The sequence below is a fragment of the Elephas maximus genome, chromosome 10 (assembly GCF_024166365.1).
Source record: "Elephas maximus indicus isolate mEleMax1 chromosome 10, mEleMax1 primary haplotype, whole genome shotgun sequence".
Lineage (NCBI taxonomy): Eukaryota > Metazoa > Chordata > Mammalia > Proboscidea > Elephantidae > Elephas > Elephas maximus.
Genome location: NC_064828.1, coordinates 1,120,947 through 1,193,035, shown reverse-complemented (window position 1 = coordinate 1,193,035; position 72,089 = coordinate 1,120,947).

The following is a 72,089-nucleotide window of genomic DNA, read 5'->3' as shown; positions in this document are numbered from 1 at the left end:
ATCGAGCAGAATCGAGCCAAATTGACCCGATTCAAGCCAAAGAGAGCTAAATCAAGCCAAATTCAAGCCTAATCCCATGGAATCGCCTTGAAAGGCATTGAATCGAATGGAATAGATTAGAGTAGAGGAGGGTAGAGTAGGAGGGGTTAAACTAGAACAGAACAGAACACAAGAGAAAGAATCGAATCGAATGAAGTAGAGACGAGTACAGTAGAATAGAGTCCAATAGAGTTGAATAGAGCCAAAGAGAGCTGAATGCAGCCGAATCCACCAAATTCGAGGTGAATCGAGAAGAATCATGTCGAATCGCGTTGAAAAGTGTCGAATCCAATCAACTAGTTTAGTGTAGGGCAGGTAAGATGAGGGGAGGGGAGGGTAGAAAAGAATAGGTTAGAATAGACCAGAAAGAATAGAGAAGAGTAGACTAGAGTCAAATCGAGTCAAATCCTGCCGAAAAGAGCCGAATAGAGAGGAAAAGGGCCAAGTCCAACCGAATCGAGTTGAATTCGCACAAAAAGGAGCTGATTCGAGCCGATATGACCTGAATCAGGTCGAATCCCGTTCAAGTCTGTTGAATAGAATAGAAGAGATTACAGTAGGCTAAGTTAGAGTAGGGTAGGATAGACCAAAATGCAGTAGAACAGAACAGGATAGAAGAGAACTGAAAGAATAGAATAGGGTCGAGTAGTGCAGTCTAGAAGAATAGAGTTGAATATTGCCGACTAGAGCAAAATAGAGCCCAAAAGACCCAACGTGATAGAAATCAAGATGAATGGCGCCGAATCCCGCGGAATCATGCTGGATCTCGTCGAATCCCGTTGAATTGCATTGAATCCCATCCATTCAAGTCCAATCCAATCGAATCGATTAGAATAGACTAGAGAAGGGTAGAGTACAAGACAATAGACTAGAGAAGAATACAGTCGGATGGAGTAGAATGGTGTAGAATGGAGTTGAAAAGAGATAATAGAGTTGAGTAGACTCATAGAGCCATATAGAGTTGAATAGAGCCTATTCAAGCTGAATAGAGCTGACCAGGGCGAAATGGAGCCGATTAGAACTGAATCGAACCGATTGGAGCCCAAGAGGGATGAATGGAGTACAACGGAGCCGACTGGAGCCGAATCGCATCGAAATGCGTGGAATCGAATCCAGTGGAATAGATTAGAGTAGGGTTGGTTAAAATAGAGTAGAAGAGAATTGAACACAGTAAAAGAGAATAAAAAGAATACAAGAGAATCGAGTCCAAAAGGTTAGAGCAGAGCAGAATAGTGTAGAGTAGAACAGAGTCGAATAGAGTCGAATCGAGCCAAATGGAGAAGAAACAAGGCAAATCGCGTTGAATCCCCTCGAACCAATTCCAGTCAATTAGGGTAGGGTAGAGTAAAACAGTGTTGAGTGGAGTAGAATGCTGTGCAACACAATCGAATGGAGTCGAAAAGGGGAGAAAAGAGCCGAATAGAGCCGAATAGTGCTGAAGAGGGCCGAAGAGGGCCGAGTCGAGCCGAATTGAGCCTAATCCAGCTGAATCGACACTCTTCGAGCCAAGTGGAGCCGAATGGACATGAATCGAACCAATTCGACCTGAATCGTGTCCAAATTCATGGAATCGAATTGAACAGATTAGAGTAGGGGAGGTTCGGGTATGGCAGGGTGGAATAGAGTAGAGTAGCATAGAATAAAACAGAAGAGAATAGAAGAGAACAGAACAATACAGAACGAATACAGAAAACAGTAGGCTAGGGTAGCGTAGAGGGAAACAGAGTAGAGTAGAATAGATTCGAACAGAGCTAAATAGAGCCAAACTGAGCCGAATCGTGTCCAAATGGGTTGAATCCAATCCAATCAAATGGATTAGAATAGATTAGAGTTGGGTAGCATAGGGTAGGGTAGCATAGAGTAGAATGGAGTAGAATAGAACAGAACAGAATAGGAAGAATAAAGAAAATAGAGAAGAGTAGACTAGAGGACGATAGAGTAGGCTAGTGTAGAATAGGGTAGACGCGAATACAGCTGAATAGAGCCGAATGGAGTCGAAATGAGAGGAATCACGTCTAATCGATTCGAGTAAATTAGAGTGGTGTAGGATAGAGTAGAGCAGAATAGTGTAGAATGGTGTGGAATAAATAGAATGGAGTAGAATGGAGTCAAATAGAGACAAAAAGAGTAGAGAAGAGTCGAATAGAGCAGAATAGGGCCGAAAGAGGCGGAATTGAGCAGAATCGAAGCAATTCAAGCCAAACGAACCGAATAGAGCCAAATGGAATCGAATCGAGCTGATTCAAGCTTAATCACGTCGAGTCCCGTTCAATGCATCCAATCCAATCCAAACGTATAGATTAGAGAAGCGGAGAGGAGGGTGGAATAGAATAGAGTAGACTAGAATAGAAGAGATTAGAACAGAATAGAAGGAATAGAATAGAGTAGAAAAGAGTAGGGTCGAATAGACTCGAATAGAGTCGATTAGAGACGAAGAGGCCCAATAGAGACGAATAGAGAAAACAGAGCTGAATGGAGCCGAATAGAGACGTAAAGGAGCCATATAGAGCCGATTCGCACCTAATCGAGCTGAATCAAGCAGAATCACGCCGACTGTCACTGAATAGCGTCGAATCACATCGAATCACGTCGAATCGCATCAAATCACATCGTTTTGTGTCGGACCGGGTCGAATCGCTTCGGATCGCATCGGATTGCATCGAATGTCGTCGAATCACGACGAATCACGTCCCATCACGTCAAATAACTTCGAATTGCGTCCAATCTCCCAGAATTCTGCTGAATCACGTCGAATCGTATGGAATCTCGTCTAATCTCTTTGAATCCCGTCAAATGCCTTCGGACCTTGTCGAATCCCGTCGAATCCTGTCCAATGGCGTCGAAGTGAATCGAATTGAATCAAATCGATTCAAGTAGGGTGGGTTTGGGTGGGGTGCAGTAGGCTTGGGTAGGGTAGGATAGAACAGAGTCCAACAGAATAGGAGAGAACAGAACAGAAGAGAAAGAATCCAGCAGAATAGAATAGAGTAGAAAAGAGTCAGATAGTGCAGAACATAGCCGAATTGAGGCGAATGGAGACAAAACAAGATGAATCGCGTTGAATCGCTTCGAATCGGGTCCAATCGAATCCATTGGAATAGATTAGGGTAGGGAAGGGTAGACGAGAATAGAGGAGAATAGTCAGAATGGTGTGGAATGGATTAGAACGGAGCCGACTAGAGACGAATAGAGTAGAAAAGAGTCGAATAGAGCATAGTTGGGCCGAATAGGGCCAAAGAAGGCCTAATCGAGCAGAATCCAGCAGAATCGATGCCATTGGAGCTGAATGGAGCGAAATGGAGCCCAATCGGACCGACTCGAAGCGAATTGATCTGATTCAAGCCTAATCGGGTCGAATGGCGTGAAAATGCGATGACTCGAACAGAATCAAAGATTAGAGAAGGGGAGGGGAGCGGCTGGGAGGGTAGAACAGAATAGAATAGAACAGTACATAATAGAAGGAACAGAAGATAGCACAGTACGGTAGAGCAGAGTAAAGTAGAGAAGAGTAGAGTCGAATAGAGTGGAATAGTGCAGAATAGAGCTGAATAGAGCCAATTCTAGCCGAATCGAGCCCAATGGAAACAAAACGTGGTGAATCGCGTCGAATAGCGTCCAATCGAATCCATTAGAATAGATTAGAGTAGGGTAGGGTAGAACAGAATAGAGTAGAATCGAGTCGAATGGAGTTGCATAGAGAAAACTAGAGTAGAAAAGAGTCGAATCGAGCCGAATAAGGCTGAAGCAAGTCGAATTGAGTTGAAACAAGCTGAATCGAAGCGATTCAAGCCAAATCGAGCTGAATCGAGCTGATGGTGCCGAATGAGCCGATTCAAGCATCATCGCGTCCAATCCCATTGAAATGCTTTGAATCGAATCCAACTGAATAGATTCGAAAAGGTTAGGGTAGGATGGTTTTGGATAGGGTAGACTAGGGTAGACGAAAGCAGACTAGAGTAGAGTAGACCAGAGAAGTCTAGAGTAGTAGCCTAGACAAGACAGCTGGACTAGCCAGACTAGTGGTATAGATCAGTAGGCTAGACAACTAGCCTTGAAGAGTACCCTTGCCCTGACAAGTCCCCTAAATTCTGAATCTGAACTACTCCCCTTGCCTTAACTAGTATCCTGAACTAGGAGCCTTGTCTGAACTACTCCCCTTAACTAGTAGCCTTGCCTTAAGTAATAGTCTTAATGTCTACCCTTGCCTTACTAGTACCCTGAACTAGTAGCCCAGCCTTAACTAGGACCCTGGCCTTCACCAGTAGCCTTAACTAGTACCCTGGCCTTCACTCGTAGCCTTGCCTCAACTAGTACCCTTCACTAGTACCCTCGCATTAACTAGTAGTCTTAACTAGTACCTGGCCTTCTCAGTCCCCATAAGTCCTACCCTGGCCTTAACCAGCTGCCTTAACTGGTACCCTGGTCTGAACTAGTAGTATTCACTTGTACCCTTGAATCCACTGGTAGCCTAAACTAGTCGCCTTGCCTTCAGTAGTAGCCTTCACTTGTACCTTGCCTTAACTAGTATCCTTAACTAGTACCTATGCCTTAACTAGTACTCTTAACTAGTACAGCGGCCAGAACGAGCAGCCTGAACTAGTAGCCTTGTCTGAATTAGTACCCTGAACTAGTAGCCTTGCTTTAAGTAATCGTCTTAACGTCTGCCCTTGCCTTCCTAGTACGCTTAACTAGTAGCCAAGCCTTAACTACTACCCCTAACTAGTAGCCTTGCCGTAACTAGTACCCTTGCCTTAACCAGTTGCCTTAAGTAATACCCCGGCCTTAACTAGAAGTATCAACTTGTAAACTTGCATCCAATAGTAGCCTTAACTAGTACTCTTGCCTTAAGTAGTGGCCTGAACTAGTACTCGTGCCTTAGCTAGTACTCTTAACTAGTACAGTGCCTCTAACTAGTATCCTGAACTAGTAGCCTTCTCTAAACTAGCACCCTTAACTAGTAGCCTTGCCTTCACTAGTACCCTGGCCTTCGCCAGTAGCCTTTACTAAGACCCTGGCCTTCACTGGTAGCCTTAAATAGTACCCTTAACTAGTACCCTCGCATTCACTAGTAGTCTGAACTAGTACCCTGGCCGTATCAGTACCCAGAACTACTACCCTTGCCGTAACCAGTTTCCTTAAGTAGTACCCTGGCCTTAACTAGTAGTATTCACTTGTATTTTTGCATCAACTAGTAGCCTTAACTAGTACTCTTGCCTTAAGTAGTGGCCTGAACTAGTACTCGTGCCTTAGCTAGTACTCTTAACTAGTACAGTGCCCCTAACTAGTATCCTGAACTAGTAGCCTTCTCTAAACTAGTACCCTCAACTAGTTGCCTTACCTTCACTAGTACCCTGGCCTTCTCCAGTAGCCTTAACTAAGACCCTGGCCTTCACTAGTAGCCTTGCCTCAACTAGTACCCTTAACTAGTACCCTCGCATTTAGTCTGAACTAGTACCCTGGCCGTATCAGTACCCAGAACTACTACCCTTGCCGTAACCAGTTGCCTTAACTAGTACCCTGGCCCTAACTAGTAGTATTCACTTGTAATCTTGCATCAACTAGTAGCCTTAACTAGTACTCCTGCCTTAAGCAGTGGCCTTTATTTCTACCTTGCCTTAACTAGCAGCCTTAACTAGCACACGTGCCTTTACTAGTACTCTTAACTAGTACAGTGCCCCTAACTAGTCTCCTGAACTGGTAGCCTTGTCCTAACTAGTACCCTTAACTAGGAGCCTTGCCTTAAGGAATAGTCTTAATGGCTACCCTTGCCTCAACAAGTACCCTTAACTAGTACCCTTGCATTAACTAGTAGTCTTAACTAGTACCCTGGCCTTATCAGTACCCATAACTACTACCCTTGCCTTAACCAGTTGCCTTACCTAGCAAGCTGGACTTAGCCAGTGGTATTAACATGTACCCTTGCATCGACTAGTAGACTTAACTAGGACTCTTGCCTGAAGTAGTGGCCTTAACACGTTCCTTGCCTTCCTAGTAGCCTTAACTAGTACTCTGAACTAGTACAGTGGCCCTAACTAGTATTCTGAACTAGAAGCCTTGTGGTAACTAGTACCCTTAACTAGTCGCCTTGCCTTAAGGAACAGTCTTAACGTCTACCCTTGCCTTACTAGTCCTCTTAACTAGTAGCAAAACCTTAACTAGTACACTGAAGGAGTAGCCTTGCATGGACTAGTAGCCCAGCCTTAACTAGTACCCTGGCCGTCACTCGTACCCTTGCCTCAACTAGTACCCTGGCATTAACTAGTAGTCTTAACTAGTACCCTGGCCTTATCGCTACCCATAACTACTACCCTTGCCTTGACCAGTTGCCTTAACTAGTACCCTGGCCTTAATTAGTAGTATGAACTTGTACCCTTGCATCAACTAGTAGCCTAAACTAACACACTTGCCTGAAGTCGTAGCCTTCACTTGTACCTTGCTTTCCTAGTAGCCTTAACTAGTACCCGTCCATGAACTAGTACTCTTAACTATACAGTGGCCCTAACTAGTAGCCTGAACTAGTCCCCTTGCCTGAGGTAGTCCCTTTTCCAAACTAGTACCCTTCTTGAGTACCCCCATGGAGTAGGGTATGGTACAGTAGGGTGTCATAAGGTAGGGTAGCAGACGGTAGAACAGAGAAAACAGAATCCAATAGAATAGAAGAGGATAAGTCAGGATAGCTTAGTTTCGTGTAGGGTATGGTAGAGTAGCATCGCATGGGATAGAGAAAAGAGAAAACGAGAATCCAATACAACAGAATCGAAAAGAAGAGACTAGATGAGGAAAGACTCGGGCGGGATAGGGTTCTGTAGAATAGAAGAGCGTAGAATGGTGTGGAATGGAGTCAAATGCAGTCAAACCGAGATGAATAGACTAGAAAAGAGTTGAATAGAGCGGAATAGCACCGAATAGGGACATATAGGGCAGAGTCGAGCCCAATCGAGCCCAATCGAGCCCAATCAAGTCCAATCGACCAGATTCGAGCTGAATGGAGCCGAATGGAGCTGGAATGAGCCAAATAGAGACCAAGCTAGATCGAGCCAAATCGCACCTAATCGCATCCTATTGCATCGAATCTCGTCGAAGTCCATCCAATCCCACCAAAACCCATCGGATCTCATGAAATCTCACCGAATCCCGTCCAATTGTGTCCAATCGGGTCGAATCGAATGCAATCGAATTCAATAGAACAGCTTAGAGTAGTGTAGGTTAGGCTGGGATTCAATAGGGTAGGGCACAGAGGAATAGACTAGAGAAGCGTAGAGTAGAAGAGAATACAAAGAGTAGAATGGAGTAGAGTGGAGTAGAGTAGACTAGTCAGAGTCGAGTAGTGCAGAATAGAGATGAATAGATCCCATTCGAGCTGAATCGAGTCGAATGGAGAGGAAATGAGACAAATCTCAATGAATCGAATAGATTAGAGTAGGGTGGGGGAGAAGAGAATAGAATAGTGTAGAATGGAGTCGAACAGAGTGGAATGGTGTGGAATGGAGTCGAATGGAGCCAAATAGAGACGAATAAAGTAGAAAAGAGTTGGATAGCGCTGAACAGGGCCGGATAAGTTTGGATCGAGCCTAATGATGCTGAATCGAGCAGAATCGAGCCAAATTGACCCGATTCAAGCCAAAGAGAGCTAAATCAAGCCAAATTCAAGCCTAATCCCATGGAATCGCCTTGAAAGGCATTGAATCGAATGGAATAGATTAGAGTAGAGGAGGGTAGAGTAGGAGGGGTTAAACTAGAACAGAACAGAACACAAGAGAAAGAATCGAATCGAATGAAGTAGAGACGAGTACAGTAGAATAGAGTCCAATAGAGTTGAATAGAGCCAAAGAGAGCTGAATGCAGCCGAATCCACCAAATTCGAGGTGAATCGAGAAGAATCATGTCGAATCGCGTTGAAAAGTGTCGAATCCAATCAACTAGTTTAGTGTAGGGCAGGTAAGATGAGGGGAGGGGAGGGTAGAAAAGAATAGGTTAGAATAGACCAGAAAGAATAGAGAAGAGTAGACTAGAGTCAAATCGAGTCAAATCCTGCCGAAAAGAGCCGAATAGAGAGGAAAAGGGCCAAGTCCAACCGAATCGAGTTGAATTCGCACAAAAAGGAGCTGATTCGAGCCGATATGACCTGAATCAGGTCGAATCCCGTTCAAGTCTGTTGAATAGAATAGAAGAGATTACAGTAGGCTAAGTTAGAGTAGGGTAGGATAGACCAAAATGCAGTAGAACAGAACAGGATAGAAGAGAACTGAAAGAATAGAATAGGGTCGAGTAGTGCAGTCTAGAAGAATAGAGTTGAATATTGCCGACTAGAGCAAAATAGAGCCCAAAAGACCCAACGTGATAGAAATCAAGATGAATGGCGCCGAATCCCGCGGAATCATGCTGGATCTCGTCGAATCCCGTTGAATTGCATTGAATCCCATCCATTCAAGTCCAATCCAATCGAATCGATTAGAATAGACTAGAGAAGGGTAGAGTACAAGACAATAGACTAGAGAAGAATACAGTCGGATGGAGTAGAATGGTGTAGAATGGAGTTGAAAAGAGATAATAGAGTTGAGTAGACTCATAGAGCCATATAGAGTTGAATAGAGCCTATTCAAGCTGAATAGAGCTGACCAGGGCGAAATGGAGCCGATTAGAACTGAATCGAACCGATTGGAGCCCAAGAGGGATGAATGGAGTACAACGGAGCCGACTGGAGCCGAATCGCATCGCAATGCGTGGAATCGAATCCAGTGGAATAGATTAGAGTAGGGTTGGTTAAAATAGAGTAGAAGAGAATTGAACACAGTAAAAGAGAATAAAAAGAATACAAGAGAATCGAGTCCAAAAGGTTAGAGCAGAGCAGAATAGTGTAGAGTAGAACAGAGTCGAATAGAGTCGAATCGAGCCAAATGGAGAAGAAACAAGGCAAATCGCGTTGAATCCCCTCGAACCAATTCCAGTCAATTAGGGTAGGGTAGAGTAAAACAGTGTTGAGTGGAGTAGAATGCTGTGCAACACAATCGAATGGAGTCGAAAAGGGGAGAAAAGAGCCGAATAGAGCCGAATAGTGCTGAAGAGGGCCGAAGAGGGCCGAGTCGAGCCGAATTGAGCCTAATCCAGCTGAATCGACACTCTTCGAGCCAAGTGGAGCCGAATGGACATGAATCGAACCAATTCGACCTGAATCGTGTCCAAATTCATGGAATCGAATTGAACAGATTAGAGTAGGGGAGGTTCGGGTATGGCAGGGTGGAATAGAGTAGAGTAGCATAGAATAAAACAGAAGAGAATAGAAGAGAACAGAACAATACAGAACGAATACAGAAAACAGTAGGCTAGGGTAGCGTAGAGGGAAACAGAGTAGAGTAGAATAGATTCGAACAGAGCTAAATAGAGCCAAACTGAGCCGAATCGTGTCCAAATGGGTTGAATCCAATCCAATCAAATGGATTAGAATAGATTAGAGTTGGGTAGCATAGGGTAGGGTAGCATAGAGTAGAATGGAGTAGAATAGAACAGAACAGAATAGGAAGAATAAAGAAAATAGAGAAGAGTAGACTAGAGGACGATAGAGTAGGCTAGTGTAGAATAGGGTAGACGCGAATACAGCTGAATAGAGCCGAATGGAGTCGAAATGAGAGGAATCACGTCTAATCGATTCGAGTAAATTAGAGTGGTGTAGGATAGAGTAGAGCAGAATAGTGTAGAATGGTGTGGAATAAATAGAATGGAGTAGAATGGAGTCAAATAGAGACAAAAAGAGTAGAGAAGAGTCGAATAGAGCAGAATAGGGCCGAAAGAGGCGGAATTGAGCAGAATCGAAGCAATTCAAGCCAAACGAACCGAATAGAGCCAAATGGAATCGAATCGAGCTGATTCAAGCTTAATCACGTCGAGTCCCGTTCAATGCATCCAATCCAATCCAAACGTATAGATTAGAGAAGCGGAGAGGAGGGTGGAATAGAATAGAGTAGACTAGAATAGAAGAGATTAGAACAGAATAGAAGGAATAGAATAGAGTAGAAAAGAGTAGGGTCGAATAGACTCGAATAGAGTCGATTAGAGACGAAGAGGCCCAATAGAGACGAATAGAGAAAACAGAGCTGAATGGAGCCGAATAGAGACGTAAAGGAGCCATATAGAGCCGATTCGCACCTAATCGAGCTGAATCAAGCAGAATCACGCCGACTGTCACTGAATAGCGTCGAATCACATCGAATCACGTCGAATCGCATCAAATCACATCGTTTTGTGTCGGACCGGGTCGAATCGCTTCGGATCGCATCGGATTGCATCGAATGTCGTCGAATCACGACGAATCACGTCCCATCACGTCAAATAACTTCGAATTGCGTCCAATCTCCCAGAATTCTGCTGAATCACGTCGAATCGTATGGAATCTCGTCTAATCTCTTTGAATCCCGTCAAATGCCTTCGGACCTTGTCGAATCCCGTCGAATCCTGTCCAATGGCGTCGAAGTGAATCGAATTGAATCAAATCGATTCAAGTAGGGTGGGTTTGGGTGGGGTGCAGTAGGCTTGGGTAGGGTAGGATAGAACAGAGTCCAACAGAATAGGAGAGAACAGAACAGAAGAGAAAGAATCCAGCAGAATAGAATAGAGTAGAAAAGAGTCAGATAGTGCAGAACATAGCCGAATTGAGGCGAATGGAGACAAAACAAGATGAATCGCGTTGAATCGCTTCGAATCGGGTCCAATCGAATCCATTGGAATAGATTAGGGTAGGGAAGGGTAGACGAGAATAGAGGAGAATAGTCAGAATGGTGTGGAATGGATTAGAACGGAGCCGACTAGAGACGAATAGAGTAGAAAAGAGTCGAATAGAGCATAGTTGGGCCGAATAGGGCCAAAGAAGGCCTAATCGAGCAGAATCCAGCAGAATCGATGCCATTGGAGCTGAATGGAGCGAAATGGAGCCCAATCGGACCGACTCGAAGCGAATTGATCTGATTCAAGCCTAATCGGGTCGAATGGCGTGAAAATGCGATGACTCGAACAGAATCAAAGATTAGAGAAGGGGAGGGGAGCGGCTGGGAGGGTAGAACAGAATAGAATAGAACAGTACATAATAGAAGGAACAGAAGATAGCACAGTACGGTAGAGCAGAGTAAAGTAGAGAAGAGTAGAGTCGAATAGAGTGGAATAGTGCAGAATAGAGCTGAATAGAGCCAATTCTAGCCGAATCGAGCCCAATGGAAACAAAACGTGGTGAATCGCGTCGAATAGCGTCCAATCGAATCCATTAGAATAGATTAGAGTAGGGTAGGGTAGAACAGAATAGAGTAGAATCGAGTCGAATGGAGTTGCATAGAGAAAACTAGAGTAGAAAAGAGTCGAATCGAGCCGAATAAGGCTGAAGCAAGTCGAATTGAGTTGAAACAAGCTGAATCGAAGCGATTCAAGCCAAATCGAGCTGAATCGAGCTGATGGTGCCGAATGAGCCGATTCAAGCATCATCGCGTCCAATCCCATTGAAATGCTTTGAATCGAATCCAACTGAATAGATTCGAAAAGGTTAGGGTAGGGTGGTTTTGGATAGGGTAGACTAGGGTAGACGAAAGCAGACTAGAGTAGAGTAGACCAGAGAAGTCTAGAGTAGTAGCCTAGACAAGACAGCTGGACTAGCCAGACTAGTGGTATAGATCAGTAGGCTAGACAACTAGCCTTGAAGAGTACCCTTGCCCTGACAAGTCCCCTAAATTCTGAATCTGAACTACTCCCCTTGCCTTAACTAGTATCCTGAACTAGGAGCCTTGTCTGAACTACTCCCCTTAACTAGTAGCCTTGCCTTAAGTAATAGTCTTAATGTCTACCCTTGCCTTACTAGTACCCTGAACTAGTAGCCCAGCCTTAACTAGGACCCTGGCCTTCACCAGTAGCCTTAACTAGTACCCTGGCCTTCACTCGTAGCCTTGCCTCAACTAGTACCCTTCACTAGTACCCTCGCATTAACTAGTAGTCTTAACTAGTACCTGGCCTTCTCAGTCCCCATAAGTCCTACCCTGGCCTTAACCAGCTGCCTTAACTGGTACCCTGGTCTGAACTAGTAGTATTCACTTGTACCCTTGAATCCACTGGTAGCCTAAACTAGTCGCCTTGCCTTCAGTAGTAGCCTTCACTTGTACCTTGCCTTAACTAGTATCCTTAACTAGTACCTATGCCTTAACTAGTACTCTTAACTAGTACAGCGGCCAGAACGAGCAGCCTGAACTAGTAGCCTTGTCTGAATTAGTACCCTGAACTAGTAGCCTTGCTTTAAGTAATCGTCTTAACGTCTGCCCTTGCCTTCCTAGTACGCTTAACTAGTAGCCAAGCCTTAACTACTACCCCTAACTAGTAGCCTTGCCGTAACTAGTACCCTTGCCTTAACCAGTTGCCTTAAGTAATACCCCGGCCTTAACTAGAAGTATCAACTTGTAAACTTGCATCCAATAGTAGCCTTAACTAGTACTCTTGCCTTAAGTAGTGGCCTGAACTAGTACTCGTGCCTTAGCTAGTACTCTTAACTAGTACAGTGCCTCTAACTAGTATCCTGAACTAGTAGCCTTCTCTAAACTAGCACCCTTAACTAGTAGCCTTGCCTTCACTAGTACCCTGGCCTTCGCCAGTAGCCTTTACTAAGACCCTGGCCTTCACTGGTAGCCTTAAATAGTACCCTTAACTAGTACCCTCGCATTCACTAGTAGTCTGAACTAGTACCCTGGCCGTATCAGTACCCAGAACTACTACCCTTGCCGTAACCAGTTTCCTTAAGTAGTACCCTGGCCTTAACTAGTAGTATTCACTTGTATTTTTGCATCAACTAGTAGCCTTAACTAGTACTCTTGCCTTAAGTAGTGGCCTGAACTAGTACTCGTGCCTTAGCTAGTACTCTTAACTAGTACAGTGCCCCTAACTAGTATCCTGAACTAGTAGCCTTCTCTAAACTAGTACCCTCAACTAGTTGCCTTACCTTCACTACTACCCTGGCCTTCTCCAGTAGCCTTAACTAAGACCCTGGCCTTCACTAGTAGCCTTGCCTCAACTAGTACCCTTAACTAGTACCCTCGCATTTAGTCTGAACTAGTACCCTGGCCGTATCAGTACCCAGAACTACTACCCTTGCCGTAACCAGTTGCCTTAACTAGTACCCTGGCCCTAACTAGTAGTATTCACTTGTAATCTTGCATCAACTAGTAGCCTTAACTAGTACTCCTGCCTTAAGCAGTGGCCTTTATTTCTACCTTGCCTTAACTAGCAGCCTTAACTAGCACACGTGCCTTTACTAGTACTCTTAACTAGTACAGTGCCCCTAACTAGTCTCCTGAACTGGTAGCCTTGTCCTAACTAGTACCCTTAACTAGGAGCCTTGCCTTAAGGAATAGTCTTAATGGCTACCCTTGCCTCAACAAGTACCCTTAACTAGTACCCTTGCATTAACTAGTAGTCTTAACTAGTACCCTGGCCTTATCAGTACCCATAACTACTACCCTTGCCTTAACCAGTTGCCTTACCTAGCAAGCTGGACTTAGCCAGTGGTATTAACATGTACCCTTGCATCGACTAGTAGACTTAACTAGGACTCTTGCCTGAAGTAGTGGCCTTAACACGTTCCTTGCCTTCCTAGTAGCCTTAACTAGTACTCTGAACTAGTACAGTGGCCCTAACTAGTATTCTGAACTAGAAGCCTTGTGGTAACTAGTACCCTTAACTAGTCGCCTTGCCTTAAGGAACAGTCTTAACGTCTACCCTTGCCTTACTAGTCCTCTTAACTAGTAGCAAAACCTTAACTAGTACACTGAAGGAGTAGCCTTGCATGGACTAGTAGCCCAGCCTTAACTAGTACCCTGGCCGTCACTCGTACCCTTGCCTCAACTAGTACCCTGGCATTAACTAGTAGTCTTAACTAGTACCCTGGCCTTATCGCTACCCATAACTACTACCCTTGCCTTGACCAGTTGCCTTAACTAGTACCCTGGCCTTAATTAGTAGTATGAACTTGTACCCTTGCATCAACTAGTAGCCTAAACTAACACACTTGCCTGAAGTCGTAGCCTTCACTTGTACCTTGCTTTCCTAGTAGCCTTAACTAGTACCCGTCCATGAACTAGTACTCTTAACTAGTACAGTGGCCCTAACTAGTAGCCTGAACTAGTCCCCTTGCCTGAGGTAGTCCCTTTTCCAAACTAGTACCCTTCTTGAGTACCCCCATGGAGTAGGGTATGGTACAGTAGGGTGTCATAAGGTAGGGTAGCAGACGGTAGAACAGAGAAAACAGAATCCAATAGAATAGAAGAGGATAAGTCAGGATAGCTTAGTTTCGTGTAGGGTATGGTAGAGTAGCATCGCATGGGATAGAGAAAAGAGAAAACGAGAATCCAATACAACAGAATCGAAAAGAAGAGACTAGATGAGGAAAGACTCGGGCGGGATAGGGTTCTGTAGAATAGAAGAGCGTAGAATGGTGTGGAATGGAGTCAAATGCAGTCAAACCGAGATGAATAGACTAGAAAAGAGTTGAATAGAGCGGAATAGCACCGAATAGGGACATATAGGGCAGAGTCGAGCCCAATCGAGCCCAATCGAGCCCAATCAAGTCCAATCGACCAGATTCGAGCTGAATGGAGCCGAATGGAGCTGGAATGAGCCAAATAGAGACCAAGCTAGATCGAGCCAAATCGCACCTAATCGCATCCTATTGCATCGAATCTCGTCGAAGTCCATCCAATCCCACCAAAACCCATCGGATCTCATGAAATCTCACCGAATCCCGTCCAATTGTGTCCAATCGGGTCGAATCGAATGCAATCGAATTCAATAGAACAGCTTAGAGTAGTGTAGGTTAGGCTGGGATTCAATAGGGTAGGGCACAGAGGAATAGACTAGAGAAGCGTAGAGTAGAAGAGAATACAAAGAGTAGAATGGAGTAGAGTGGAGTAGAGTAGACTAGTCAGAGTCGAGTAGTGCAGAATAGAGATGAATAGATCCCATTCGAGCTGAATCGAGTCGAATGGAGAGGAAATGAGACAAATCTCAATGAATCGAATAGATTAGAGTAGGGTGGGGGAGAAGAGAATAGAATAGTGTAGAATGGAGTCGAACAGAGTGGAATGGTGTGGAATGGAGTCGAATGGAGCCAAATAGAGACGAATAAAGTAGAAAAGAGTTGAATAGCGCTGAACAGGGCCGGATAAGTTTGGATCGAGCCTAATGATGCTGAATCGAGCAGAATCGAGCCAAATTGACCCGATTCAAGCCAAAGAGAGCTAAATCAAGCCAAATTCAAGCCTAATCCCATGGAATCGCCTTGAAAGGCATTGAATCGAATGGAATAGATTAGAGTAGAGGAGGGTAGAGTAGGAGGGGTTAAACTAGAACAGAACAGAACACAAGAGAAAGAATCGAATCGAATGAAGTAGAGACGAGTACAGTAGAATAGAGTCCAATAGAGTTGAATAGAGCCAAAGAGAGCTGAATGCAGCCGAATCCACCAAATTCGAGGTGAATCGAGAAGAATCATGTCGAATCGCGTTGAAAAGTGTCGAATCCAATCAACTAGTTTAGTGTAGGGCAGGTAAGATGAGGGGAGGGGAGGGTAGAAAAGAATAGGTTAGAATAGACCAGAAAGAATAGAGAAGAGTAGACTAGAGTCAAATCGAGTCAAATCCTGCCGAAAAGAGCCGAATAGAGAGGAAAAGGGCCAAGTCCAACCGAATCGAGTTGAATTCGCACAAAAAGGAGCTGATTCGAGCCGATATGACCTGAATCAGGTCGAATCCCGTTCAAGTCTGTTGAATAGAATAGAAGAGATTACAGTAGGCTAAGTTAGAGTAGGGTAGGATAGACCAAAATGCAGTAGAACAGAACAGGATAGAAGAGAACTGAAAGAATAGAATAGGGTCGAGTAGTGCAGTCTAGAAGAATAGAGTTGAATATTGCCGACTAGAGCAAAATAGAGCCCAAAAGACCCAACGTGATAGAAATCAAGATGAATGGCGCCGAATCCCGCGGAATCATGCTGGATCTCGTCGAATCCCGTTGAATTGCATTGAATCCCATCCATTCAAGTCCAATCCAATCGAATCGATTAGAATAGACTAGAGAAGGGTAGAGTACAAGACAATAGACTAGAGAAGAATACAGTCGGATGGAGTAGAATGGTGTAGAATGGAGTTGAAAAGAGATAATAGAGTTGAGTAGACTCATAGAGCCATATAGAGTTGAATAGAGCCTATTCAAGCTGAATAGAGCTGACCAGGGCGAAATGGAGCCGATTAGAACTGAATCGAACCGATTGGAGCCCAAGAGGGATGAATGGAGTACAACGGAGCCGACTGGGGCCGAATCGCATCGAAATGCGTGGAATCGAATCCAGTGGAATAGATTAGAGTAGGGTTGGTTAAAATAGAGTAGAAGAGAATTGAACACAGTAAAAGAGAATAAAAAGAATACAAGAGAATCGAGTCCAAAAGGTTAGAGCAGAGCAGAATAGTGTAGAGTAGAACAGAGTCGAATAGAGTCGAATCGAGCCAAATGGAGAAGAAACAAGGCAAATCGCGTTGAATCCCCTCGAACCAATTCCAGTCAATTAGGGTAGGGTAGAGTAAAACAGTGTTGAGTGGAGTAGAATGCTGTGCAACACAATCGAATGGAGTCGAAAAGGGGAGAAAAGAGCCGAATAGAGCCAAATAGTGCTGAAGAGGGCCGAAGAGGGCCGAGTCGAGCCGAATTGAGCCTAATCCAGCTGAATCGACACTCTTCGAGCCAAGTGGAGCCGAATGGACATGAATCGAACCAATTCGACCTGAATCGTGTCCAAATTCATGGAATCGAATTGAACAGATTAGAGTAGGGGAGGTTCGGGTATGGCAGGGTGGAATAGAGTAGAGTAGCATAGAATAAAACAGAAGAGAATAGAAGAGAACAGAACAATACAGAACGAATACAGAAAACAGTAGGCTAGGGTAGCGTAGAGGGAAACAGAGTAGAGTAGAATAGATTCGAACAGAGCTAAATAGAGCCAAACTGAGCCGAATCGTGTCCAAATGGGTTGAATCCAATCCAATCAAATGGATTAGAATAGATTAGAGTTGGGTAGCATAGGGTAGGGTAGCATAGAGTAGAATGGAGTAGAATAGAACAGAACAGAATAGGAAGAATAAAGAAAATAGAGAAGAGTAGACTAGAGGACGATAGAGTAGGCTAGTGTAGAATAGGGTAGACGCGAATACAGCTGAATAGAGCCGAATGGAGTCGAAATGAGAGGAATCACGTCTAATCGATTCGAGTAAATTAGAGTGGTGTAGGATAGAGTAGAGCAGAATAGTGTAGAATGGTGTGGAATAAATAGAATGGAGTAGAATGGAGTCAAATAGAGACAAAAAGAGTAGAGAAGAGTCGAATAGAGCAGAATAGGGCCGAAAGAGGCGGAATTGAGCAGAATCGAAGCAATTCAAGCCAAACGAACCGAATAGAGCCAAATGGAATCGAATCGAGCTGATTCAAGCTTAATCACGTCGAGTCCCGTTCAATGCATCCAATCCAATCCAAACGTATAGATTAGAGAAGCGGAGAGGAGGGTGGAATAGAATAGAGTAGACTAGAATAGAAGAGATTAGAACAGAATAGAAGGAATAGAATAGAGTAGAAAAGAGTAGGGTCGAATAGACTCGAATAGAGTCGATTAGAGACGAAGAGGCCCAATAGAGACGAATAGAGAAAACAGAGCTGAATGGAGCCGAATAGAGACGTAAAGGAGCCATATAGAGCCGATTCGCACCTAATCGAGCTGAATCAAGCAGAATCACGCCGACTGTCACTGAATAGCGTCGAATCACATCGAATCACGTCGAATCGCATCAAATCACATCGTTTTGTGTCGGACCGGGTCGAATCGCTTCGGATCGCATCGGATTGCATCGAATGTCGTCGAATCACGACGAATCACGTCCCATCACGTCAAATAACTTCGAATTGCGTCCAATCTCCCAGAATTCTGCTGAATCACGTCGAATCGTATGGAATCTCGTCTAATCTCTTTGAATCCCGTCAAATGCCTTCGGACCTTGTCGAATCCCGTCGAATCCTGTCCAATGGCGTCGAAGTGAATCGAATTGAATCAAATCGATTCAAGTAGGGTGGGTTTGGGTGGGGTGCAGTAGGCTTGGGTAGGGTAGGATAGAACAGAGTCCAACAGAATAGGAGAGAACAGAACAGAAGAGAAAGAATCCAGCAGAATAGAATAGAGTAGAAAAGAGTCAGATAGTGCAGAACATAGCCGAATTGAGGCGAATGGAGACAAAACAAGATGAATCGCGTTGAATCGCTTCGAATCGGGTCCAATCGAATCCATTGGAATAGATTAGGGTAGGGAAGGGTAGACGAGAATAGAGGAGAATAGTCAGAATGGTGTGGAATGGATTAGAACGGAGCCGACTAGAGACGAATAGAGTAGAAAAGAGTCGAATAGAGCATAGTTGGGCCGAATAGGGCCAAAGAAGGCCTAATCGAGCAGAATCCAGCAGAATCGATGCCATTGGAGCTGAATGGAGCGAAATGGAGCCCAATCGGACCGACTCGAAGCGAATTGATCTGATTCAAGCCTAATCGGGTCGAATGGCGTGAAAATGCGATGACTCGAACAGAATCAAAGATTAGAGAAGGGGAGGGGAGCGGCTGGGAGGGTAGAACAGAATAGAATAGAACAGTACATAATAGAAGGAACAGAAGATAGCACAGTACGGTAGAGCAGAGTAAAGTAGAGAAGAGTAGAGTCGAATAGAGTGGAATAGTGCAGAATAGAGCTGAATAGAGCCAATTCTAGCCGAATCGAGCCCAATGGAAACAAAACGTGGTGAATCGCGTCGAATAGCGTCCAATCGAATCCATTAGAATAGATTAGAGTAGGGTAGGGTAGAACAGAATAGAGTAGAATCGAGTCGAATGGAGTTGCATAGAGAAAACTAGAGTAGAAAAGAGTCGAATCGAGCCGAATAAGGCTGAAGCAAGTCGAATTGAGTTGAAACAAGCTGAATCGAAGCGATTCAAGCCAAATCGAGCTGAATCGAGCTGATGGTGCCGAATGAGCCGATTCAAGCATCATCGCGTCCAATCCCATTGAAATGCTTTGAATCGAATCCAACTGAATAGATTCGAAAAGGTTAGGGTAGGGTGGTTTTGGATAGGGTAGACTAGGGTAGACGAAAGCAGACTAGAGTAGAGTAGACCAGAGAAGTCTAGAGTAGTAGCCTAGACAAGACAGCTGGACTAGCCAGACTAGTGGTATAGATCAGTAGGCTAGACAACTAGCCTTGAAGAGTACCCTTGCCCTGACAAGTCCCCTAAATTCTGAATCTGAACTACTCCCCTTGCCTTAACTAGTATCCTGAACTAGGAGCCTTGTCTGAACTACTCCCCTTAACTAGTAGCCTTGCCTTAAGTAATAGTCTTAATGTCTACCCTTGCCTTACTAGTACCCTGAACTAGTAGCCCAGCCTTAACTAGGACCCTGGCCTTCACCAGTAGCCTTAACTAGTACCCTGGCCTTCACTCGTAGCCTTGCCTCAACTAGTACCCTTCACTAGTACCCTCGCATTAACTAGTAGTCTTAACTAGTACCTGGCCTTCTCAGTCCCCATAAGTCCTACCCTGGCCTTAACCAGCTGCCTTAACTGGTACCCTGGTCTGAACTAGTAGTATTCACTTGTACCCTTGAATCCACTGGTAGCCTAAACTAGTCGCCTTGCCTTCAGTAGTAGCCTTCACTTGTACCTTGCCTTAACTAGTATCCTTAACTAGTACCTATGCCTTAACTAGTACTCTTAACTAGCACAGCGGCCAGAACGAGCAGCCTGAACTAGTAGCCTTGTCTGAATTAGTACCCTGAACTAGTAGCCTTGCTTTAAGTAATCGTCTTAACGTCTGCCCTTGCCTTCCTAGTACGCTTAACTAGTAGCCAAGCCTTAACTACTACCCCTAACTAGTAGCCTTGCCGTAACTAGTACCCTTGCCTTAACCAGTTGCCTTAAGTAATACCCCGGCCTTAACTAGAAGTATCAACTTGTAAACTTGCATCCAATAGTAGCCTTAACTAGTACTCTTGCCTTAAGTAGTGGCCTGAACTAGTACTCGTGCCTTAGCTAGTACTCTTAACTAGTACAGTGCCTCTAACTAGTATCCTGAACTAGTAGCCTTCTCTAAACTAGCACCCTTAACTAGTAGCCTTGCCTTCACTAGTACCCTGGCCTTCGCCAGTAGCCTTTACTAAGACCCTGGCCTTCACTGGTAGCCTTAAATAGTACCCTTAACTAGTACCCTCGCATTCACTAGTAGTCTGAACTAGTACCCTGGCCGTATCAGTACCCAGAACTACTACCCTTGCCGTAACCAGTTTCCTTAAGTAGTACCCTGGCCTTAACTAGTAGTATTCACTTGTATTTTTGCATCAACTAGTAGCCTTAACTAGTACTCTTGCCTTAAGTAGTGGCCTGAACTAGTACTCGTGCCTTAGCTAGTACTCTTAACTAGTACAGTGCCCCTAACTAGTATCCTGAACTAGTAGCCTTCTCTAAACTAGTACCCTCAACTAGTTGCCTTACCTTCACTACTACCCTGGCCTTCTCCAGTAGCCTTAACTAAGACCCTGGCCTTCACTAGTAGCCTTGCCTCAACTAGTACCCTTAACTAGTACCCTCGCATTTAGTCTGAACTAGTACCCTGGCCGTATCAGTACCCAGAACTACTACCCTTGCCGTAACCAGTTGCCTTAACTAGTACCCTGGCCCTAACTAGTAGTATTCACTTGTAATCTTGCATCAACTAGTAGCCTTAACTAGTACTCCTGCCTTAAGCAGTGGCCTTTATTTCTACCTTGCCTTAACTAGCAGCCTTAACTAGCACACGTGCCTTTACTAGTACTCTTAACTAGTGCAGTGCCCCTAACTAGTCTCCTGAACTGGTAGCCTTGTCCTAACTAGTACCCTTAACTAGGAGCCTTGCCTTAAGGAATAGTCTTAATGGCTACCCTTGCCTCAACAAGTACCCTTAACTAGTACCCTTGCATTAACTAGTAGTCTTAACTAGTACCCTGGCCTTATCAGTACCCATAACTACTACCCTTGCCTTAACCAGTTGCCTTACCTAGCAAGCTGGACTTAGCCAGTGGTATTAACATGTACCCTTGCATCGACTAGTAGACTTAACTAGGACTCTTGCCTGAAGTAGTGGCCTTAACACGTTCCTTGCCTTCCTAGTAGCCTTAACTAGTACTCTGAACTAGTACAGTGGCCCTAACTAGTATTCTGAACTAGAAGCCTTGTGGTAACTAGTACCCTTAACTAGTCGCCTTGCCTTAAGGAACAGTCTTAACGTCTACCCTTGCCTTACTAGTCCTCTTAACTAGTAGCAAAACCTTAACTAGTACACTGAAGGAGTAGCCTTGCATGGACTAGTAGCCCAGCCTTAACTAGTACCCTGGCCGTCACTCGTACCCTTGCCTCAACTAGTACCCTGGCATTAACTAGTAGTCTTAACTAGTACCCTGGCCTTATCGCTACCCATAACTACTACCCTTGCCTTGACCAGTTGCCTTAACTAGTACCCTGGCCTTAATTAGTAGTATGAACTTGTACCCTTGCATCAACTAGTAGCCTAAACTAACACACTTGCCTGAAGTCGTAGCCTTCACTTGTACCTTGCTTTCCTAGTAGCCTTAACTAGTACCCGTCCATGAACTAGTACTCTTAACTAGTACAGTGGCCCTAACTAGTAGCCTGAACTAGTCCCCTTGCCTGAGGTAGTCCCTTTTCCAAACTAGTACCCTTCTTGAGTACCCCCATGGAGTAGGGTATGGTACAGTAGGGTGTCATAAGGTAGGGTAGCAGACGGTAGAACAGAGAAAACAGAATCCAATAGAATAGAAGAGGATAAGTCAGGATAGCTTAGTTTCGTGTAGGGTATGGTAGAGTAGCATCGCATGGGATAGAGAAAAGAGAAAACGAGAATCCAATACAACAGAATCGAAAAGAAGAGACTAGATGAGGAAAGACTCGGGCGGGATAGGGTTCTGTAGAATAGAAGAGCGTAGAATGGTGTGGAATGGAGTCAAATGCAGTCAAACCGAGATGAATAGACTAGAAAAGAGTTGAATAGAGCGGAATAGCACCGAATAGGGACATATAGGGCAGAGTCGAGCCCAATCGAGCCCAATCGAGCCCAATCAAGTCCAATCGACCAGATTCGAGCTGAATGGAGCCGAATGGAGCTGGAATGAGCCAAATAGAGACCAAGCTAGATCGAGCCAAATCGCACCTAATCGCATCCTATTGCATCGAATCTCGTCGAAGTCCATCCAATCCCACCAAAACCCATCGGATCTCATGAAATCTCACCGAATCCCGTCCAATTGTGTCCAATCGGGTCGAATCGAATGCAATCGAATTCAATAGAACAGCTTAGAGTAGTGTAGGTTAGGCTGGGATTCAATAGGGTAGGGCACAGAGGAATAGACTAGAGAAGCGTAGAGTAGAAGAGAATACAAAGAGTAGAATGGAGTAGAGTGGAGTAGAGTAGACTAGTCAGAGTCGAGTAGTGCAGAATAGAGATGAATAGATCCCATTCGAGCTGAATCGAGTCGAATGGAGAGGAAATGAGACAAATCTCAATGAATCGAATAGATTAGAGTAGGGTGGGGGAGAAGAGAATAGAATAGTGTAGAATGGAGTCGAACAGAGTGGAATGGTGTGGAATGGAGTCGAATGGAGCCAAATAGAGACGAATAAAGTAGAAAAGAGTTGAATAGCGCTGAACAGGGCCGGATAAGTTTGGATCGAGCCTAATGATGCTGAATCGAGCAGAATCGAGCCAAATTGACCCGATTCAAGCCAAAGAGAGCTAAATCAAGCCAAATTCAAGCCTAATCCCATGGAATCGCCTTGAAAGGCATTGAATCGAATGGAATAGATTAGAGTAGAGGAGGGTAGAGTAGGAGGGGTTAAACTAGAACAGAACAGAACACAAGAGAAAGAATCGAATCGAATGAAGTAGAGACGAGTACAGTAGAATAGAGTCCAATAGAGTTGAATAGAGCCAAAGAGAGCTGAATGCAGCCGAATCCACCAAATTCGAGGTGAATCGAGAAGAATCATGTCGAATCGCGTTGAAAAGTGTCGAATCCAATCAACTAGTTTAGTGTAGGGCAGGTAAGATGAGGGGAGGGGAGGGTAGAAAAGAATAGGTTAGAATAGACCAGAAAGAATAGAGAAGAGTAGACTAGAGTCAAATCGAGTCAAATCCTGCCGAAAAGAGCCGAATAGAGAGGAAAAGGGCCAAGTCCAACCGAATCGAGTTGAATTCGCACAAAAAGGAGCTGATTCGAGCCGATATGACCTGAATCAGGTCGAATCCCGTTCAAGTCTGTTGAATAGAATAGAAGAGATTACAGTAGGCTAAGTTAGAGTAGGGTAGGATAGACCAAAATGCAGTAGAACAGAACAGGATAGAAGAGAACTGAAAGAATAGAATAGGGTCGAGTAGTGCAGTCTAGAAGAATAGAGTTGAATATTGCCGACTAGAGCAAAATAGAGCCCAAAAGACCCAACGTGATAGAAATCAAGATGAATGGCGCCGAATCCCGCGGAATCATGCTGGATCTCGTCGAATCCCGTTGAATTGCATTGAATCCCATCCATTCAAGTCCAATCCAATCGAATCGATTAGAATAGACTAGAGAAGGGTAGAGTACAAGACAATAGACTAGAGAAGAATACAGTCGGATGGAGTAGAATGGTGTAGAATGGAGTTGAAAAGAGATAATAGAGTTGAGTAGACTCATAGAGCCATATAGAGTTGAATAGAGCCTATTCAAGCTGAATAGAGCTGACCAGGGCGAAATGGAGCCGATTAGAACTGAATCGAACCGATTGGAGCCCAAGAGGGATGAATGGAGTACAACGGAGCCGACTGGAGCCGAATCGCATCGAAATGCGTGGAATCGAATCCAGTGGAATAGATTAGAGTAGGGTTGGTTAAAATAGAGTAGAAGAGAATTGAACACAGTAAAAGAGAATAAAAAGAATACAAGAGAATCGAGTCCAAAAGGTTAGAGCAGAGCAGAATAGTGTAGAGTAGAACAGAGTCGAATAGAGTCGAATCGAGCCAAATGGAGAAGAAACAAGGCAAATCGCGTTGAATCCCCTCGAACCAATTCCAGTCAATTAGGGTAGGGTAGAGTAAAACAGTGTTGAGTGGAGTAGAATGCTGTGCAACACAATCGAATGGAGTCGAAAAGGGGAGAAAAGAGCCGAATAGAGCCGAATAGTGCTGAAGAGGGCCGAAGAGGGCCGAGTCGAGCCGAATTGAGCCTAATCCAGCTGAATCGACACTCTTCGAGCCAAGTGGAGCCGAATGGACATGAATCGAACCAATTCGACCTGAATCGTGTCCAAATTCATGGAATCGAATTGAACAGATTAGAGTAGGGGAGGTTCGGGTATGGCAGGGTGGAATAGAGTAGAGTAGCATAGAATAAAACAGAAGAGAATAGAAGAGAACAGAACAATACAGAACGAATACAGAAAACAGTAGGCTAGGGTAGCGTAGAGGGAAACAGAGTAGAGTAGAATAGATTCGAACAGAGCTAAATAGAGCCAAACTGAGCCGAATCGTGTCCAAATGGGTTGAATCCAATCCAATCAAATGGATTAGAATAGATTAGAGTTGGGTAGCATAGGGTAGGGTAGCATAGAGTAGAATGGAGTAGAATAGAACAGAACAGAATAGGAAGAATAAAGAAAATAGAGAAGAGTAGACTAGAGGACGATAGAGTAGGCTAGTGTAGAATAGGGTAGACGCGAATACAGCTGAATAGAGCCGAATGGAGTCGAAATGAGAGGAATCACGTCTAATCGATTCGAGTAAATTAGAGTGGTGTAGGATAGAGTAGAGCAGAATAGTGTAGAATGGTGTGGAATAAATAGAATGGAGTAGAATGGAGTCAAATAGAGACAAAAAGAGTAGAGAAGAGTCGAATAGAGCAGAATAGGGCCGAAAGAGGCGGAATTGAGCAGAATCGAAGCAATTCAAGCCAAACGAACCGAATAGAGCCAAATGGAATCGAATCGAGCTGATTCAAGCTTAATCACGTCGAGTCCCGTTCAATGCATCCAATCCAATCCAAACGTATAGATTAGAGAAGCGGAGAGGAGGGTGGAATAGAATAGAGTAGACTAGAATAGAAGAGATTAGAACAGAATAGAAGGAATAGAATAGAGTAGAAAAGAGTAGGGTCGAATAGACTCGAATAGAGTCGATTAGAGACGAAGAGGCCCAATAGAGACGAATAGAGAAAACAGAGCTGAATGGAGCCGAATAGAGACGTAAAGGAGCCATATAGAGCCGATTCGCACCTAATCGAGCTGAATCAAGCAGAATCACGCCGACTGTCACTGAATAGCGTCGAATCACATCGAATCACGTCGAATCGCATCAAATCACATCGTTTTGTGTCGGACCGGGTCGAATCGCTTCGGATCGCATCGGATTGCATCGAATGTCGTCGAATCACGACGAATCACGTCCCATCACGTCAAATAACTTCGAATTGCGTCCAATCTCCCAGAATTCTGCTGAATCACGTCGAATCGTATGGAATCTCGTCTAATCTCTTTGAATCCCGTCAAATGCCTTCGGACCTTGTCGAATCCCGTCGAATCCTGTCCAATGGCGTCGAAGTGAATCGAATTGAATCAAATCGATTCAAGTAGGGTGGGTTTGGGTGGGGTGCAGTAGGCTTGGGTAGGGTAGGATAGAACAGAGTCCAACAGAATAGGAGAGAACAGAACAGAAGAGAAAGAATCCAGCAGAATAGAATAGAGTAGAAAAGAGTCAGATAGTGCAGAACATAGCCGAATTGAGGCGAATGGAGACAAAACAAGATGAATCGCGTTGAATCGCTTCGAATCGGGTCCAATCGAATCCATTGGAATAGATTAGGGTAGGGAAGGGTAGACGAGAATAGAGGAGAATAGTCAGAATGGTGTGGAATGGATTAGAACGGAGCCGACTAGAGACGAATCGAGTAGAAAAGAGTCGAATAGAGCATAGTTGGGCCGAATAGGGCCAAAGAAGGCCTAATCGAGCAGAATCCAGCAGAATCGATGCCATTGGAGCTGAATGGAGCGAAATGGAGCCCAATCGGACCGACTCGAAGCGAATTGATCTGATTCAAGCCTAATCGGGTCGAATGGCGTGAAAATGCGATGACTCGAACAGAATCAAAGATTAGAGAAGGGGAGGGGAGCGGCTGGGAGGGTAGAACAGAATAGAATAGAACAGTACATAATAGAAGGAACAGAAGATAGCACAGTACGGTAGAGCAGAGTAAAGTAGAGAAGAGTAGAGTCGAATAGAGTGGAATAGTGCAGAATAGAGCTGAATAGAGCCAATTCTAGCCGAATCGAGCCCAATGGAAACAAAACGTGGTGAATCGCGTCGAATAGCGTCCAATCGAATCCATTAGAATAGATTAGAGTAGGGTAGGGTAGAACAGAATAGAGTAGAATCGAGTCGAATGGAGTTGCATAGAGAAAACTAGAGTAGAAAAGAGTCGAATCGAGCCGAATAAGGCTGAAGCAAGTCGAATTGAGTTGAAACAAGCTGAATCGAAGCGATTCAAGCCAAATCGAGCTGAATCGAGCTGATGGTGCCGAATGAGCCGATTCAAGCATCATCGCGTCCAATCCCATTGAAATGCTTTGAATCGAATCCAACTGAATAGATTCGAAAAGGTTAGGGTAGGGTGGTTTTGGATAGGGTAGACTAGGGTAGACGAAAGCAGACTAGAGTAGAGTAGACCAGAGAAGTCTAGAGTAGTAGCCTAGACAAGACAGCTGGACTAGCCAGACTAGTGGTATAGATCAGTAGGCTAGACAACTAGCCTTGAAGAGTACCCTTGCCCTGACAAGTCCCCTAAATTCTGAATCTGAACTACTCCCCTTGCCTTAACTAGTATCCTGAACTAGGAGCCTTGTCTGAACTACTCCCCTTAACTAGTAGCCTTGCCTTAAGTAATAGTCTTAATGTCTACCCTTGCCTTACTAGTACCCTGAACTAGTAGCCCAGCCTTAACTAGGACCCTGGCCTTCACCAGTAGCCTTAACTAGTACCCTGGCCTTCACTCGTAGCCTTGCCTCAACTAGTACCCTTCACTAGTACCCTCGCATTAACTAGTAGTCTTAACTAGTACCTGGCCTTCTCAGTCCCCATAAGTCCTACCCTGGCCTTAACCAGCTGCCTTAACTGGTACCCTGGTCTGAACTAGTAGTATTCACTTGTACCCTTGAATCCACTGGTAGCCTAAACTAGTCGCCTTGCCTTCAGTAGTAGCCTTCACTTGTACCTTGCCTTAACTAGTATCCTTAACTAGTACCTATGCCTTAACTAGTACTCTTAACTAGCACAGCGGCCAGAACGAGCAGCCTGAACTAGTAGCCTTGTCTGAATTAGTACCCTGAACTAGTAGCCTTGCTTTAAGTAATCGTCTTAACGTCTGCCCTTGCCTTCCTAGTACGCTTAACTAGTAGCCAAGCCTTAACTACTACCCCTAACTAGTAGCCTTGCCGTAACTAGTACCCTTGCCTTAACCAGTTGCCTTAAGTAATACCCCGGCCTTAACTAGAAGTATCAACTTGTAAACTTGCATCCAATAGTAGCCTTAACTAGTACTCTTGCCTTAAGTAGTGGCCTGAACTAGTACTCGTGCCTTAGCTAGTACTCTTAACTAGTACAGTGCCTCTAACTAGTATCCTGAACTAGTAGCCTTCTCTAAACTAGCACCCTTAACTAGTAGCCTTGCCTTCACTAGTACCCTGGCCTTCGCCAGTAGCCTTTACTAAGACCCTGGCCTTCACTGGTAGCCTTAAATAGTACCCTTAACTAGTACCCTCGCATTCACTAGTAGTCTGAACTAGTACCCTGGCCGTATCAGTACCCAGAACTACTACCCTTGCCGTAACCAGTTTCCTTAAGTAGTACCCTGGCCTTAACTAGTAGTATTCACTTGTATTTTTGCATCAACTAGTAGCCTTAACTAGTACTCTTGCCTTAAGTAGTGGCCTGAACTAGTACTCGTGCCTTAGCTAGTACTCTTAACTAGTACAGTGCCCCTAACTAGTATCCTGAACTAGTAGCCTTCTCTAAACTAGTACCCTCAACTAGTTGCCTTACCTTCACTACTACCCTGGCCTTCTCCAGTAGCCTTAACTAAGACCCTGGCCTTCACTAGTAGCCTTGCCTCAACTAGTACCCTTAACTAGTACCCTCGCATTTAGTCTGAACTAGTACCCTGGCCGTATCAGTACCCAGAACTACTACCCTTGCCGTAACCAGTTGCCTTAACTAGTACCCTGGCCCTAACTAGTAGTATTCACTTGTAATCTTGCATCAACTAGTAGCCTTAACTAGTACTCCTGCCTTAAGCAGTGGCCTTTATTTCTACCTTGCCTTAACTAGCAGCCTTAACTAGCACACGTGCCTTTACTAGTACTCTTAACTAGTACAGTGCCCCTAACTAGTCTCCTGAACTGGTAGCCTTGTCCTAACTAGTACCCTTAACTAGGAGCCTTGCCTTAAGGAATAGTCTTAATGGCTACCCTTGCCTCAACAAGTACCCTTAACTAGTACCCTTGCATTAACTAGTAGTCTTAACTAGTACCCTGGCCTTATCAGTACCCATAACTACTACCCTTGCCTTAACCAGTTGCCTTACCTAGCAAGCTGGACTTAGCCAGTGGTATTAACATGTACCCTTGCATCGACTAGTAGACTTAACTAGGACTCTTGCCTGAAGTAGTGGCCTTAACACGTTCCTTGCCTTCCTAGTAGCCTTAACTAGTACTCTGAACTAGTACAGTGGCCCTAACTAGTATTCTGAACTAGAAGCCTTGTGGTAACTAGTACCCTTAACTAGTCGCCTTGCCTTAAGGAACAGTCTTAACGTCTACCCTTGCCTTACTAGTCCTCTTAACTAGTAGCAAAACCTTAACTAGTACACTGAAGGAGTAGCCTTGCATGGACTAGTAGCCCAGCCTTAACTAGTACCCTGGCCGTCACTCGTACCCTTGCCTCAACTAGTACCCTGGCATTAACTAGTAGTCTTAACTAGTACCCTGGCCTTATCGCTACCCATAACTACTACCCTTGCCTTGACCAGTTGCCTTAACTAGTACCCTGGCCTTAATTAGTAGTATGAACTTGTACCCTTGCATCAACTAGTAGCCTAAACTAACACACTTGCCTGAAGTCGTAGCCTTCACTTGTACCTTGCTTTCCTAGTAGCCTTAACTAGTACCCGTCCATGAACTAGTACTCTTAACTAGTACAGTGGCCCTAACTAGTAGCCTGAACTAGTCCCCTTGCCTGAGGTAGTCCCTTTTCCAAACTAGTACCCTTCTTGAGTACCCCCATGGAGTAGGGTATGGTACAGTAGGGTGTCATAAGGTAGGGTAGCAGACGGTAGAACAGAGAAAACAGAATCCAATAGAATAGAAGAGGATAAGTCAGGATAGCTTAGTTTCGTGTAGGGTATGGTAGAGTAGCATCGCATGGGATAGAGAAAAGAGAAAACGAGAATCCAATACAACAGAATCGAAAAGAAGAGACTAGATGAGGAAAGACTCGGGCGGGATAGGGTTCTGTAGAATAGAAGAGCGTAGAATGGTGTGGAATGGAGTCAAATGCAGTCAAACCGAGATGAATAGACTAGAAAAGAGTTGAATAGAGCGGAATAGCACCGAATAGGGACATATAGGGCAGAGTCGAGCCCAATCGAGCCCAATCGAGCCCAATCAAGTCCAATCGACCAGATTCGAGCTGAATGGAGCCGAATGGAGCTGGAATGAGCCAAATAGAGACCAAGCTAGATCGAGCCAAATCGCACCTAATCGCATCCTATTGCATCGAATCTCGTCGAAGTCCATCCAATCCCACCAAAACCCATCGGATCTCATGAAATCTCACCGAATCCCGTCCAATTGTGTCCAATCGGGTCGAATCGAATGCAATCGAATTCAATAGAACAGCTTAGAGTAGTGTAGGTTAGGCTGGGATTCAATAGGGTAGGGCACAGAGGAATAGACTAGAGAAGCGTAGAGTAGAAGAGAATACAAAGAGTAGAATGGAGTAGAGTGGAGTAGAGTAGACTAGTCAGAGTCGAGTAGTGCAGAATAGAGATGAATAGATCCCATTCGAGCTGAATCGAGTCGAATGGAGAGGAAATGAGACAAATCTCAATGAATCAAATAGATTAGAGTAGGGTGGGGGAGAAGAGAATAGAATAGTGTAGAATGGAGTCGAACAGAGTGGAATGGTGTGGAATGGAGTCGAATGGAGCCAAATAGAGACGAATAAAGTAGAAAAGAGTTGAATAGCGCTGAACAGGGCCGGATAAGTTTGGATCGAGCCTAATGATGCTGAATCGAGCAGAATCGAGCCAAATTGACCCGATTCAAGCCAAAGAGAGCTAAATCAAGCCAAATTCAAGCCTAATCCCATGGAATCGCCTTGAAAGGCATTGAATCGAATGGAATAGATTAGAGTAGAGGAGGGTAGAGTAGGAGGGGTTAAACTAGAACAGAACAGAACACAAGAGAAAGAATCGAATCGAATGAAGTAGAGACGAGTACAGTAGAATAGAGTCCAATAGAGTTGAATAGAGCCAAAGAGAGCTGAATGCAGCCGAATCCACCAAATTCGAGGTGAATCGAGAAGAATCATGTCGAATCGCGTTGAAAAGTGTCGAATCCAATCAACTAGTTTAGTGTAGGGCAGGTAAGATGAGGGGAGGGGAGGGTAGAAAAGAATAGGTTAGAATAGACCAGAAAGAATAGAGAAGAGTAGACTAGAGTCAAATCGAGTCAAATCCTGCCGAAAAGAGCCGAATAGAGAGGAAAAGGGCCAAGTCCAACCGAATCGAGTTGAATTCGCACAAAAAGGAGCTGATTCGAGCCGATATGACCTGAATCAGGTCGAATCCCGTTCAAGTCTGTTGAATAGAATAGAAGAGATTACAGTAGGCTAAGTTAGAGTAGGGTAGGATAGACCAAAATGCAGTAGAACAGAACAGGATAGAAGAGAACTGAAAGAATAGAATAGGGTCGAGTAGTGCAGTCTAGAAGAATAGAGTTGAATATTGCCGACTAGAGCAAAATAGAGCCCAAAAGACCCAACGTGATAGAAATCAAGATGAATGGCGCCGAATCCCGCGGAATCATGCTGGATCTCGTCGAATCCCGTTGAATTGCATTGAATCCCATCCATTCAAGTCCAATCCAATCGAATCGATTAGAATAGACTAGAGAAGGGTAGAGTACAAGACAATAGACTAGAGAAGAATACAGTCGGATGGAGTAGAATGGTGTAGAATGGAGTTGAAAAGAGATAATAGAGTTGAGTAGACTCATAGAGCCATATAGAGTTGAATAGAGCCTATTCAAGCTGAATAGAGCTGACCAGGGCGAAATGGAGCCGATTAGAACTGAATCGAACCGATTGGAGCCCAAGAGGGATGAATGGAGTACAACGGAGCCGACTGGAGCCGAATCGCATCGAAATGCGTGGAATCGAATCCAGTGGAATAGATTAGAGTAGGGTTGGTTAAAATAGAGTAGAAGAGAATTGAACACAGTAAAAGAGAATAAAAAGAATACAAGAGAATCGAGTCCAAAAGGTTAGAGCAGAGCAGAATAGTGTAGAGTAGAACAGAGTCGAATAGAGTCGAATCGAGCCAAATGGAGAAGAAACAAGGCAAATCGCGTTGAATCCCCTCGAACCAATTCCAGTCAATTAGGGTAGGGTAGAGTAAAACAGTGTTGAGTGGAGTAGAATGCTGTGCAACACAATCGAATGGAGTCGAAAAGGGGAGAAAAGAGCCGAATAGAGCCGAATAGTGCTGAAGAGGGCCGAAGAGGGCCGAGTCGAGCCGAATTGAGCCTAATCCAGCTGAATCGACACTCTTCGAGCCAAGTGGAGCCGAATGGACATGAATCGAACCAATTCGACCTGAATCGTGTCCAAATTCATGGAATCGAATTGAACAGATTAGAGTAGGGGAGGTTCGGGTATGGCAGGGTGGAATAGAGTAGAGTAGCATAGAATAAAACAGAAGAGAATAGAAGAGAACAGAACAATACAGAACGAATACAGAAAACAGTAGGCTAGGGTAGCGTAGAGGGAAACAGAGTAGAGTAGAATAGATTCGAACAGAGCTAAATAGAGCCAAACTGAGCCGAATCGTGTCCAAATGGGTTGAATCCAATCCAATCAAATGGATTAGAATAGATTAGAGTTGGGTAGCATAGGGTAGGGTAGCATAGAGTAGAATGGAGTAGAATAGAACAGAACAGAATAGGAAGAATAAAGAAAATAGAGAAGAGTAGACTAGAGGACGATAGAGTAGGCTAGTGTAGAATAGGGTAGACGCGAATACAGCTGAATAGAGCCGAATGGAGTCGAAATGAGAGGAATCACGTCTAATCGATTCGAGTAAATTAGAGTGGTGTAGGATAGAGTAGAGCAGAATAGTGTAGAATGGTGTGGAATAAATAGAATGGAGTAGAATGGAGTCAAATAGAGACAAAAAGAGTAGAGAAGAGTCGAATAGAGCAGAATAGGGCCGAAAGAGGCGGAATTGAGCAGAATCGAAGCAATTCAAGCCAAACGAACCGAATAGAGCCAAATGGAATCGAATCGAGCTGATTCAAGCTTAATCACGTCGAGTCCCGTTCAATGCATCCAATCCAATCCAAACGTATAGATTAGAGAAGCGGAGAGGAGGGTGGAATAGAATAGAGTAGACTAGAATAGAAGAGATTAGAACAGAATAGAAGGAATAGAATAGAGTAGAAAAGAGTAGGGTCGAATAGACTCGAATAGAGTCGATTAGAGACGAAGAGGCCCAATAGAGACGAATAGAGAAAACAGAGCTGAATGGAGCCGAATAGAGACGTAAAGGAGCCATATAGAGCCGATTCGCACCTAATCGAGCTGAATCAAGCAGAATCACGCCGACTGTCACTGAATAGCGTCGAATCACATCGAATCACGTCGAATCGCATCAAATCACATCGTTTTGTGTCGGACCGGGTCGAATCGCTTCGGATCGCATCGGATTGCATCGAATGTCGTCGAATCACGACGAATCACGTCCCATCACGTCAAATAACTTCGAATTGCGTCCAATCTCCCAGAATTCTGCTGAATCACGTCGAATCGTATGGAATCTCGTCTAATCTCTTTGAATCCCGTCAAATGCCTTCGGACCTTGTCGAATCCCGTCGAATCCTGTCCAATGGCGTCGAAGTGAATCGAATTGAATCAAATCGATTCAAGTAGGGTGGGTTTGGGTGGGGTGCAGTAGGCTTGGGTAGGGTAGGATAGAACAGAGTCCAACAGAATAGGAGAGAACAGAACAGAAGAGAAAGAATCCAGCAGAATAGAATAGAGTAGAAAAGAGTCAGATAGTGCAGAACATAGCCGAATTGAGGCGAATGGAGACAAAACAAGATGAATCGCGTTGAATCGCTTCGAATCGGGTCCAATCGAATCCATTGGAATAGATTAGGGTAGGGAAGGGTAGACGAGAATAGAGGAGAATAGTCAGAATGGTGTGGAATGGATTAGAACGGAGCCGACTAGAGACGAATCGAGTAGAAAAGAGTCGAATAGAGCATAGTTGGGCCGAATAGGGCCAAAGAAGGCCTAATCGAGCAGAATCCAGCAGAATCGATGCCATTGGAGCTGAATGGAGCGAAATGGAGCCCAATCGGACCGACTCGAAGCGAATTGATCTGATTCAAGCCTAATCGGGTCGAATGGCGTGAAAATGCGATGACTCGAACAGAATCAAAGATTAGAGAAGGGGAGGGGAGCGGCTGGGAGGGTAGAACAGAATAGAATAGAACAGTACATAATAGAAGGAACAGAAGATAGCACAGTACGGTAGAGCAGAGTAAAGTAGAGAAGAGTAGAGTCGAATAGAGTGGAATAGTGCAGAATAGAGCTGAATAGAGCCAATTCTAGCCGAATCGAGCCCAATGGAAACAAAACGTGGTGAATCGCGTCGAATAGCGTCCAATCGAATCCATTAGAATAGATTAGAGTAGGGTAGGGTAGAACAGAATAGAGTAGAATCGAGTCGAATGGAGTTGCATAGAGAAAACTAGAGTAGAAAAGAGTCGAATCGAGCCGAATAAGGCTGAAGCAAGTCGAATTGAGTTGAAACAAGCTGAATCGAAGCGATTCAAGCCAAATCGAGCTGAATCGAGCTGATGGTGCCGAATGAGCCGATTCAAGCATCATCGCGTCCAATCCCATTGAAATGCTTTGAATCGAATCCAACTGAATAGATTCGAAAAGGTTAGGGTAGGGTGGTTTTGGATAGGGTAGACTAGGGTAGACGAAAGCAGACTAGAGTAGAGTAGACCAGAGAAGTCTAGAGTAGTAGCCTAGACAAGACAGCTGGACTAGCCAGACTAGTGGTATAGATCAGTAGGCTAGACAACTAGCCTTGAAGAGTACCCTTGCCCTGACAAGTCCCCTAAATTCTGAATCTGAACTACTCCCCTTGCCTTAACTAGTATCCTGAACTAGGAGCCTTGTCTGAACTACTCCCCTTAACTAGTAGCCTTGCCTTAAGTAATAGTCTTAATGTCTACCCTTGCCTTACTAGTACCCTGAACTAGTAGCCCAGCCTTAACTAGGACCCTGGCCTTCACCAGTAGCCTTAACTAGTACCCTGGCCTTCACTCGTAGCCTTGCCTCAACTAGTACCCTTCACTAGTACCCTCGCATTAACTAGTAGTCTTAACTAGTACCTGGCCTTCTCAGTCCCCATAAGTCCTACCCTGGCCTTAACCAGCTGCCTTAACTGGTACCCTGGTCTGAACTAGTAGTATTCACTTGTACCCTTGAATCCACTGGTAGCCTAAACTAGTCGCCTTGCCTTCAGTAGTAGCCTTCACTTGTACCTTGCCTTAACTAGTATCCTTAACTAGTACCTATGCCTTAACTAGTACTCTTAACTAGTACAGCGGCCAGAACGAGCAGCCTGAACTAGTAGCCTTGTCTGAATTAGTACCCTGAACTAGTAGCCTTGCTTTAAGTAATCGTCTTAACGTCTGCCCTTGCCTTCCTAGTACGCTTAACTAGTAGCCAAGCCTTAACTACTACCCCTAACTAGTAGCCTTGCCGTAACTAGTACCCTTGCCTTAACCAGTTGCCTTAAGTAATACCCCGGCCTTAACTAGAAGTATCAACTTGTAAACTTGCATCCAATAGTAGCCTTAACTAGTACTCTTGCCTTAAGTAGTGGCCTGAACTAGTACTCGTGCCTTAGCTAGTACTCTTAACTAGTACAGTGCCTCTAACTAGTATCCTGAACTAGTAGCCTTCTCTAAACTAGCACCCTTAACTAGTAGCCTTGCCTTCACTAGTACCCTGGCCTTCGCCAGTAGCCTTTACTAAGACCCTGGCCTTCACTGGTAGCCTTAAATAGTACCCTTAACTAGTACCCTCGCATTCACTAGTAGTCTGAACTAGTACCCTGGCCGTATCAGTACCCAGAACTACTACCCTTGCCGTAACCAGTTTCCTTAAGTAGTACCCTGGCCTTAACTAGTAGTATTCACTTGTATTTTTGCATCAACTAGTAGCCTTAACTAGTACTCTTGCCTTAAGTAGTGGCCTGAACTAGTACTCGTGCCTTAGCTAGTACTCTTAACTAGTACAGTGCCCCTAACTAGTATCCTGAACTAGTAGCCTTCTCTAAACTAGTACCCTCAACTAGTTGCCTTACCTTCACTAGTACCCTGGCCTTCTCCAGTAGCCTTAACTAAGACCCTGGCCTTCACTAGTAGCCTTGCCTCAACTAGTACCCTTAACTAGTACCCTCGCATTTAGTCTGAACTAGTACCCTGGCCGTATCAGTACCCAGAACTACTACCCTTGCCGTAACCAGTTGCCTTAACTAGTACCCTGGCCCTAACTAGTAGTATTCACTTGTAATCTTGCATCAACTAGTAGCCTTAACTAGTACTCCTGCCTTAAGCAGTGGCCTTTATTTCTACCTTGCCTTAACTAGCAGCCTTAACTAGCACACGTGCCTTTACTAGTACTCTTAACTAGTGCAGTGCCCCTAACTAGTCTCCTGAACTGGTAGCCTTGTCCTAACTAGTACCCTTAACTAGGAACCTTGCCTTAAGGAATAGTCTTAATGGCTACCCTTGCCTCAACAAGTACCCTTAACTAGTACCCTTGCATTAACTAGTAGTCTTAACTAGTACCCTGGCCTTATCAGTACCCATAACTACTACCCTTGCCTTAACCAGTTGCCTTACCTAGCAAGCTGGACTTAGCCAGTGGTATTAACATGTACCCTTGCATCGACTAGTAGACTTAACTAGGACTCTTGCCTGAAGTAGTGGCCTTAACACGTTCCTTGCCTTCCTAGTAGCCTTAACTAGTACTCTGAACTAGTACAGTGGCCCTAACTAGTATTCTGAACTAGAAGCCTTGTGGTAACTAGTACCCTTAACTAGTCGCCTTGCCTTAAGGAACAGTCTTAACGTCTACCCTTGCCTTACTAGTCCTCTTAACTAGTAGCAAAACCTTAACTAGTACACTGAAGGAGTAGCCTTGCATGGACTAGTAGCCCAGCCTTAACTAGTACCCTGGCCGTCACTCGTACCCTTGCCTCAACTAGTACCCTGGCATTAACTAGTAGTCTTAACTAGTACCCTGGCCTTATCGCTACCCATAACTACTACCCTTGCCTTGACCAGTTGCCTTAACTAGTACCCTGGCCTTAATTAGTAGTATGAACTTGTACCCTTGCATCAACTAGTAGCCTAAACTAACACACTTGCCTGAAGTCGTAGCCTTCACTTGTACCTTGCTTTCCTAGTAGCCTTAACTAGTACCCGTCCATGAACTAGTACTCTTAACTAGTACAGTGGCCCTAACTAGTAGCCTGAACTAGTCCCCTTGCCTGAGGTAGTCCCTTTTCCAAACTAGTACCCTTCTTGAGTACCCCCATGGAGTAGGGTATGGTACAGTAGGGTGTCATAAGGTAGGGTAGCAGACGGTAGAACAGAGAAAACAGAATCCAATAGAATAGAAGAGGATAAGTCAGGATAGCTTAGTTTCGTGTAGGGTATGGTAGAGTAGCATCGCATGGGATAGAGAAAAGAGAAAACGAGAATCCAATACAACAGAATCGAAAAGAAGAGACTAGATGAGGAAAGACTCGGGCGGGATAGGGTTCTGTAGAATAGAAGAGCGTAGAATGGTGTGGAATGGAGTCAAATGCAGTCAAACCGAGATGAATAGACTAGAAAAGAGTTGAATAGAGCGGAATAGCACCGAATAGGGACATATAGGGCAGAGTCGAGCCCAATCGAGCCCAATCGAGCCCAATCAAGTCCAATCGACCAGATTCGAGCTGAATGGAGCCGAATGGAGCTGGAATGAGCCAAATAGAGACCAAGAAAATGAGCCAAGCTAGATCGAGCCAAATCGCACCTAATCGCATCCTATTGCATCGAATCTCGTCGAAGTCCATCCAATCCCACCAAAACCCATCGGATCTCATGAAATCTCACCGAATCCCGTCCAATTGTGTCCAATCGGGTCGAATCGAATGCAATCGAATTCAATAGAACAGCTTAGAGTAGTGTAGGTTAGGCTGGGATTCAATAGGGTAGGGCACAGAGGAATAGACTAGAGAAGCGTAGAGTAGAAGAGAATACAAAGAGTAGAATGGAGTAGAGTGGAGTAGAGTAGACTAGTCAGAGTCGAGTAGTGCAGAATAGAGATGAATAGATCCCATTCGAGCTGAATCGAGTCGAATGGAGAGGAAATGAGACAAATCTCAATGAATCGAATAGATTAGAGTAGGGTGGGGGAGAAGAGAATAGAATAGTGTAGAATGGAGTCGAACAGAGTGGAATGGTGTGGAATGGAGTCGAATGGAGCCAAATAGAGACGAATAAAGTAGAAAAGAGTTGAATAGCGCTGAACAGGGCCGGATAAGTTTGGATCGAGCCTAATGATGCTGAATCGAGCAGAATCGAGCCAAATTGACCCGATTCAAGCCAAAGAGAGCTAAATCAAGCCAAATTCAAGCCTAATCCCATGGAATCGCCTTGAAAGGCATTGAATCGAATGGAATAGATTAGAGTAGAGGAGGGTAGAGTAGGAGGGGTTAAACTAGAACAGAACAGAACACAAGAGAAAGAATCGAATCGAATGAAGTAGAGACGAGTACAGTAGAATAGAGTCCAATAGAGTTGAATAGAGCCAAAGAGAGCTGAATGCAGCCGAATCCACCAAATTCGAGGTGAATCGAGAAGAATCATGTCGAATCGCGTTGAAAAGTGTCGAATCCAATCAACTAGTTTAGTGTAGGGCAGGTAAGATGAGGGGAGGGGAGGGTAGAAAAGAATAGATTAGAATAGACCAGAAAGAATAGAGAAGAGTAGACTAGAGTCAAATCGAGTCAAATCCTGCCGAAAAGAGCCGAATAGAGAGGAAAAGGGCCAAGTCCAACCGAATCGAGTTGAATTCGCACAAAAAGGAGCTGATTCGAGCCGATATGACCTGAATCAGGTCGAATCCCGTTCAAGTCTGTTGAATAGAATAGAAGAGATTACAGTAGGCTAAGTTAGAGTAGGGTAGGATAGACCAAAATGCAGTAGAACAGAACAGGATAGAAGAGAACTGAAAGAATAGAATAGGGTCGAGTAGTGCAGTCTAGAAGAATAGAGTTGAATATTGCCGACTAGAGCAAAATAGAGCCCAAAAGACCCAACGTGATAGAAATCAAGATGAATGGCGCCGAATCCCGCGGAATCATGCTGGATCTCGTCGAATCCCGTTGAATTGCATTGAATCCCATCCATTCAAGTCCAATCCAATCGAATCGATTAGAATAGACTAGAGAAGGGTAGAGTACAAGACAATAGACTAGAGAAGAATACAGTCGGATGGAGTAGAATGGTGTAGAATGGAGTTGAAAAGAGATAATAGAGTTGAGTAGACTCATAGAGCCATATAGAGTTGAATAGAGCCTATTCAAGCTGAATAGAGCTGACCAGGGCGAAATGGAGCCGATTAGAACTGAATCGAACCGATTGGAGCCCAAGAGGGATGAATGGAGTACAACGGAGCCGACTGGAGCCGAATCGCATCGAAATGCGTGGAATCGAATCCAGTGGAATAGATTAGAGTAGGGTTGGTTAAAATAGAGTAGAAGAGAATTGAACACAGTAAAAGAGAATAAAAAGAATACAAGAGAATCGAGTCCAAAAGGTTAGAGCAGAGCAGAATAGTGTAGAGTAGAACAGAGTCGAATAGAGTCGAATCGAGCCAAATGGAGAAGAAACAAGGCAAATCGCGTTGAATCCCCTCGAACCAATTCCAGTCAATTAGGGTAGGGTAGAGTAAAACAGTGTTGAGTGGAGTAGAATGCTGTGCAACACAATCGAATGGAGTCGAAAAGGGGAGAAAAGAGCCGAATAGAGCCGAATAGTGCTGAAGAGGGCCGAAGAGGGCCGAGTCGAGCCGAATTGAGCCTAATCCAGCTGAATCGACACTCTTCGAGCCAAGTGGAGCCGAATGGACATGAATCGAACCAATTCGACCTGAATCGTGTCCAAATTCATGGAATCGAATTGAACAGATTAGAGTAGGGGAGGTTCGGGTATGGCAGGGTGGAATAGAGTAGAGTAGCATAGAATAAAACAGAAGAGAATAGAAGAGAACAGAACAATACAGAACGAATACAGAAAACAGTAGGCTAGGGTAGCGTAGAGGGAAACAGAGTAGAGTAGAATAGATTCGAACAGAGCTAAATAGAGCCAAACTGAGCCGAATCGTGTCCAAATGGGTTGAATCCAATCCAATCAAATGGATTAGAATAGATTAGAGTTGGGTAGCATAGGGTAGGGTAGCATAGAGTAGAATGGAGTAGAATAGAACAGAACAGAATAGGAAGAATAAAGAAAATAGAGAAGAGTAGACTAGAGGACGATAGAGTAGGCTAGTGTAGAATAGGGTAGACGCGAATACAGCTGAATAGAGCCGAATGGAGTCGAAATGAGAGGAATCACGTCTAATCGATTCGAGTAAATTAGAGTGGTGTAGGATAGAGTAGAGCAGAATAGTGTAGAATGGTGTGGAATAAATAGAATGGAGTAGAATGGAGTCAAATAGAGACAAAAAGAGTAGAGAAGAGTCGAATAGAGCAGAATAGGGCCGAAAGAGGCGGAATTGAGCAGAATCGAAGCAATTCAAGCCAAACGAACCGAATAGAGCCAAATGGAATCGAATCGAGCTGATTCAAGCTTAATCACGTCGAGTCCCGTTCAATGCATCCAATCCAATCCAAACGTATAGATTAGAGAAGCGGAGAGGAGGGTGGAATAGAATAGAGTAGACTAGAATAGAAGAGATTAGAACAGAATAGAAGGAATAGAATAGAGTAGAAAAGAGTAGGGTCGAATAGACTCGAATAGAGTCGATTAGAGACGAAGAGGCCCAATAGAGACGAATAGAGAAAACAGAGCTGAATGGAGCCGAATAGAGACGTAAAGGAGCCATATAGAGCCGATTCGCACCTAATCGAGCTGAATCAAGCAGAATCACGCCGACTGTCACTGAATAGCGTCGAATCACATCGAATCACGTCGAATCGCATCAAATCACATCGTTTTGTGTCGGACCGGGTCGAATCGCTTCGGATCGCATCGGATTGCATCGAATGTCGTCGAATCACGACGAATCACGTCCCATCACGTCAAATAACTTCGAATTGCGTCCAATCTCCCAGAATTCTGCTGAATCACGTCGAATCGTATGGAATCTCGTCTAATCTCTTTGAATCCCGTCAAATGCCTTCGGACCTTGTCGAATCCCGTCGAATCCTGTCCAATGGCGTCGAAGTGAATCGAATTGAATCAAATCGATTCAAGTAGGGTGGGTTTGGGTGGGGTGCAGTAGGCTTGGGTAGGGTAGGATAGAACAGAGTCCAACAGAATAGGAGAGAACAGAACAGAAGAGAAAGAATCCAGCAGAATAGAATAGAGTAGAAAAGAGTCAGATAGTGCAGAACATAGCCGAATTGAGGCGAATGGAGACAAAACAAGATGAATCGCGTTGAATCGCTTCGAATCGGGTCCAATCGAATCCATTGGAATAGATTAGGGTAGGGAAGGGTAGACGAGAATAGAGGAGAATAGTCAGAATGGTGTGGAATGGATTAGAACGGAGCCGACTAGAGACGAATCGAGTAGAAAAGAGTCGAATAGAGCATAGTTGGGCCGAATAGGGCCAAAGAAGGCCTAATCGAGCAGAATCCAGCAGAATCGATGCCATTGGAGCTGAATGGAGCGAAATGGAGCCCAATCGGACCGACTCGAAGCGAATTGATCTGATTCAAGCCTAATCGGGTCGAATGGCGTGAAAATGCGATGACTCGAACAGAATCAAAGATTAGAGAAGGGGAGGGGAGCGGCTGGGAGGGTAGAACAGAATAGAATAGAACAGTACATAATAGAAGGAACAGAAGATAGCACAGTACGGTAGAGCAGAGTAAAGTAGAGAAGAGTAGAGTCGAATAGAGTGGAATAGTGCAGAATAGAGCTGAATAGAGCCAATTCTAGCCGAATCGAGCCCAATGGAAACAAAACGTGGTGAATCGCGTCGAATAGCGTCCAATCGAATCCATTAGAATAGATTAGAGTAGGGTAGGGTAGAACAGAATAGAGTAGAATCGAGTCGAATGGAGTTGCATAGAGAAAACTAGAGTAGAAAAGAGTCGAATCGAGCCGAATAAGGCTGAAGCAAGTCGAATTGAGTTGAAACAAGCTGAATCGAAGCGATTCAAGCCAAATCGAGCTGAATCGAGCTGATGGTGCCGAATGAGCCGATTCAAGCATCATCGCGTCCAATCCCATTGAAATGCTTTGAATCGAATCCAACTGAATAGATTCGAAAAGGTTAGGGTAGGGTGGTTTTGGATAGGGTAGACTAGGGTAGACGAAAGCAGACTAGAGTAGAGTAGACCAGAGAAGTCTAGAGTAGTAGCCTAGACAAGACAGCTGGACTAGCCAGACTAGTGGTATAGATCAGTAGGCTAGACAACTAGCCTTGAAGAGTACCCTTGCCCTGACAAGTCCCCTAAATTCTGAATCTGAACTACTCCCCTTGCCTTAACTAGTATCCTGAACTAGGAGCCTTGTCTGAACTACTCCCCTTAACTAGTAGCCTTGCCTTAAGTAATAGTCTTAATGTCTACCCTTGCCTTACTAGTACCCTGAACTAGTAGCCCAGCCTTAACTAGGACCCTGGCCTTCACCAGTAGCCTTAACTAGTACCCTGGCCTTCACTCGTAGCCTTGCCTCAACTAGTACCCTTCACTAGTACCCTCGCATTAACTAGTAGTCTTAACTAGTACCTGGCCTTCTCAGTCCCCATAAGTCCTACCCTGGCCTTAACCAGCTGCCTTAACTGGTACCCTGGTCTGAACTAGTAGTATTCACTTGTACCCTTGAATCCACTGGTAGCCTAAACTAGTCGCCTTGCCTTCAGTAGTAGCCTTCACTTGTACCTTGCCTTAACTAGTATCCTTAACTAGTACCTATGCCTTAACTAGTACTCTTAACTAGTACAGCGGCCAGAACGAGCAGCCTGAACTAGTAGCCTTGTCTGAATTAGTACCCTGAACTAGTAGCCTTGCTTTAAGTAATCGTCTTAACGTCTGCCCTTGCCTTCCTAGTACGCTTAACTAGTAGCCAAGCCTTAACTACTACCCCTAACTAGTAGCCTTGCCGTAACTAGTACCCTTGCCTTAACCAGTTGCCTTAAGTAATACCCCGGCCTTAACTAGAAGTATCAACTTGTAAACTTGCATCCAATAGTAGCCTTAACTAGTACTCTTGCCTTAAGTAGTGGCCTGAACTAGTACTCGTGCCTTAGCTAGTACTCTTAACTAGTACAGTGCCTCTAACTAGTATCCTGAACTAGTAGCCTTCTCTAAACTAGCACCCTTAACTAGTAGCCTTGCCTTCACTAGTACCCTGGCCTTCGCCAGTAGCCTTTACTAAGACCCTGGCCTTCACTGGTAGCCTTAAATAGTACCCTTAACTAGTACCCTCGCATTCACTAGTAGTCTGAACTAGTACCCTGGCCGTATCAGTACCCAGAACTACTACCCTTGCCGTAACCAGTTTCCTTAAGTAGTACCCTGGCCTTAACTAGTAGTATTCACTTGTATTTTTGCATCAACTAGTAGCCTTAACTAGTACTCTTGCCTTAAGTAGTGGCCTGAACTAGTACTCGTGCCTTAGCTAGTACTCTTAACTAGTACAGTGCCCCTAACTAGTATCCTGAACTAGTAGCCTTCTCTAAACTAGTACCCTCAACTAGTTGCCTTACCTTCACTACTACCCTGGCCTTCTCCAGTAGCCTTAACTAAGACCCTGGCCTTCACTAGTAGCCTTGCCTCAACTAGTACCCTTAACTAGTACCCTCGCATTTAGTCTGAACTAGTACCCTGGCCGTATCAGTACCCAGAACTACTACCCTTGCCGTAACCAGTTGCCTTAACTAGTACCCTGGCCCTAACTAGTAGTATTCACTTGTAATCTTGCATCAACTAGTAGCCTTAACTAGTACTCCTGCCTTAAGCAGTGGCCTTTATTTCTACCTTGCCTTAACTAGCAGCCTTAACTAGCACACGTGCCTTTACTAGTACTCTTAACTAGTGCAGTGCCCCTAACTAGTCTCCTGAACTGGTAGCCTTGTCCTAACTAGTACCCTTAACTAGGAACCTTGCCTTAAGGAATAGTCTTAATGGCTACCCTTGCCTCAACAAGTACCCTTAACTAGTACCCTTGCATTAACTAGTAGTCTTAACTAGTACCCTGGCCTTATCAGTACCCATAACTACTACCCTTGCCTTAACCAGTTGCCTTACCTAGCAAGCTGGACTTAGCCAGTGGTATTAACATGTACCCTTGCATCGACTAGTAGACTTAACTAGGACTCTTGCCTGAAGTAGTGGCCTTAACACGTTCCTTGCCTTCCTAGTAGCCTTAACTAGTACTCTGAACTAGTACAGTGGCCCTAACTAGTATTCTGAACTAGAAGCCTTGTGGTAACTAGTACCCTTAACTAGTCGCCTTGCCTTAAGGAACAGTCTTAACGTCTACCCTTGCCTTACTAGTCCTCTTAACTAGTAGCAAAACCTTAACTAGTACACTGAAGGAGTAGCCTTGCATGGACTAGTAGCCCAGCCTTAACTAGTACCCTGGCCGTCACTCGTACCCTTGCCTCAACTAGTACCCTGGCATTAACTAGTAGTCTTAACTAGTACCCTGGCCTTATCGCTACCCATAACTACTACCCTTGCCTTGACCAGTTGCCTTAACTAGTACCCTGGCCTTAATTAGTAGTATGAACTTGTACCCTTGCATCAACTAGTAGCCTAAACTAACACACTTGCCTGAAGTCGTAGCCTTCACTTGTACCTTGCTTTCCTAGTAGCCTTAACTAGTACCCGTCCATGAACTAGTACTCTTAACTAGTACAGTGGCCCTAACTAGTAGCCTGAACTAGTCCCCTTGCCTGAGGTAGTCCCTTTTCCAAACTAGTACCCTTCTTGAGTACCCCCATGGAGTAGGGTATGGTACAGTAGGGTGTCATAAGGTAGGGTAGCAGACGGTAGAACAGAGAAAACAGAATCCAATAGAATAGAAGAGGATAAGTCAGGATAGCTTAGTTTCGTGTAGGGTATGGTAGAGTAGCATCGCATGGGATAGAGAAAAGAGAAAACGAGAATCCAATACAACAGAATCGAAAAGAAGAGACTAGATGAGGAAAGACTCGGGCGGGATAGGGTTCTGTAGAATAGAAGAGCGTAGAATGGTGTGGAATGGAGTCAAATGCAGTCAAACCGAGATGAATAGACTAGAAAAGAGTTGAATAGAGCGGAATAGCACCGAATAGGGACATATAGGGCAGAGTCGAGCCCAATCGAGCCCAATCGAGCCCAATCAAGTCCAATCGACCAGATTCGAGCTGAATGGAGCCGAATGGAGCTGGAATGAGCCAAATAGAGACCAAGCTAGATCGAGCCAAATCGCACCTAATCGCATCCTATTGCATCGAATCTCGTCGAAGTCCATCCAATCCCACCAAAACCCATCGGATCTCATGAAATCTCACCGAATCCCGTCCAATTGTGTCCAATCGGGTCGAATCGAATGCAATCGAATTCAATAGAACAGCTTAGAGTAGTGTAGGTTAGGCTGGGATTCAATAGGGTAGGGCACAGAGGAATAGACTAGAGAAGCGTAGAGTAGAAGAGAATACAAAGAGTAGAATGGAGTAGAGTGGAGTAGAGTAGACTAGTCAGAGTCGAGTAGTGCAGAATAGAGATGAATAGATCCCATTCGAGCTGAATCGAGTCGAATGGAGAGGAAATGAGACAAATCTCAATGAATCGAATAGATTAGAGTAGGGTGGGGGAGAAGAGAATAGAATAGTGTAGAATGGAGTCGAACAGAGTGGAATGGTGTGGAATGGAGTCGAATGGAGCCAAATAGAGACGAATAAAGTAGAAAAGAGTTGGATAGCGCTGAACAGGGCCGGATAAGTTTGGATCGAGCCTAATGATGCTGAATCGAGCAGAATCGAGCCAAATTGACCCGATTCAAGCCAAAGAGAGCTAAATCAAGCCAAATTCAAGCCTAATCCCATGGAATCGCCTTGAAAGGCATTGAATCGAATGGAATAGATTAGAGTAGAGGAGGGTAGAGTAGGAGGGGTTAAACTAGAACAGAACAGAACACAAGAGAAAGAATCGAATCGAATGAAGTAGAGACGAGTACAGTAGAATAGAGTCCAATAGAGTTGAATAGAGCCAAAGAGAGCTGAATGCAGCCGAATCCACCAAATTCGAGGTGAATCGAGAAGAATCATGTCGAATCGCGTTGAAAAGTGTCGAATCCAATCAACTAGTTTAGTGTAGGGCAGGTAAGATGAGGGGAGGGGAGGGTAGAAAAGAATAGATTAGAATAGACCAGAAAGAATAGAGAAGAGTAGACTAGAGTCAAATCGAGTCAAATCCTGCCGAAAAGAGCCGAATAGAGAGGAAAAGGGCCAAGTCCAACCGAATCGAGTTGAATTCGCACAAAAAGGAGCTGATTCGAGCCGATATGACCTGAATCAGGTCGAATCCCGTTCAAGTCTGTTGAATAGAATAGAAGAGATTACAGTAGGCTAAGTTAGAGTAGGGTAGGATAGACCAAAATGCAGTAGAACAGAACAGGATAGAAGAGAACTGAAAGAATAGAATAGGGTCGAGTAGTGCAGTCTAGAAGAATAGAGTTGAATATTGCCGACTAGAGCAAAATAGAGCCCAAAAGACCCAACGTGATAGAAATCAAGATGAATGGCGCCGAATCCCGCGGAATCATGCTGGATCTCGTCGAATCCCGTTGAATTGCATTGAATCCCATCCATTCAAGTCCAATCCAATCGAATCGATTAGAATAGACTAGAGAAGGGTAGAGTACAAGACAATAGACTAGAGAAGAATACAGTCGGATGGAGTAGAATGGTGTAGAATGGAGTTGAAAAGAGATAATAGAGTTGAGTAGACTCATAGAGCCATATAGAGTTGAATAGAGCCTATTCAAGCTGAATAGAGCTGACCAGGGCGAAATGGAGCCGATTAGAACTGAATCGAACCGATTGGAGCCCAAGAGGGATGAATGGAGTACAACGGAGCCGACTGGAGCCGAATCGCATCGAAATGCGTGGAATCGAATCCAGTGGAATAGATTAGAGTAGGGTTGGTTAAAATAGAGTAGAAGAGAATTGAACACAGTAAAAGAGAATAAAAAGAATACAAGAGAATCGAGTCCAAAAGGTTAGAGCAGAGCAGAATAGTGTAGAGTAGAACAGAGTCGAATAGAGTCGAATCGAGCCAAATGGAGAAGAAACAAGGCAAATCGCGTTGAATCCCCTCGAACCAATTCCAGTCAATTAGGGTAGGGTAGAGTAAAACAGTGTTGAGTGGAGTAGAATGCTGTGCAACACAATCGAATGGAGTCGAAAAGGGGAGAAAAGAGCCGAATAGAGCCGAATAGTGCTGAAGAGGGCCGAAGAGGGCCGAGTCGAGCCGAATTGAGCCTAATCCAGCTGAATCGACACTCTTCGAGCCAAGTGGAGCCGAATGGACATGAATCGAACCAATTCGACCTGAATCGTGTCCAAATTCATGGAATCGAATTGAACAGATTAGAGTAGGGGAGGTTCGGGTATGGCAGGGTGGAATAGAGTAGAGTAGCATAGAATAAAACAGAAGAGAATAGAAGAGAACAGAACAATACAGAACGAATACAGAAAACAGTAGGCTAGGGTAGCGTAGAGGGAAACAGAGTAGAGTAGAATAGATTCGAACAGAGCTAAATAGAGCCAAACTGAGCCGAATCGTGTCCAAATGGGTTGAATCCAATCCAATCAAATGGATTAGAATAGATTAGAGTTGGGTAGCATAGGGTAGGGTAGCATAGAGTAGAATGGAGTAGAATAGAACAGAACAGAATAGGAAGAATAAAGAAAATAGAGAAGAGTAGACTAGAGGACGATAGAGTAGGCTAGTGTAGAATAGGGTAGACGCGAATACAGCTGAATAGAGCCGAATGGAGTCGAAATGAGAGGAATCACGTCTAATCGATTCGAGTAAATTAGAGTGGTGTAGGATAGAGTAGAGCAGAATAGTGTAGAATGGTGTGGAATAAATAGAATGGAGTAGAATGGAGTCAAATAGAGACAAAAAGAGTAGAGAAGAGTCGAATAGAGCAGAATAGGGCCGAAAGAGGCGGAATTGAGCAGAATCGAAGCAATTCAAGCCAAACGAACCGAATAGAGCCAAATGGAATCGAATCGAGCTGATTCAAGCTTAATCACGTCGAGTCCCGTTCAATGCATCCAATCCAATCCAAACGTATAGATTAGAGAAGCGGAGAGGAGGGTGGAATAGAATAGAGTAGACTAGAATAGAAGAGATTAGAACAGAATAGAAGGAATAGAATAGAGTAGAAAAGAGTAGGGTCGAATAGACTCGAATAGAGTCGATTAGAGACGAAGAGGCCCAATAGAGACGAATAGAGAAAACAGAGCTGAATGGAGCCGAATAGAGACGTAAAGGAGCCATATAGAGCCGATTCGCACCTAATCGAGCTGAATCAAGCAGAATCACGCCGACTGTCACTGAATAGCGTCGAATCACATCGAATCACGTCGAATCGCATCAAATCACATCGTTTTGTGTCGGACCGGGTCGAATCGCTTCGGATCGCATCGGATTGCATCGAATGTCGTCGAATCACGACGAATCACGTCCCATCACGTCAAATAACTTCGAATTGCGTCCAATCTCCCAGAATTCTGCTGAATCACGTCGAATCGTATGGAATCTCGTCTAATCTCTTTGAATCCCGTCAAATGCCTTCGGACCTTGTCGAATCCCGTCGAATCCTGTCCAATGGCGTCGAAGTGAATCGAATTGAATCAAATCGATTCAAGTAGGGTGGGTTTGGGTGGGGTGCAGTAGGCTTGGGTAGGGTAGGATAGAACAGAGTCCAACAGAATAGGAGAGAACAGAACAGAAGAGAAAGAATCCAGCAGAATAGAATAGAGTAGAAAAGAGTCAGATAGTGCAGAACATAGCCGAATTGAGGCGAATGGAGACAAAACAAGATGAATCGCGTTGAATCGCTTCGAATCGGGTCCAATCGAATCCATTGGAATAGATTAGGGTAGGGAAGGGTAGACGAGAATAGAGGAGAATAGTCAGAATGGTGTGGAATGGATTAGAACGGAGCCGACTAGAGACGAATCGAGTAGAAAAGAGTCGAATAGAGCATAGTTGGGCCGAATAGGGCCAAAGAAGGCCTAATCGAGCAGAATCCAGCAGAATCGATGCCATTGGAGCTGAATGGAGCGAAATGGAGCCCAATCGGACCGACTCGAAGCGAATTGATCTGATTCAAGCCTAATCGGGTCGAATGGCGTGAAAATGCGATGACTCGAACAGAATCAAAGATTAGAGAAGGGGAGGGGAGCGGCTGGGAGGGTAGAACAGAATAGAATAGAACAGTACATAATAGAAGGAACAGAAGATAGCACAGTACGGTAGAGCAGAGTAAAGTAGAGAAGAGTAGAGTCGAATAGAGTGGAATAGTGCAGAATAGAGCTGAATAGAGCCAATTCTAGCCGAATCGAGCCCAATGGAAACAAAACGTGGTGAATCGCGTCGAATAGCGTCCAATCGAATCCATTAGAATAGATTAGAGTAGGGTAGGGTAGAACAGAATAGAGTAGAATCGAGTCGAATGGAGTTGCATAGAGAAAACTAGAGTAGAAAAGAGTCGAATCGAGCCGAATAAGGCTGAAGCAAGTCGAATTGAGTTGAAACAAGCTGAATCGAAGCGATTCAAGCCAAATCGAGCTGAATCGAGCTGATGGTGCCGAATGAGCCGATTCAAGCATCATCGCGTCCAATCCCATTGAAATGCTTTGAATCGAATCCAACTGAATAGATTCGAAAAGGTTAGGGTAGGGTGGTTTTGGATAGGGTAGACTAGGGTAGACGAAAGCAGACTAGAGTAGAGTAGACCAGAGAAGTCTAGAGTAGTAGCCTAGACAAGACAGCTGGACTAGCCAGACTAGTGGTATAGATCAGTAGGCTAGACAACTAGCCTTGAAGAGTACCCTTGCCCTGACAAGTCCCCTAAATTCTGAATCTGAACTACTCCCCTTGCCTTAACTAGTATCCTGAACTAGGAGCCTTGTCTGAACTACTCCCCTTAACTAGTAGCCTTGCCTTAAGTAATAGTCTTAATGTCTACCCTTGCCTTACTAGTACCCTGAACTAGTAGCCCAGCCTTAACTAGGACCCTGGCCTTCACCAGTAGCCTTAACTAGTACCCTGGCCTTCACTCGTAGCCTTGCCTCAACTAGTACCCTTCACTAGTACCCTCGCATTAACTAGTAGTCTTAACTAGTACCTGGCCTTCTCAGTCCCCATAAGTCCTACCCTGGCCTTAACCAGCTGCCTTAACTGGTACCCTGGTCTGAACTAGTAGTATTCACTTGTACCCTTGAATCCACTGGTAGCCTAAACTAGTCGCCTTGCCTTCAGTAGTAGCCTTCACTTGTACCTTGCCTTAACTAGTATCCTTAACTAGTACCTATGCCTTAACTAGTACTCTTAACTAGTACAGCGGCCAGAACGAGCAGCCTGAACTAGTAGCCTTGTCTGAATTAGTACCCTGAACTAGTAGCCTTGCTTTAAGTAATCGTCTTAACGTCTGCCCTTGCCTTCCTAGTACGCTTAACTAGTAGCCAAGCCTTAACTACTACCCCTAACTAGTAGCCTTGCCGTAACTAGTACCCTTGCCTTAACCAGTTGCCTTAAGTAATACCCCGGCCTTAACTAGAAGTATCAACTTGTAAACTTGCATCCAATAGTAGCCTTAACTAGTACTCTTGCCTTAAGTAGTGGCCTGAACTAGTACTCGTGCCTTAGCTAGTACTCTTAACTAGTACAGTGCCTCTAACTAGTATCCTGAACTAGTAGCCTTCTCTAAACTAGCACCCTTAACTAGTAGCCTTGCCTTCACTAGTACCCTGGCCTTCGCCAGTAGCCTTTACTAAGACCCTGGCCTTCACTGGTAGCCTTAAATAGTACCCTTAACTAGTACCCTCGCATTCACTAGTAGTCTGAACTAGTACCCTGGCCGTATCAGTACCCAGAACTACTACCCTTGCCGTAACCAGTTTCCTTAAGTAGTACCCTGGCCTTAACTAGTAGTATTCACTTGTATTTTTGCATCAACTAGTAGCCTTAACTAGTACTCTTGCCTTAAGTAGTGGCCTGAACTAGTACTCGTGCCTTAGCTAGTACTCTTAACTAGTACAGTGCCCCTAACTAGTATCCTGAACTAGTAGCCTTCTCTAAACTAGTACCCTCAACTAGTTGCCTTACCTTCACTACTACCCTGGCCTTCTCCAGTAGCCTTAACTAAGACCCTGGCCTTCACTAGTAGCCTTGCCTCAACTAGTACCCTTAACTAGTACCCTCGCATTTAGTCTGAACTAGTACCCTGGCCGTATCAGTACCCAGAACTACTACCCTTGCCGTAACCAGTTGCCTTAACTAGTACCCTGGCCCTAACTAGTAGTATTCACTTGTAATCTTGCATCAACTAGTAGCCTTAACTAGTACTCCTGCCTTAAGCAGTGGCCTTTATTTCTACCTTGCCTTAACTAGCAGCCTTAACTAGCACACGTGCCTTTACTAGTACTCTTAACTAGTGCAGTGCCCCTAACTAGTCTCCTGAACTGGTAGCCTTGTCCTAACTAGTACCCTTAACTAGGAACCTTGCCTTAAGGAATAGTCTTAATGGCTACCCTTGCCTCAACAAGTACCCTTAACTAGTACCCTTGCATTAACTAGTAGTCTTAACTAGTACCCTGGCCTTATCAGTACCCATAACTACTACCCTTGCCTTAACCAGTTGCCTTACCTAGCAAGCTGGACTTAGCCAGTGGTATTAACATGTACCCTTGCATCGACTAGTAGACTTAACTAGGACTCTTGCCTGAAGTAGTGGCCTTAACACGTTCCTTGCCTTCCTAGTAGCCTTAACTAGTACTCTGAACTAGTACAGTGGCCCTAACTAGTATTCTGAACTAGAAGCCTTGTGGTAACTAGTACCCTTAACTAGTCGCCTTGCCTTAAGGAACAGTCTTAACGTCTACCCTTGCCTTACTAGTCCTCTTAACTAGTAGCAAAACCTTAACTAGTACACTGAAGGAGTAGCCTTGCATGGACTAGTAGCCCAGCCTTAACTAGTACCCTGGCCGTCACTCGTACCCTTGCCTCAACTAGTACCCTGGCATTAACTAGTAGTCTTAACTAGTACCCTGGCCTTATCGCTACCCATAACTACTACCCTTGCCTTGACCAGTTGCCTTAACTAGTACCCTGGCCTTAATTAGTAGTATGAACTTGTACCCTTGCATCAACTAGTAGCCTAAACTAACACACTTGCCTGAAGTCGTAGCCTTCACTTGTACCTTGCTTTCCTAGTAGCCTTAACTAGTACCCGTCCATGAACTAGTACTCTTAACTAGTACAGTGGCCCTAACTAGTAGCCTGAACTAGTCCCCTTGCCTGAGGTAGTCCCTTTTCCAAACTAGTACCCTTCTTGAGTACCCCCATGGAGTAGGGTATGGTACAGTAGGGTGTCATAAGGTAGGGTAGCAGACGGTAGAACAGAGAAAACAGAATCCAATAGAATAGAAGAGGATAAGTCAGGATAGCTTAGTTTCGTGTAGGGTATGGTAGAGTAGCATCGCATGGGATAGAGAAAAGAGAAAACGAGAATCCAATACAACAGAATCGAAAAGAAGAGACTAGATGAGGAAAGACTCGGGCGGGATAGGGTTCTGTAGAATAGAAGAGCGTAGAATGGTGTGGAATGGAGTCAAATGCAGTCAAACCGAGATGAATAGACTAGAAAAGAGTTGAATAGAGCGGAATAGCACCGAATAGGGACATATAGGGCAGAGTCGAGCCCAATCGAGCCCAATCGAGCCCAATCAAGTCCAATCGACCAGATTCGAGCTGAATGGAGCCGAATGGAGCTGGAATGAGCCAAATAGAGACCAAGCTAGATCGAGCCAAATCGCACCTAATCGCATCCTATTGCATCGAATCTCGTCGAAGTCCATCCAATCCCACCAAAACCCATCGGATCTCATGAAATCTCACCGAATCCCGTCCAATTGTGTCCAATCGGGTCGAATCGAATGCAATCGAATTCAATAGAACAGCTTAGAGTAGTGTAGGTTAGGCTGGGATTCAATAGGGTAGGGCACAGAGGAATAGACTAGAGAAGCGTAGAGTAGAAGAGAATACAAAGAGTAGAATGGAGTAGAGTGGAGTAGAGTAGACTAGTCAGAGTCGAGTAGTGCAGAATAGAGATGAATAGATCCCATTCGAGCTGAATCGAGTCGAATGGAGAGGAAATGAGACAAATCTCAATGAATCAAATAGATTAGAGTAGGGTGGGGGAGAAGAGAATAGAATAGTGTAGAATGGAGTCGAACAGAGTGGAATGGTGTGGAATGGAGTCGAATGGAGCCAAATAGAGACGAATAAAGTAGAAAAGAGTTGGATAGCGCTGAACAGGGCCGGATAAGTTTGGATCGAGCCTAATGATGCTGAATCGAGCAGAATCGAGCCAAATTGACCCGATTCAAGCCAAAGAGAGCTAAATCAAGCCAAATTCAAGCCTAATCCCATGGAATCGCCTTGAAAGGCATTGAATCGAATGGAATAGATTAGAGTAGAGGAGGGTAGAGTAGGAGGGGTTAAACTAGAACAGAACAGAACACAAGAGAAAGAATCGAATCGAATGAAGTAGAGACGAGTACAGTAGAATAGAGTCCAATAGAGTTGAATAGAGCCAAAGAGAGCTGAATGCAGCCGAATCCACCAAATTCGAGGTGAATCGAGAAGAATCATGTCGAATCGCGTTGAAAAGTGTCGAATCCAATCAACTAGTTTAGTGTAGGGCAGGTAAGATGAGGGGAGGGGAGGGTAGAAAAGAATAGATTAGAATAGACCAGAAAGAATAGAGAAGAGTAGACTAGAGTCAAATCGAGTCAAATCCTGCCGAAAAGAGCCGAATAGAGAGGAAAAGGGCCAAGTCCAACCGAATCGAGTTGAATTCGCACAAAAAGGAGCTGATTCGAGCCGATATGACCTGAATCAGGTCGAATCCCGTTCAAGTCTGTTGAATAGAATAGAAGAGATTACAGTAGGCTAAGTTAGAGTAGGGTAGGATAGACCAAAATGCAGTAGAACAGAACAGGATAGAAGAGAACTGAAAGAATAGAATAGGGTCGAGTAGTGCAGTCTAGAAGAATAGAGTTGAATATTGCCGACTAGAGCAAAATAGAGCCCAAAAGACCCAACGTGATAGAAATCAAGATGAATGGCGCCGAATCCCGCGGAATCATGCTGGATCTCGTCGAATCCCGTTGAATTGCATTGAATCCCATCCATTCAAGTCCAATCCAATCGAATCGATTAGAATAGACTAGAGAAGGGTAGAGTACAAGACAATAGACTAGAGAAGAATACAGTCGGATGGAGTAGAATGGTGTAGAATGGAGTTGAAAAGAGATAATAGAGTTGAGTAGACTCATAGAGCCATATAGAGTTGAATAGAGCCTATTCAAGCTGAATAGAGCTGACCAGGGTGAAATGGAGCCGATTAGAACTGAATCGAACCGATTGGAGCCCAAGAGGGATGAATGGAGTACAACGGAGCCGACTGGAGCCGAATCGCATCGAAATGCGTGGAATCGAATCCAGTGGAATAGATTAGAGTAGGGTTGGTTAAAATAGAGTAGAAGAGAATTGAACACAGTAAAAGAGAATAAAAAGAATACAAGAGAATCGAGTCCAAAAGGTTAGAGCAGAGCAGAATAGTGTAGAGTAGAACAGAGTCGAATAGAGTCGAATCGAGCCAAATGGAGAAGAAACAAGGCAAATCGCGTTGAATCCCCTCGAACCAATTCCAGTCAATTAGGGTAGGGTAGAGTAAAACAGTGTTGAGTGGAGTAGAATGCTGTGCAACACAATCGAATGGAGTCGAAAAGGGGAGAAAAGAGCCGAATAGAGCCGAATAGTGCTGAAGAGGGCCGAAGAGGGCCGAGTCGAGCCGAATTGAGCCTAATCCAGCTGAATCGACACTCTTCGAGCCAAGTGGAGCCGAATGGACATGAATCGAACCAATTCGACCTGAATCGTGTCCAAATTCATGGAATCGAATTGAACAGATTAGAGTAGGGGAGGTTCGGGTATGGCAGGGTGGAATAGAGTAGAGTAGCATAGAATAAAACAGAAGAGAATAGAAGAGAACAGAACAATACAGAACGAATACAGAAAACAGTAGGCTAGGGTAGCGTAGAGGGAAACAGAGTAGAGTAGAATAGATTCGAACAGAGCTAAATAGAGCCAAACTGAGCCGAATCGTGTCCAAATGGGTTGAATCCAATCCAATCAAATGGATTAGAATAGATTAGAGTTGGGTAGCATAGGGTAGGGTAGCATAGAGTAGAATGGAGTAGAATAGAACAGAACAGAATAGGAAGAATAAAGAAAATAGAGAAGAGTAGACTAGAGGACGATAGAGTAGGCTAGTGTAGAATAGGGTAGACGCGAATACAGCTGAATAGAGCCGAATGGAGTCGAAATGAGAGGAATCACGTCTAATCGATTCGAGTAAATTAGAGTGGTGTAGGATAGAGTAGAGCAGAATAGTGTAGAATGGTGTGGAATAAATAGAATGGAGTAGAATGGAGTCAAATAGAGACAAAAAGAGTAGAGAAGAGTCGAATAGAGCAGAATAGGGCCGAAAGAGGCGGAATTGAGCAGAATCGAAGCAATTCAAGCCAAACGAACCGAATAGAGCCAAATGGAATCGAATCGAGCTGATTCAAGCTTAATCACGTCGAGTCCCGTTCAATGCATCCAATCCAATCCAAACGTATAGATTAGAGAAGCGGAGAGGAGGGTGGAATAGAATAGAGTAGACTAGAATAGAAGAGATTAGAACAGAATAGAAGGAATAGAATAGAGTAGAAAAGAGTAGGGTCGAATAGACTCGAATAGAGTCGATTAGAGACGAAGAGGCCCAATAGAGACGAATAGAGAAAACAGAGCTGAATGGAGCCGAATAGAGACGTAAAGGAGCCATATAGAGCCGATTCGCACCTAATCGAGCTGAATCAAGCAGAATCACGCCGACTGTCACTGAATAGCGTCGAATCACATCGAATCACGTCGAATCGCATCAAATCACATCGTTTTGTGTCGGACCGGGTCGAATCGCTTCGGATCGCATCGGATTGCATCGAATGTCGTCGAATCACGACGAATCACGTCCCATCACGTCAAATAACTTCGAATTGCGTCCAATCTCCCAGAATTCTGCTGAATCACGTCGAATCGTATGGAATCTCGTCTAATCTCTTTGAATCCCGTCAAATGCCTTCGGACCTTGTCGAATCCCGTCGAATCCTGTCCAATGGCGTCGAAGTGAATCGAATTGAATCAAATCGATTCAAGTAGGGTGGGTTTGGGTGGGGTGCAGTAGGCTTGGGTAGGGTAGGATAGAACAGAGTCCAACAGAATAGGAGAGAACAGAACAGAAGAGAAAGAATCCAGCAGAATAGAATAGAGTAGAAAAGAGTCAGATAGTGCAGAACATAGCCGAATTGAGGCGAATGGAGACAAAACAAGATGAATCGCGTTGAATCGCTTCGAATCGGGTCCAATCGAATCCATTGGAATAGATTAGGGTAGGGAAGGGTAGACGAGAATAGAGGAGAATAGTCAGAATGGTGTGGAATGGATTAGAACGGAGCCGACTAGAGACGAATCGAGTAGAAAAGAGTCGAATAGAGCATAGTTGGGCCGAATAGGGCCAAAGAAGGCCTAATCGAGCAGAATCCAGCAGAATCGATGCCATTGGAGCTGAATGGAGCGAAATGGAGCCCAATCGGACCGACTCGAAGCGAATTGATCTGATTCAAGCCTAATCGGGTCGAATGGCGTGAAAATGCGATGACTCGAACAGAATCAAAGATTAGAGAAGGGGAGGGGAGCGGCTGGGAGGGTAGAACAGAATAGAATAGAACAGTACATAATAGAAGGAACAGAAGATAGCACAGTACGGTAGAGCAGAGTAAAGTAGAGAAGAGTAGAGTCGAATAGAGTGGAATAGTGCAGAATAGAGCTGAATAGAGCCAATTCTAGCCGAATCGAGCCCAATGGAAACAAAACGTGGTGAATCGCGTCGAATAGCGTCCAATCGAATCCATTAGAATAGATTAGAGTAGGGTAGGGTAGAACAGAATAGAGTAGAATCGAGTCGAATGGAGTTGCATAGAGAAAACTAGAGTAGAAAAGAGTCGAATCGAGCCGAATAAGGCTGAAGCAAGTCGAATTGAGTTGAAACAAGCTGAATCGAAGCGATTCAAGCCAAATCGAGCTGAATCGAGCTGATGGTGCCGAATGAGCCGATTCAAGCATCATCGCGTCCAATCCCATTGAAATGCTTTGAATCGAATCCAACTGAATAGATTCGAAAAGGTTAGGGTAGGGTGGTTTTGGATAGGGTAGACTAGGGTAGACGAAAGCAGACTAGAGTAGAGTAGACCAGAGAAGTCTAGAGTAGTAGCCTAGACAAGACAGCTGGACTAGCCAGACTAGTGGTATAGATCAGTAGGCTAGACAACTAGCCTTGAAGAGTACCCTTGCCCTGACAAGTCCCCTAAATTCTGAATCTGAACTACTCCCCTTGCCTTAACTAGTATCCTGAACTAGGAGCCTTGTCTGAACTACTCCCCTTAACTAGTAGCCTTGCCTTAAGTAATAGTCTTAATGTCTACCCTTGCCTTACTAGTACCCTGAACTAGTAGCCCAGCCTTAACTAGGACCCTGGCCTTCACCAGTAGCCTTAACTAGTACCCTGGCCTTCACTCGTAGCCTTGCCTCAACTAGTACCCTTCACTAGTACCCTCGCATTAACTAGTAGTCTTAACTAGTACCTGGCCTTCTCAGTCCCCATAAGTCCTACCCTGGCCTTAACCAGCTGCCTTAACTGGTACCCTGGTCTGAACTAGTAGTATTCACTTGTACCCTTGAATCCACTGGTAGCCTAAACTAGTCGCCTTGCCTTCAGTAGTAGCCTTCACTTGTACCTTGCCTTAACTAGTATCCTTAACTAGTACCTATGCCTTAACTAGTACTCTTAACTAGTACAGCGGCCAGAACGAGCAGCCTGAACTAGTAGCCTTGTCTGAATTAGTACCCTGAACTAGTAGCCTTGCTTTAAGTAATCGTCTTAACGTCTGCCCTTGCCTTCCTAGTACGCTTAACTAGTAGCCAAGCCTTAACTACTACCCCTAACTAGTAGCCTTGCCGTAACTAGTACCCTTGCCTTAACCAGTTGCCTTAAGTAATACCCCGGCCTTAACTAGAAGTATCAACTTGTAAACTTGCATCCAATAGTAGCCTTAACTAGTACTCTTGCCTTAAGTAGTGGCCTGAACTAGTACTCGTGCCTTAGCTAGTACTCTTAACTAGTACAGTGCCTCTAACTAGTATCCTGAACTAGTAGCCTTCTCTAAACTAGCACCCTTAACTAGTAGCCTTGCCTTCACTAGTACCCTGGCCTTCGCCAGTAGCCTTTACTAAGACCCTGGCCTTCACTGGTAGCCTTAAATAGTACCCTTAACTAGTACCCTCGCATTCACTAGTAGTCTGAACTAGTACCCTGGCCGTATCAGTACCCAGAACTACTACCCTTGCCGTAACCAGTTTCCTTAAGTAGTACCCTGGCCTTAACTAGTAGTATTCACTTGTATTTTTGCATCAACTAGTAGCCTTAACTAGTACTCTTGCCTTAAGTAGTGGCCTGAACTAGTACTCGTGCCTTAGCTAGTACTCTTAACTAGTACAGTGCCCCTAACTAGTATCCTGAACTAGTAGCCTTCTCTAAACTAGTACCCTCAACTAGTTGCCTTACCTTCACTACTACCCTGGCCTTCTCCAGTAGCCTTAACTAAGACCCTGGCCTTCACTAGTAGCCTTGCCTCAACTAGTACCCTTAACTAGTACCCTCGCATTTAGTCTGAACTAGTACCCTGGCCGTATCAGTACCCAGAACTACTACCCTTGCCGTAACCAGTTGCCTTAACTAGTACCCTGGCCCTAACTAGTAGTATTCACTTGTAATCTTGCATCAACTAGTAGCCTTAACTAGTACTCCTGCCTTAAGCAGTGGCCTTTATTTCTACCTTGCCTTAACTAGCAGCCTTAACTAGCACACGTGCCTTTACTAGTACTCTTAACTAGTGCAGTGCCCCTAACTAGTCTCCTGAACTGGTAGCCTTGTCCTAACTAGTACCCTTAACTAGGAGCCTTGCCTTAAGGAATAGTCTTAATGGCTACCCTTGCCTCAACAAGTACCCTTAACTAGTACCCTTGCATTAACTAGTAGTCTTAACTAGTACCCTGGCCTTATCAGTACCCATAACTACTACCCTTGCCTTAACCAGTTGCCTTACCTAGCAAGCTGGACTTAGCCAGTGGTATTAACATGTACCCTTGCATCGACTAGTAGACTTAACTAGGACTCTTGCCTGAAGTAGTGGCCTTAACACGTTCCTTGCCTTCCTAGTAGCCTTAACTAGTACTCTGAACTAGTACAGTGGCCCTAACTAGTATTCTGAACTAGAAGCCTTGTGGTAACTAGTACCCTTAACTAGTCGCCTTGCCTTAAGGAACAGTCTTAACGTCTACCCTTGCCTTACTAGTCCTCTTAACTAGTAGCAAAACCTTAACTAGTACACTGAAGGAGTAGCCTTGCATGGACTAGTAGCCCAGCCTTAACTAGTACCCTGGCCGTCACTCGTACCCTTGCCTCAACTAGTACCCTGGCATTAACTAGTAGTCTTAACTAGTACCCTGGCCTTATCGCTACCCATAACTACTACCCTTGCCTTGACCAGTTGCCTTAACTAGTACCCTGGCCTTAATTAGTAGTATGAACTTGTACCCTTGCATCAACTAGTAGCCTAAACTAACACACTTGCCTGAAGTCGTAGCCTTCACTTGTACCTTGCTTTCCTAGTAGCCTTAACTAGTACCCGTCCATGAACTAGTACTCTTAACTAGTACAGTGGCCCTAACTAGTAGCCTGAACTAGTCCCCTTGCCTGAGGTAGTCCCTTTTCCAAACTAGTACCCTTCTTGAGTACCCCCATGGAGTAGGGTATGGTACAGTAGGGTGTCATAAGGTAGGGTAGCAGACGGTAGAACAGAGAAAACAGAATCCAATAGAATAGAAGAGGATAAGTCAGGATAGCTTAGTTTCGTGTAGGGTATGGTAGAGTAGCATCGCATGGGATAGAGAAAAGAGAAAACGAGAATCCAATACAACAGAATCGAAAAGAAGAGACTAGATGAGGAAAGACTCGGGCGGGATAGGGTTCTGTAGAATAGAAGAGCGTAGAATGGTGTGGAATGGAGTCAAATGCAGTCAAACCGAGATGAATAGACTAGAAAAGAGTTGAATAGAGCGGAATAGCACCGAATAGGGACATATAGGGCAGAGTCGAGCCCAATCGAGCCCAATCGAGCCCAATCAAGTCCAATCGACCAGATTCGAGCTGAATGGAGCCGAATGGAGCTGGAATGAGCCAAATAGAGACCAAGCTAGATCGAGCCAAATCGCACCTAATCGCATCCTATTGCATCGAATCTCGTCGAAGTCCATCCAATCCCACCAAAACCCATCGGATCTCATGAAATCTCACCGAATCCCGTCCAATTGTGTCCAATCGGGTCGAATCGAATGCAATCGAATTCAATAGAACAGCTTAGAGTAGTGTAGGTTAGGCTGGGATTCAATAGGGTAGGGCACAGAGGAATAGACTAGAGAAGCGTAGAGTAGAAGAGAATACAAAGAGTAGAATGGAGTAGAGTGGAGTAGAGTAGACTAGTCAGAGTCGAGTAGTGCAGAATAGAGATGAATAGATCCCATTCGAGCTGAATCGAGTCGAATGGAGAGGAAATGAGACAAATCTCAATGAATCAAATAGATTAGAGTAGGGTGGGGGAGAAGAGAATAGAATAGTGTAGAATGGAGTCGAACAGAGTGGAATGGTGTGGAATGGAGTCGAATGGAGCCAAATAGAGACGAATAAAGTAGAAAAGAGTTGGATAGCGCTGAACAGGGCCGGATAAGTTTGGATCGAGCCTAATGATGCTGAATCGAGCAGAATCGAGCCAAATTGACCCGATTCAAGCCAAAGAGAGCTAAATCAAGCCAAATTCAAGCCTAATCCCATGGAATCGCCTTGAAAGGCATTGAATCGAATGGAATAGATTAGAGTAGAGGAGGGTAGAGTAGGAGGGGTTAAACTAGAACAGAACAGAACACAAGAGAAAGAATCGAATCGAATGAAGTAGAGACGAGTACAGTAGAATAGAGTCCAATAGAGTTGAATAGAGCCAAAGAGAGCTGAATGCAGCCGAATCCACCAAATTCGAGGTGAATCGAGAAGAATCATGTCGAATCGCGTTGAAAAGTGTCGAATCCAATCAACTAGTTTAGTGTAGGGCAGGTAAGATGAGGGGAGGGGAGGGTAGAAAAGAATAGATTAGAATAGACCAGAAAGAATAGAGAAGAGTAGACTAGAGTCAAATCGAGTCAAATCCTGCCGAAAAGAGCCGAATAGAGAGGAAAAGGGCCAAGTCCAACCGAATCGAGTTGAATTCGCACAAAAAGGAGCTGATTCGAGCCGATATGACCTGAATCAGGTCGAATCCCGTTCAAGTCTGTTGAATAGAATAGAAGAGATTACAGTAGGCTAAGTTAGAGTAGGGTAGGATAGACCAAAATGCAGTAGAACAGAACAGGATAGAAGAGAACTGAAAGAATAGAATAGGGTCGAGTAGTGCAGTCTAGAAGAATAGAGTTGAATATTGCCGACTAGAGCAAAATAGAGCCCAAAAGACCCAACGTGATAGAAATCAAGATGAATGGCGCCGAATCCCGCGGAATCATGCTGGATCTCGTCGAATCCCGTTGAATTGCATTGAATCCCATCCATTCAAGTCCAATCCAATCGAATCGATTAGAATAGACTAGAGAAGGGTAGAGTACAAGACAATAGACTAGAGAAGAATACAGTCGGATGGAGTAGAATGGTGTAGAATGGAGTTGAAAAGAGATAATAGAGTTGAGTAGACTCATAGAGCCATATAGAGTTGAATAGAGCCTATTCAAGCTGAATAGAGCTGACCAGGGCGAAATGGAGCCGATTAGAACTGAATCGAACCGATTGGAGCCCAAGAGGGATGAATGGAGTACAACGGAGCCGACTGGAGCCGAATCGCATCGAAATGCGTGGAATCGAATCCAGTGGAATAGATTAGAGTAGGGTTGGTTAAAATAGAGTAGAAGAGAATTGAACACAGTAAAAGAGAATAAAAAGAATACAAGAGAATCGAGTCCAAAAGGTTAGAGCAGAGCAGAATAGTGTAGAGTAGAACAGAGTCGAATAGAGTCGAATCGAGCCAAATGGAGAAGAAACAAGGCAAATCGCGTTGAATCCCCTCGAACCAATTCCAGTCAATTAGGGTAGGGTAGAGTAAAACAGTGTTGAGTGGAGTAGAATGCTGTGCAACACAATCGAATGGAGTCGAAAAGGGGAGAAAAGAGCCGAATAGAGCCGAATAGTGCTGAAGAGGGCCGAAGAGGGCCGAGTCGAGCCGAATTGAGCCTAATCCAGCTGAATCGACACTCTTCGAGCCAAGTGGAGCCGAATGGACATGAATCGAACCAATTCGACCTGAATCGTGTCCAAATTCATGGAATCGAATTGAACAGATTAGAGTAGGGGAGGTTCGGGTATGGCAGGGTGGAATAGAGTAGAGTAGCATAGAATAAAACAGAAGAGAATAGAAGAGAACAGAACAATACAGAACGAATACAGAAAACAGTAGGCTAGGGTAGCGTAGAGGGAAACAGAGTAGAGTAGAATAGATTCGAACAGAGCTAAATAGAGCCAAACTGAGCCGAATCGTGTCCAAATGGGTTGAATCCAATCCAATCAAATGGATTAGAATAGATTAGAGTTGGGTAGCATAGGGTAGGGTAGCATAGAGTAGAATGGAGTAGAATAGAACAGAACAGAATAGGAAGAATAAAGAAAATAGAGAAGAGTAGACTAGAGGACGATAGAGTAGGCTAGTGTAGAATAGGGTAGACGCGAATACAGCTGAATAGAGCCGAATGGAGTCGAAATGAGAGGAATCACGTCTAATCGATTCGAGTAAATTAGAGTGGTGTAGGATAGAGTAGAGCAGAATAGTGTAGAATGGTGTGGAATAAATAGAATGGAGTAGAATGGAGTCAAATAGAGACAAAAAGAGTAGAGAAGAGTCGAATAGAGCAGAATAGGGCCGAAAGAGGCGGAATTGAGCAGAATCGAAGCAATTCAAGCCAAACGAACCGAATAGAGCCAAATGGAATCGAATCGAGCTGATTCAAGCTTAATCACGTCGAGTCCCGTTCAATGCATCCAATCCAATCCAAACGTATAGATTAGAGAAGCGGAGAGGAGGGTGGAATAGAATAGAGTAGACTAGAATAGAAGAGATTAGAACAGAATAGAAGGAATAGAATAGAGTAGAAAAGAGTAGGGTCGAATAGACTCGAATAGAGTCGATTAGAGACGAAGAGGCCCAATAGAGACGAATAGAGAAAACAGAGCTGAATGGAGCCGAATAGAGACGTAAAGGAGCCATATAGAGCCGATTCGCACCTAATCGAGCTGAATCAAGCAGAATCACGCCGACTGTCACTGAATAGCGTCGAATCACATCGAATCACGTCGAATCGCATCAAATCACATCGTTTTGTGTCGGACCGGGTCGAATCGCTTCGGATCGCATCGGATTGCATCGAATGTCGTCGAATCACGACGAATCACGTCCCATCACGTCAAATAACTTCGAATTGCGTCCAATCTCCCAGAATTCTGCTGAATCACGTCGAATCGTATGGAATCTCGTCTAATCTCTTTGAATCCCGTCAAATGCCTTCGGACCTTGTCGAATCCCGTCGAATCCTGTCCAATGGCGTCGAAGTGAATCGAATTGAATCAAATCGATTCAAGTAGGGTGGGTTTGGGTGGGGTGCAGTAGGCTTGGGTAGGGTAGGATAGAACAGAGTCCAACAGAATAGGAGAGAACAGAACAGAAGAGAAAGAATCCAGCAGAATAGAATAGAGTAGAAAAGAGTCAGATAGTGCAGAACATAGCCGAATTGAGGCGAATGGAGACAAAACAAGATGAATCGCGTTGAATCGCTTCGAATCGGGTCCAATCGAATCCATTGGAATAGATTAGGGTAGGGAAGGGTAGACGAGAATAGAGGAGAATAGTCAGAATGGTGTGGAATGGATTAGAACGGAGCCGACTAGAGACGAATAGAGTAGAAAAGAGTCGAATAGAGCATAGTTGGGCCGAATAGGGCCAAAGAAGGCCTAATCGAGCAGAATCCAGCAGAATCGATGCCATTGGAGCTGAATGGAGCGAAATGGAGCCCAATCGGACCGACTCGAAGCGAATTGATCTGATTCAAGCCTAATCGGGTCGAATGGCGTGAAAATGCGATGACTCGAACAGAATCAAAGATTAGAGAAGGGGAGGGGAGCGGCTGGGAGGGTAGAACAGAATAGAATAGAACAGTACATAATAGAAGGAACAGAAGATAGCACAGTACGGTAGAGCAGAGTAAAGTAGAGAAGAGTAGAGTCGAATAGAGTGGAATAGTGCAGAATAGAGCTGAATAGAGCCAATTCTAGCCGAATCGAGCCCAATGGAAACAAAACGTGGTGAATCGCGTCGAATAGCGTCCAATCGAATCCATTAGAATAGATTAGAGTAGGGTAGGGTAGAACAGAATAGAGTAGAATCGAGTCGAATGGAGTTGCATAGAGAAAACTAGAGTAGAAAAGAGTCGAATCGAGCCGAATAAGGCTGAAGCAAGTCGAATTGAGTTGAAACAAGCTGAATCGAAGCGATTCAAGCCAAATCGAGCTGAATCGAGCTGATGGTGCCGAATGAGCCGATTCAAGCATCATCGCGTCCAATCCCATTGAAATGCTTTGAATCGAATCCAACTGAATAGATTCGAAAAGGTTAGGGTAGGGTGGTTTTGGATAGGGTAGACTAGGGTAGACGAAAGCAGACTAGAGTAGAGTAGACCAGAGAAGTCTAGAGTAGTAGCCTAGACAAGACAGCTGGACTAGCCAGACTAGTGGTATAGATCAGTAGGCTAGACAACTAGCCTTGAAGAGTACCCTTGCCCTGACAAGTCCCCTAAATTCTGAATCTGAACTACTCCCCTTGCCTTAACTAGTATCCTGAACTAGGAGCCTTGTCTGAACTACTCCCCTTAACTAGTAGCCTTGCCTTAAGTAATAGTCTTAATGTCTACCCTTGCCTTACTAGTACCCTGAACTAGTAGCCCAGCCTTAACTAGGACCCTGGCCTTCACCAGTAGCCTTAACTAGTACCCTGGCCTTCACTCGTAGCCTTGCCTCAACTAGTACCCTTCACTAGTACCCTCGCATTAACTAGTAGTCTTAACTAGTACCTGGCCTTCTCAGTCCCCATAAGTCCTACCCTGGCCTTAACCAGCTGCCTTAACTGGTACCCTGGTCTGAACTAGTAGTATTCACTTGTACCCTTGAATCCACTGGTAGCCTAAACTAGTCGCCTTGCCTTCAGTAGTAGCCTTCACTTGTACCTTGCCTTAACTAGTATCCTTAACTAGTACCTATGCCTTAACTAGTACTCTTAACTAGTACAGCGGCCAGAACGAGCAGCCTGAACTAGTAGCCTTGTCTGAATTAGTACCCTGAACTAGTAGCCTTGCTTTAAGTAATCGTCTTAACGTCTGCCCTTGCCTTCCTAGTACGCTTAACTAGTAGCCAAGCCTTAACTACTACCCCTAACTAGTAGCCTTGCCGTAACTAGTACCCTTGCCTTAACCAGTTGCCTTAAGTAATACCCCGGCCTTAACTAGAAGTATCAACTTGTAAACTTGCATCCAATAGTAGCCTTAACTAGTACTCTTGCCTTAAGTAGTGGCCTGAACTAGTACTCGTGCCTTAGCTAGTACTCTTAACTAGTACAGTGCCTCTAACTAGTATCCTGAACTAGTAGCCTTCTCTAAACTAGCACCCTTAACTAGTAGCCTTGCCTTCACTAGTACCCTGGCCTTCGCCAGTAGCCTTTACTAAGACCCTGGCCTTCACTGGTAGCCTTAAATAGTACCCTTAACTAGTACCCTCGCATTCACTAGTAGTCTGAACTAGTACCCTGGCCGTATCAGTACCCAGAACTACTACCCTTGCCGTAACCAGTTTCCTTAAGTAGTACCCTGGCCTTAACTAGTAGTATTCACTTGTATTTTTGCATCAACTAGTAGCCTTAACTAGTACTCTTGCCTTAAGTAGTGGCCTGAACTAGTACTCGTGCCTTAGCTAGTACTCTTAACTAGTACAGTGCCCCTAACTAGTATCCTGAACTAGTAGCCTTCTCTAAACTAGTACCCTCAACTAGTTGCCTTACCTTCACTAGTACCCTGGCCTTCTCCAGTAGCCTTAACTAAGACCCTGGCCTTCACTAGTAGCCTTGCCTCAACTAGTACCCTTAACTAGTACCCTCGCATTTAGTCTGAACTAGTACCCTGGCCGTATCAGTACCCAGAACTACTACCCTTGCCGTAACCAGTTGCCTTAACTAGTACCCTGGCCCTAACTAGTAGTATTCACTTGTAATCTTGCATCAACTAGTAGCCTTAACTAGTACTCCTGCCTTAAGCAGTGGCCTTTATTTCTACCTTGCCTTAACTAGCAGCCTTAACTAGCACACGTGCCTTTACTAGTACTCTTAACTAGTACAGTGCCCCTAACTAGTCTCCTGAACTGGTAGCCTTGTCCTAACTAGTACCCTTAACTAGGAGCCTTGCCTTAAGGAATAGTCTTAATGGCTACCCTTGCCTCAACAAGTACCCTTAACTAGTACCCTTGCATTAACTAGTAGTCTTAACTAGTACCCTGGCCTTATCAGTACCCATAACTACTACCCTTGCCTTAACCAGTTGCCTTACCTAGCAAGCTGGACTTAGCCAGTGGTATTAACATGTACCCTTGCATCGACTAGTAGACTTAACTAGGACTCTTGCCTGAAGTAGTGGCCTTAACACGTTCCTTGCCTTCCTAGTAGCCTTAACTAGTACTCTGAACTAGTACAGTGGCCCTAACTAGTATTCTGAACTAGAAGCCTTGTGGTAACTAGTACCCTTAACTAGTCGCCTTGCCTTAAGGAACAGTCTTAACGTCTACCCTTGCCTTACTAGTCCTCTTAACTAGTAGCAAAACCTTAACTAGTACACTGAAGGAGTAGCCTTGCATGGACTAGTAGCCCAGCCTTAACTAGTACCCTGGCCGTCACTCGTACCCTTGCCTCAACTAGTACCCTGGCATTAACTAGTAGTCTTAACTAGTACCCTGGCCTTATCGCTACCCATAACTACTACCCTTGCCTTGACCAGTTGCCTTAACTAGTACCCTGGCCTTAATTAGTAGTATGAACTTGTACCCTTGCATCAACTAGTAGCCTAAACTAACACACTTGCCTGAAGTCGTAGCCTTCACTTGTACCTTGCTTTCCTAGTAGCCTTAACTAGTACCCGTCCATGAACTAGTACTCTTAACTATACAGTGGCCCTAACTAGTAGCCTGAACTAGTCCCCTTGCCTGAGGTAGTCCCTTTTCCAAACTAGTACCCTTCTTGAGTACCCCCATGGAGTAGGGTATGGTACAGTAGGGTGTCATAAGGTAGGGTAGCAGACGGTAGAACAGAGAAAACAGAATCCAATAGAATAGAAGAGGATAAGTCAGGATAGCTTAGTTTCGTGTAGGGTATGGTAGAGTAGCATCGCATGGGATAGAGAAAAGAGAAAACGAGAATCCAATACAACAGAATCGAAAAGAAGAGACTAGATGAGGAAAGACTCGGGCGGGATAGGGTTCTGTAGAATAGAAGAGCGTAGAATGGTGTGGAATGGAGTCAAATGCAGTCAAACCGAGATGAATAGACTAGAAAAGAGTTGAATAGAGCGGAATAGCACCGAATAGGGACATATAGGGCAGAGTCGAGCCCAATCGAGCCCAATCGAGCCCAATCAAGTCCAATCGACCAGATTCGAGCTGAATGGAGCCGAATGGAGCTGGAATGAGCCAAATAGAGACCAAGCTAGATCGAGCCAAATCGCACCTAATCGCATCCTATTGCATCGAATCTCGTCGAAGTCCATCCAATCCCACCAAAACCCATCGGATCTCATGAAATCTCACCGAATCCCGTCCAATTGTGTCCAATCGGGTCGAATCGAATGCAATCGAATTCAATAGAACAGCTTAGAGTAGTGTAGGTTAGGCTGGGATTCAATAGGGTAGGGCACAGAGGAATAGACTAGAGAAGCGTAGAGTAGAAGAGAATACAAAGAGTAGAATGGAGTAGAGTGGAGTAGAGTAGACTAGTCAGAGTCGAGTAGTGCAGAATAGAGATGAATAGATCCCATTCGAGCTGAATCGAGTCGAATGGAGAGGAAATGAGACAAATCTCAATGAATCGAATAGATTAGAGTAGGGTGGGGGAGAAGAGAATAGAATAGTGTAGAATGGAGTCGAACAGAGTGGAATGGTGTGGAATGGAGTCGAATGGAGCCAAATAGAGACGAATAAAGTAGAAAAGAGTTGGATAGCGCTGAACAGGGCCGGATAAGTTTGGATCGAGCCTAATGATGCTGAATCGAGCAGAATCGAGCCAAATTGACCCGATTCAAGCCAAAGAGAGCTAAATCAAGCCAAATTCAAGCCTAATCCCATGGAATCGCCTTGAAAGGCATTGAATCGAATGGAATAGATTAGAGTAGAGGAGGGTAGAGTAGGAGGGGTTAAACTAGAACAGAACAGAACACAAGAGAAAGAATCGAATCGAATGAAGTAGAGACGAGTACAGTAGAATAGAGTCCAATAGAGTTGAATAGAGCCAAAGAGAGCTGAATGCAGCCGAATCCACCAAATTCGAGGTGAATCGAGAAGAATCATGTCGAATCGCGTTGAAAAGTGTCGAATCCAATCAACTAGTTTAGTGTAGGGCAGGTAAGATGAGGGGAGGGGAGGGTAGAAAAGAATAGATTAGAATAGACCAGAAAGAATAGAGAAGAGTAGACTAGAGTCAAATCGAGTCAAATCCTGCCGAAAAGAGCCGAATAGAGAGGAAAAGGGCCAAGTCCAACCGAATCGAGTTGAATTCGCACAAAAAGGAGCTGATTCGAGCCGATATGACCTGAATCAGGTCGAATCCCGTTCAAGTCTGTTGAATAGAATAGAAGAGATTACAGTAGGCTAAGTTAGAGTAGGGTAGGATAGACCAAAATGCAGTAGAACAGAACAGGATAGAAGAGAACTGAAAGAATAGAATAGGGTCGAGTAGTGCAGTCTAGAAGAATAGAGTTGAATATTGCCGACTAGAGCAAAATAGAGCCCAAAAGACCCAACGTGATAGAAATCAAGATGAATGGCGCCGAATCCCGCGGAATCATGCTGGATCTCGTCGAATCCCGTTGAATTGCATTGAATCCCATCCATTCAAGTCCAATCCAATCGAATCGATTAGAATAGACTAGAGAAGGGTAGAGTACAAGACAATAGACTAGAGAAGAATACAGTCGGATGGAGTAGAATGGTGTAGAATGGAGTTGAAAAGAGATAATAGAGTTGAGTAGACTCATAGAGCCATATAGAGTTGAATAGAGCCTATTCAAGCTGAATAGAGCTGACCAGGGCGAAATGGAGCCGATTAGAACTGAATCGAACCGATTGGAGCCCAAGAGGGATGAATGGAGTACAACGGAGCCGACTGGAGCCGAATCGCATCGAAATGCGTGGAATCGAATCCAGTGGAATAGATTAGAGTAGGGTTGGTTAAAATAGAGTAGAAGAGAATTGAACACAGTAAAAGAGAATAAAAAGAATACAAGAGAATCGAGTCCAAAAGGTTAGAGCAGAGCAGAATAGTGTAGAGTAGAACAGAGTCGAATAGAGTCGAATCGAGCCAAATGGAGAAGAAACAAGGCAAATCGCGTTGAATCCCCTCGAACCAATTCCAGTCAATTAGGGTAGGGTAGAGTAAAACAGTGTTGAGTGGAGTAGAATGCTGTGCAACACAATCGAATGGAGTCGAAAAGGGGAGAAAAGAGCCGAATAGAGCCGAATAGTGCTGAAGAGGGCCGAAGAGGGCCGAGTCGAGCCGAATTGAGCCTAATCCAGCTGAATCGACACTCTTCGAGCCAAGTGGAGCCGAATGGACATGAATCGAACCAATTCGACCTGAATCGTGTCCAAATTCATGGAATCGAATTGAACAGATTAGAGTAGGGGAGGTTCGGGTATGGCAGGGTGGAATAGAGTAGAGTAGCATAGAATAAAACAGAAGAGAATAGAAGAGAACAGAACAATACAGAACGAATACAGAAAACAGTAGGCTAGGGTAGCGTAGAGGGAAACAGAGTAGAGTAGAATAGATTCGAACAGAGCTAAATAGAGCCAAACTGAGCCGAATCGTGTCCAAATGGGTTGAATCCAATCCAATCAAATGGATTAGAATAGATTAGAGTTGGGTAGCATAGGGTAGGGTAGCATAGAGTAGAATGGAGTAGAATAGAACAGAACAGAATAGGAAGAATAAAGAAAATAGAGAAGAGTAGACTAGAGGACGATAGAGTAGGCTAGTGTAGAATAGGGTAGACGCGAATACAGCTGAATAGAGCCGAATGGAGTCAAAATGAGAGGAATCACGTCTAATCGATTCGAGTAAATTAGAGTGGTGTAGGATAGAGTAGAGCAGAATAGTGTAGAATGGTGTGGAATAAATAGAATGGAGTAGAATGGAGTCAAATAGAGACAAAAAGAGTAGAGAAGAGTCGAATAGAGCAGAATAGGGCCGAAAGAGGCGGAATTGAGCAGAATCGAAGCAATTCAAGCCAAACGAACCGAATAGAGCCAAATGGAATCGAATCGAGCTGATTCAAGCTTAATCACGTCGAGTCCCGTTCAATGCATCCAATCCAATCCAAACGTATAGATTAGAGAAGCGGAGAGGAGGGTGGAATAGAATAGAGTAGACTAGAATAGAAGAGATTAGAACAGAATAGAAGGAATAGAATAGAGTAGAAAAGAGTAGGGTCGAATAGACTCGAATAGAGTCGATTAGAGACGAAGAGGCCCAATAGAGACGAATAGAGAAAACAGAGCTGAATGGAGCCGAATAGAGACGTAAAGGAGCCATATAGAGCCGATTCGCACCTAATCGAGCTGAATCAAGCAGAATCACGCCGACTGTCACTGAATAGCGTCGAATCACATCGAATCACGTCGAATCGCATCAAATCACATCGTTTTGTGTCGGACCGGGTCGAATCGCTTCGGATCGCATCGGATTGCATCGAATGTCGTCGAATCACGACGAATCACGTCCCATCACGTCAAATAACTTCGAATTGCGTCCAATCTCCCAGAATTCTGCTGAATCACGTCGAATCGTATGGAATCTCGTCTAATCTCTTTGAATCCCGTCAAATGCCTTCGGACCTTGTCGAATCCCGTCGAATCCTGTCCAATGGCGTCGAAGTGAATCGAATTGAATCAAATCGATTCAAGTAGGGTGGGTTTGGGTGGGGTGCAGTAGGCTTGGGTAGGGTAGGATAGAACAGAGTCCAACAGAATAGGAGAGAACAGAACAGAAGAGAAAGAATCCAGCAGAATAGAATAGAGTAGAAAAGAGTCAGATAGTGCAGAACATAGCCGAATTGAGGCGAATGGAGACAAAACAAGATGAATCGCGTTGAATCGCTTCGAATCGGGTCCAATCGAATCCATTGGAATAGATTAGGGTAGGGAAGGGTAGACGAGAATAGAGGAGAATAGTCAGAATGGTGTGGAATGGATTAGAACGGAGCCGACTAGAGACGAATAGAGTAGAAAAGAGTCGAATAGAGCATAGTTGGGCCGAATAGGGCCAAAGAAGGCCTAATCGAGCAGAATCCAGCAGAATCGATGCCATTGGAGCTGAATGGAGCGAAATGGAGCCCAATCGGACCGACTCGAAGCGAATTGATCTGATTCAAGCCTAATCGGGTCGAATGGCGTGAAAATGCGATGACTCGAACAGAATCAAAGATTAGAGAAGGGGAGGGGAGCGGCTGGGAG